Source organism: Oncorhynchus keta, chromosome 23 (genome assembly GCF_023373465.1).
Source record: "Oncorhynchus keta strain PuntledgeMale-10-30-2019 chromosome 23, Oket_V2, whole genome shotgun sequence".
Taxonomy (NCBI): domain Eukaryota; kingdom Metazoa; phylum Chordata; class Actinopteri; order Salmoniformes; family Salmonidae; genus Oncorhynchus; species Oncorhynchus keta.
In genome coordinates this window covers 13764707-13836276 of record NC_068443.1, presented here as the reverse complement: position 1 = coordinate 13836276, position 71570 = coordinate 13764707, and the positions used below count along the sequence as shown (strand labels likewise).

General features: G+C 43.6%; 2 protein-coding genes and 3 long non-coding RNA genes across 33 annotated transcripts; 2 read left to right on the top strand and 3 right to left on the bottom strand.

Annotated features, from left to right (window-relative positions):
* Positions 1–31382: 31382 nt before the first annotated feature.
* Positions 31383–33504, top strand: LOC127910994 (uncharacterized). 25 transcript variants are annotated; one of them, XR_008077257.1, is made up of 9 exons: positions 31383–31940; positions 31987–32078; positions 32181–32277; positions 32308–32348; positions 32502–32547; positions 32619–32848; positions 32895–33032; positions 33125–33216; positions 33355–33504. It is a non-coding gene; the product is annotated as an uncharacterized LOC127910994 (long non-coding RNA). The 25 variants fall into 25 exon arrangements; XR_008077258.1 differs by having other exon boundaries at positions 33125–33262; XR_008077252.1 differs by having other exon boundaries at positions 32895–33078; positions 33171–33262.
* A 66-nt stretch (positions 33505–33570) lies between these two features.
* Positions 33571–35670, bottom strand: LOC118401834 (uncharacterized). The gene is made up of 2 exons (XM_035799453.2): positions 35525–35670; positions 33571–35032 (listed from the first exon to the last, which is right to left on the bottom strand). Exon 2 carries the CDS (start codon positions 35023–35025, stop codon positions 33583–33585), a length of 1443 nt encoding a protein of 480 aa, XP_035655346.1. The 5' UTR covers positions 35026–35032; positions 35525–35670; the 3' UTR covers positions 33571–33582.
* Positions 35671–37787: 2117 nt separating this feature from the next.
* LOC127910995 (uncharacterized) lies at positions 37788–44050 on the bottom strand. Of its 3 annotated transcripts, none has more exons than XR_008077260.1 (4): positions 43345–44050; positions 43153–43280; positions 37994–42444; positions 37788–37936 (listed from the first exon to the last, which is right to left on the bottom strand). It is a non-coding gene; the product is annotated as an uncharacterized LOC127910995 (long non-coding RNA). The 3 variants fall into 3 exon arrangements; XR_008077262.1 differs by having other exon boundaries at positions 38051–42444; XR_008077261.1 differs by having other exon boundaries at positions 43153–43344; positions 43409–44050.
* A 4090-nt stretch (positions 44051–48140) lies between these two features.
* LOC118401833 (uncharacterized) lies at positions 48141–52796 on the bottom strand. 2 transcript variants are annotated; one of them, XM_035799451.2, is made up of 3 exons: positions 52628–52796; positions 50524–50645; positions 48141–50274 (listed from the first exon to the last, which is right to left on the bottom strand). In XM_035799451.2, the coding sequence occupies exons 2-3, from the start codon at positions 50526–50528 to the stop codon at positions 48834–48836; spliced, it is 1446 nt and encodes a 481-aa protein (XP_035655344.2). In that variant the 5' UTR covers positions 50529–50645; positions 52628–52796; the 3' UTR covers positions 48141–48833. The 2 variants fall into 2 exon arrangements, with proteins under 2 accessions (XP_035655344.2, XP_035655345.2); XM_035799452.2 differs by having other exon boundaries at positions 50524–50642; positions 52628–52794.
* On the top strand, positions 51891–59871 carry LOC118401835 (uncharacterized). Of its 2 annotated transcripts, XR_008077259.1 has the most exons (4): positions 51891–52026; positions 52695–52777; positions 53945–54041; positions 59491–59871. It is a non-coding gene; the product is annotated as an uncharacterized LOC118401835 (long non-coding RNA). The 2 variants fall into 2 exon arrangements; XR_004829368.2 differs by lacking the exon at positions 59491–59871 and having other exon boundaries at positions 53945–54738.
* The last annotated feature ends 11699 nt before the right edge of the window (positions 59872–71570 follow it).

Here is a 71570-nt window from a genome sequence, read left to right as displayed (position 1 = left end):
CCCAAAGCTTCACGGTTTGTCTTTGTTTAGCCCAAAGCTTCACGGTTTGTCTTTGTTCAGGGCACATAGCCCAAAGCTTCACGGTTTGTCTTTGTTCAGGGCACATAGCCCAAAGCTTCACGGTTTGTCTTTGTTCAGGGCACATAGCCCAAAGCTTCACGGTTTGTCTTTGTTCAGGGCACATAGCCCAAAGCTTCACGGTTTGTCTTTGTTCAGGGCACATAGCCCAAAGCTTCACGGTTTGTCTTTGTTCAGGGCACATAGCCCAAAGCTTCACGGTTTGTCTTTGTTCAAGGCACATAGCCCAAAGCTTCACGGTTTGTCTTTGTTCAGGGCACATAGCCCAAAGCTTCACGGTTTGTCTTTGTTCAGGGCACAGAGCCCAAAGCTTCACGGTTTGTCTTTGTTCAAGGCACATAGCCCAAAGCTTCACGGTTTGGTTTTTGTTCTTCGTTTTGTCGGCGTCATTTTTGAATAAAGTGAAAATGTACGCTTACCATGCTGCACCTTGGTCCAGTCCTTCAGCCAGCCGTGACATAAACAGAAAGTGAACAGTAAATATTACACTCACACATGTTCCAAAATAATAAAGCTAGTGTTTGTTCTTCACTGTTTGCCCTTTTCTTGTGGCAACAGGTCACAAATATTGCTGCTGTGATGGCACACTAGTATTTCACTCAATAGATATGGGAGTTTATCAAAATTGGGTTTGTTTTCTAATCCTTTGTGGGTCTGTGTAATCTGAGGGAAATATGTGTCTCTAATATGGTCATACATTTGGCAGGAGGTTAAGAAGTGCAGCTCAGTTTCCACCTTATTTTGTGGGAAGTGAGCACATAGCCTGTCTTCTCTTGAGAGCCAGGTCTGCCTACGGCAACCTTTCTCGATAGCAAAGGCTATGTTCACTAAGTCTGTACACAGTATGGTAGAAAAATTACAAGATTATGTTATAATACTGTTTATGCATCGAATAATGTTTCTCGGTACTGTCTCATCTGTGTCTGTGGAACTGAGTTGGGGCTAGGCACTAGCAATTTATTTATGATGGCTTGGTGATGAACCTACAGCCTGCAATCCATTGAATGATTAGTGTCTGTGAAATGGGCCAGGTGAACCTTCCCTCCAGCTTCTCTCACATACAGATGAACACTGGACTCGTTGCATTAGTATCTGTGTGTTAAGGAGTGTGAACCTGAGAAGATAACCCTGTATAAACAAGTAGTAAATGACCTAGAGACAGAAACCTGGCACAATATAAATCTTGCTGTCTGTTGCTTGATAACACAATGTACCTTTGTATAATTCTTCACATCTGTTGTTGTCATTGACCTTCAGGAGGATGTACTTGGCTATGAAGAGCTGTAACCTAAATCTGCTCGTTGGACTCTCAACAATTACCGATGGGTGGTCGTTGACCAGCTCCATTATTGCAATTCTTAGTCGATAATAAATATTGATTGTTTGAAGAAATAACAAAGTCTCTCTCTTGGTTAGAATTTCTACCATAATAGTCAAATCTTCCCTTAAGTTTGGGTCAGTCACAGTGGTCGGGTATTGTGCCACTGTGTACCAAATAGCATTCTAGTTTGCTCCGTTTTTTTGTTAATTAATCATGTTTTTATTTTCTCATGATTTGGTCTAATTGTGTTGCTGTCCTGTGGCTTTGTAGGGTCTGTTTGTGTTTGTGAACAGCTTGCTAGAGAATTTTCTGGATTTTGATAATTAGCGGGTATCGGCCTAATTCTGTTCTGCATGCATTATTTGGCCTCTTTCTCTTTCTCTCTCTCTAAATAGAGCCCTAATGATGTAAACACACTATGACAGGAGCACCACAGACCAGTGATCCACACACACACACACACACACACACACACACACACACACACACACACACACACACACACACACACACACACACACACACACACACACACACACACACACACACACACACACACACACACACCCTCGTATTTCTCCTGAGTTGTTAATAACTTCCTGATGGCAATACTGAAGGTAGTGATCCATAGCAACACCATTAATCACACAACACACCCAGCGTATGATCATAATAAATATACATGAGATGAATGTCTCAGTCATGTGCACATCATTTTTCTAAGTCTTGTGTCAAAAAAGGACAAATCTGATGCAGGAAGGTTACATAATCCATATAATGAATGTTTGTTTCTAAATCAGCATGGTGAACAGAGCAGAAATAGAGGGTTTCATTGTAAAGCATTAGTTAACCAACACATAACATGTTAACAGAGCGTTGTCATTGTAAAACATGAGCTACCCAACATACAGTACTGGAACAGAGCATTGTCATTGTAAAACATGAGCTACCCAACATACAGTACTGGAACAGAGCATTGTCATTGTAAAACATGAGCTACCCAACATACAGTACTGGAACAGAGCGTTGTCATTGTAAAACATGAGCTACCCAACATACAGTACTGGAACAGAGCATTGTCATTGTAAAACATGAGCTACCCAACATACAGTACTGGAACAGAGCGTTGTCATTGTAAAACATGAGCTACCCAACATACAGTACTGGAACAGAGCATTGTCATTGTAAAACATGAGCTCCCCAACATACAGTACTGGAACAGAGCATTGTCATCGTAAAACATGAGCTCCCCAACATACAGTACTGGAACAGAGCGTTGTCATTGTAAAACATGAGCTACCAAACATACAGTACTCATGAGTAACAGCTGATTCAGATCAGTCTCACTCCCAGTCCATGAGAGAAAGAGAGAAGAGAGCGAGAGAGCAGGTAAACATTGTGTGAGAGAGGGAGTCAGAGTTGTCTGCTCTTGCAAACAAAACAGAGTGAGAGACTAATATTTTCATGCAGAGCCAATGATTTGTTTTCTTCTAACACCATCTAGTGGATATTTAGTGTATGGCTTTTCTAGAGTAGAGCCAGAAATATACTGAACAAAAATAAAGGAAACGTGCAACAATTTCAATGATTTTGCTGAGTTACAAGAATTCAATCTACTAAAAATAAATTCATTAGGCCCTAATCTATGGATTTAACATGACTAGGCAGGGGCCTGGGAGGGCATAAGCCCAACCACTTTGGAGTCAGGCCAACCAACTGGGGACCCACATTGGCCCTTTTGTGGGGGAAAACTCATTCCAGCCTAACATAATTCATTTTCCCCCACAAAGGGGCTTAATTACAGACACCAATACTCCTCCCATCCCCACAATCCGTCAGATGAGAAGCCCGATGTGGAGGTCCTGGGCTGGCACGTGGTCTGCGGTTTTAAGTCCGGTTGGACTTACTGCCAAATTCTCTAAAATTATGTTGGAGGTAGATTATGGTCGAAAAAATTATATTAAATTCTCTGGGAACAGCTCTGGTTGACATTCCTGCAGTCAGCATGCCAATTGCACGCTCTCTCAAAACTTGAGACATCTGTGGCATTGTGTTGTGTGACAAAACTGACCATTTTAGTGGCCTTTTATTGTCCCTAGCATAAGGTGCACCTGTGTAATGATCATTATAAATAATTATAAATCAATCCTAATATAACTTGGAATTTGACTGGTGTAAGACATACAGTATGGAGGAAGGACATTCTAGTAGAATAATCAAGTACCTTTACCTTTATCTCACTGAAAGAGGGGAAAAAAACACATGAAGTCATGGCACATGGCACGTTTGACATGTTTTGTTTTGTAATATTAAACATGTATCACAAGTAACCCCTTCCAATAGGGTTAATAAATACAGCTACAACAACAGCAAAAACATAAGCAATACAACAAGTCATCACAACTCTATCAGTTCACAGCCATGCTTGTGTGTCTGTGCGTGTGTGTTACTGTTCAACCAAACAAGATTTTCTGGTTTTTCTTCGAGAAGACTCTGTGTTCCAGAGAGGTGGTTTGTTTGTTTTCTCAAGTATGACGACAGTTGTCCACAAACAGAGAATATTCTCTCCACGATCGCTTGGGATGCAGGGGCACAAACCAGATCCAATGCCACAGGGCACAGCCATCCTTGTCTGCCATAATAACTGGAGAGTTTACTCTGTAAACATGCCCCCCTTTATCTCCTCCAGATATTTCCACAGTTCACACAGGGCACTTAACGCCCTGCTAGGTTGACCCGCCAGCTGGACAGTGACCTCAGAGACAATCTGTGATGTGAGAAAGAAATATTTCTGAAGCACCGGTCGAGAATCTTTCTGGATTCATCGGGGTGACATCTTCCTGGAGTTTTGCTGCTCCACAGCTGTACTCTGTTATTTAAATACAAAAGACTCTGCTTGCCTCATCAGTGGCTCCAACTTTGTTGAGCGAAATGCCAGAGTCACACTTCGGTCCATCAGGCAAGCTGCTGCAGTGGTTGGATCAAAGTTGGCTGCCAGAGGAGTCAGTGTGCATGCAAAGCTCTCACGCAGTGACTTAAGGAGGACCTGTGCCAACTGTTTTGCAACAGTAGTTGACTTCAAGTGTGCCTCAAAGTTGAGAAGGCACAACACTACATAAGACAGCGACTGGCCGTCAGTTGGTCCGTGTGGATTGTGAACTGCTCCAGCACCTTCAGTCACTGGTCAGCTGTCCTATATCTTGCTACATCCAGTCAGTCACTGGTCAGCACATTCACAAAGTTGGTCACTGGTCAGCAAGTTGTCCGTGTTGATTGTGAACTGCTCCAGCACCTTCACAAGCTGCTATATCTTGCTGCCCAGTCACTGGTCAGCAAGTTGGTGATTGTGAACTGCTGGCACCTTGTGAACTGCTCCAGCACCTTCACAAGCTGCTATATCTTGGCCCAGTCACTGGTCAGCAAGTTGGTCAGTGTTGATTGTGAACTGCTCCAGCACCTTCACAAGCTGCTATATCTTGGCCCAGTCACTGGTCAGCAAGTTGGTCAGTGTGGATTGTGAACTGCTCCAGCACCTTCACAAGCTGCTATATCTTGGCCCAGTCACTGGTCAGCAAGTGTGGTCAGTGTGGAGTGTGCTCCAGATTGTGAACTGCTCCAGCACCTTCAGCTGCTAAGCTGCAGTCACTGGTATCTTGAACTGCCCAGTCACTGGTCAGCAAGTTGGTCGGTGTGGATTGTGAACTGCTCCAGCACCTTCACAAGCTGCTATATCTTGGCTCAGTCACTGGTCAGCAAGTTGGTCCGTGTTGATTGTGAACTGCTCCAGCACCTTCACAAGCTGCTATATCTTGGCCCAGTCACTGGTCAGCAAGTTGGTCGGTGTTGATTGTGAACTGCTCCAGCACCTTCACAAGCTGCTATATCTTGGCCCAGTCACTGGTCAGCAAGTTGGTCGGTGTGGATTGTGAACTGCTCCAGCACCTTCACAAGCTGCTATATCTTGGCCCAGTCACTGGTCAGCAAGTTGGTCGGTGTTGATTGTGAACTGCTCCAGCACCTTCACAAGCTGCTATATCTTGGCCCAGTCACTGGTCAGCAAGTTGGTCGGTGTGGATTGCAAATGGTTTCAGCAACTTCAGAAGCTTTAGCTTGGCCCAGTCACACTTCGTGCCCGCCCTCGGATATCTTCCTTGTTTGCTAGTTATAGCTGGTGATTGTGATGCACAAGCTTGGTCTATTTGAAACATTGGCATCTACTGGCAGGCTTTATCTGCCAGATTCAGAAGTTCAAAAACCTTATTAGAAAAAAAGCTTTAAAAACCCATTTAAGAAGTAACAAACTAAAACTAAATATCAATGATTTTATTTTAGTTGGTTTTGCAGTCAACTATAATACTTTGAGTACAGTTCTAGTTTACAAATGTGTATATTTTGTGATTTGCTCTGATCAATGGTCTGAGCAATAAGTCCAACTGAAATCTAACAAAATGTAAATGTTATAATACAAGACACTCTAAAGACCAATGTATCAAACTAAAATACAGATTAAATATAAATAATTACAGGTGTTTTATATTTTCAAAATACAAAATACATTTGCAAGTACATGCCCTCACTACAATACCATTCTCAAGTAGATGTTTTTACCTTAGTTGAATGCAAAACGTAAATATAAAATGGATAAATTGCAAAGCATACCATGTATTATTATTGTTCTTCTTTCAGGGAAGAGCTCATTATAATAATACCCAGCATTCTTTGCGAGTGTAATTTTTTACATTTACATTGTGGTAATTTATCAGACGCTTATCACGCCATAGTGCCATCAGACTTGTGATACCAATGCAGGGTGAAAGGGGACCAAAAAATGATGAAACGCAATAATTATTTATATAATTATTTTGTATTTTACCACACAAAAAACTCCACAGATCTCAAAAGTATCTTGTTACAATTTAAATTGGATTGTAGTGTCACACCCTGATCTGTTTCACCTGTCCTTGTGATTGTGTCCACCCCCCGCCAAGTGTCGCCCATCTTCTCCATTATCCCCTGTGTATATATGTGTTCTCTGTTTGTCCGTTGCCAGTTTGTCTTGTTTGTCAAGTCAACCAGGATTTTGTTTCTCAGCTCCTGCTTTTCCCAGTCTCTCTTTTCTTGCCCTCTGGGTTTTTACCCTTGCCTGTCCTGACTCCAAGCCTGCCTGTCTGACCACTCTGCCTGCCCCTGACCCTGAGCCTGCCTACCGACTTTTGCCCCACGCTGGATGTTTTACCTCTGCTTACGCTGACCGTGAGCCTGCCTGCCGTCCTATACCATTGCTTCACCTCTGGTTTACTGACCCCTGCCTGACTTGACCTGTTTATTGCCTACCCCTATTGGATCATTAAACTATTGATTATTCAACGTGGTCTGCATCTGGGTCTTACCTTCATACCTGATAGTACGAACTGGCCATGACTGACCCAGCAGACCCGGGCCAACTGTGCAAAGCCATCTCCTCCCAAGGAGCCTCCATTGGTAGGCATGAGGAGTTGCTTCATGGGCTGATGGAGGGGGTCCAAATGTTGGCTGAGAGCCATGACCGGGCTTTGGACATGCTGCAGGAGCAATTCCACGGGTTGGCTGGGGGGCAGCCTGCCTAGGTGGTAACCCCACCTCCCCTCAGTTAACTCAACAGTTAGCAACGCCACCCTACTGGCCACTCCAGCTTCCCGGGAGCCCGATTACCTCTTCCAGAATGCTTTAATGGAGAGCCGAGCATCTGTCTGGCTTTTTTAGCTGTGTGCCCTCATTTTTGAGCTTCAGCCCTCCTCCTTCCCCTCGGATCGCTTCAGAATAGTTTACCTCATTATTCTAGTCTGGAAGGGCTCTCACCTGGGCTACCGCTGTGTGGGAAGACTATATGGTGGATTTCCGCACGTTGGCAGCGTAGAGTGTGTGTAACCCGGAGGCATTGTTCGTCATGTTCCTGCACGGTGTCTCGGAGGAGGTTAAGGATGAGCTTGTAGCTTGTGAATTGCCCACGGATTTCGACTCCCTCATCGCTTTGACCATTCGCATTGCTGGCCGATTGCGGGAACGACGGATGGAGAGGGAATTTGACGTCACTCTCAGGTCCAGGGATTCCACCTCGTCTCTGAGCCATGCTGGAAGTCCCCAACAGTCCCGTGGCCGAGAGCACACAAGGTTTTCTGACTTTCCTCGAGAGTCACCGAAGCGGGCAGAGGCACTGTTTCCGGAGCTCATGCAACTAGGCAGAGCTGGGCTGTCGCCAACGGAAAGGCAACACAGGATCAGCACAATGAGCTGTCTGTATTGTGGGACTTTTGGTCATTTTGTGTCCTCGTGCCTGGTAAAGGACCAGTCTCACCAGGGAGTGAGTACTCTCATTGACTCTGGGGCCGATGAGAGCTTTTTGGACGCCACACTGGCTTCTGAGCTGAACATCCCCACCCAGCCCCTCTCCATTCCCATGGATGTTAGAGCACTGGACGGGCGCTCTATAGGTCGGGTCACCCATACCACCACTCCCATCAACCTACATGTGTCAGGGAATCACAGCGAGACCATTCAGTTCCTGCTCATCAAGTCCCCCGAGATTCCCGTGGTGTTGGGATTCTCCTGGCTCCAGCAACACAATCAACTCATCAACTGGTCTACGTGGGCTATCATGGGCTAGAGTCCGTTCTGCCATGTCCATAGTCTGAAATCGGCGCAACCTGCCCCCGAGACCTCTCCACCATGCCCGCAGAGTACCAGGACCTCCGGAAGGTGTTCAGCAAGACCTGGGCCACTTCCTTTCCGCCGCACTGCCCCTATGACTGTGGGATTGACCTTCTCCCTAGTATCACGCCGCCCCGGGGACGTCTGTACTCGCTGTCGGGACCAGAGACCAAGGCTATGGAGAACTACATTGGGGACTCCCTAGCTTCAGGATTTATCAGTCCCTCCTCCTCTCCCAGTGGTGCAGGGTTCTTCTTCGTGGAGAAGAAGGACTAGAACCTGTGCCCGTGCATTGATTACCGGGGATTCAATGACATCACAGTGAAGAACTGTTATCCGCTACCACTCATTTCCTCGGCCTTCAAGCTGCTCCAGGGGACCACAGTGTTTTCCAAGCTGGATCTATGAAAACACCTACCACCTGGTGCGGATACGAGAGGGGGAAGAGTGGAAGACCGCCTTCAACACGGCCAGTGTCCTCTGCAAATATCTGGTCATGCCCTTTGGTCTCACCAACGCCCCTGCCTTGTTCCAGGCTTTGGTGAACTATGTTCTTGACGACATGCTGAACCGGTTCGTCTTTGTCTTTCTTGAAGACATCCTCGTCTTCTCCCACAGTGGTGGATTGGCCTCAGCATACGACCAGGGTGCAGCTGCAACGCATCCTGGGGTTCGCCAACTTTTATTTCCGCTTTATCTGGGGTTACAGCACCCTGGCCATCCCTCTGTCTGCCCTCACCTCTGCCAAGGTTCCATTCATGTGGTCCACGGTCGCTGACCGGCATTCCAGGACTTTAAACACCGCTTCACAACGGCTCCGATCTTGGTTCATCGGACCCTTCCCATCAGTTCGTAGTGGAGGCCAATGCTTTGGATGTCGGAGTAGGGGCTGTCTTGTCCCAACATTCTGCCCTAGACCTTAAGCTGCATCTCTGCGCCTTCTTCTCCCACCGCCTCAATGCCACGGAGAGGAATTACTGTGTTGGGAATCTCTCGCAGTGACGATGGCATTGGGGAAATGGAGGTACTGGCTCGATGGGGCAGAATATCCGTTCATTGTATGGACCGACCACAAAAACCTGGAGTACCTCCAGGCGCCAAGCGCCTTAACTCCAGACAGGCGAGATGTGCCCTGCTGTTTACCCGGTTCAACGTTTCCCTCTCCTACCGGCAGGTCCCAAGAACGTCAAGCTGGATGCCCTGTCTCGCCGCTATTACCCCACGGCTACCACCCGAACCCATCCTTCCCACCTCGTGCCTGGTGAAGGAACTCAGCTGGGGTATCGGGAATCAGGTCCGGGAGGCGCATCGGTCCCAGCCAAACACTTGGGGGGCCAGATAACCGGATGTTGGTGGCCTACCATAGTTCCCGCCATCGCCGCATTTGTTACCGCCTGCATGGTATGTGCATGGAACAAGACACCTCGACAAGCTCTGGCTGGCCTCCCCCAACCTCTGCCGTCCCTCATTGTCCCTGGTCTCATATCTCCCTGGACTTTGTCATGGGTCTTCAACCGTCTGATGGTAACACCGCCATCCTGACCGTGGTGCATCGCTTTTCCAATGCCGCCCACTTCATTCCTCTCCCCAAGTTACCCTCTGCCAAGGAGATTGCCCAACGTCTTCCGGATCCATGGACTGCCCATGGACATGGTCTCCGACCGCGGGCCTCAGTTCTCCTCCCAGTTCTGGTAGGCATTCTGCATCGGCCAGTCTGTCCTCTAGGTTCCCCATCCAGTCTAATGGCCTGTCGGAGCTAGCCAACCAGGACCTTGAGATAACTCTGTGCTGCTTGGTCTCTGCCAACCCCATCACCTGGAGCCAGCAGCTGGCATGGGTGGAATACGTCCGCAACACCCTTCCCTGCACTGCCACAGGGCTATCACCATTTGAGTGTCCCTGGGATATCAGACCCCGCTCCTCCCTGATCAGGAACAGGTCGGCGGCATACCTTCTGCCCAAATGTTAAAGGTCTTACTCACACCGACGGCGGAGAGTGTGATCCCACAGTCGTCCGGGAACACCTGATGCACTCATATATGTTTCAATGTTAGCATGTATGTTTCTCTTCAACTAGCCTTGAAGAGAGCCTAGAAGTAATTTAGCTCATCTGGTAGGCTCGTGTCAGCGGGCAGCTCTCGGCTGTGCTTCCCTTTGTAGTCTGTAATAGTTTGCAAGCGCTGCCACATCCGACGAGCGTTGGAGCCATTGTAGTAAGATTCGATCTTAGTCCTGTGATGCTTGCCCTGTTTGAATGTTCGTCGGAGGGCACAGCAGGATTTCTTATAATCTTCCGGGTTAGAATCTTGCTCCTTGAAAGTGGCAGCTCTACCCTTTAGCTCAGTGCGGATGTTGCCTGTAATCCATGGCTTCTGGGTGGGGTATGTACATGCAGCCACTGTGGGGACGACGTCATCAATGCACTTATTGATGAAGCCAGTGGCTGATGTGGTGTACTCCACAATGCCATCGGAAGAATCCCAGAACATATTCCAGTCTGTGCTAGCAAAACAGTCCTGTAGCTTAGCATCTGCTTCATCTGCCCACATTTTATCCTGCAAGAGCAACAGAGTGGGAAAGAGAGGAAATATATCCTGCAAGAGCAACAGAGTGGGAAAGAGAGGAAATAAATGCTGTACGAGCAACAGAGTGGGAAAGAGAGGAAATAAATGCTGTAAGAGCAACAGAGTGGGAAAGAGAAGAAATAAATGATGCAAGAGCAACAGAGTGGGAAAGAGAAGAAATAAATGCTGTAAGAGCAACAGAGTGGGAAAGAGAAGAAATAAATGCTGTAAGAGCAACAGAGTGGGAAAGAGAGGAAATAAATGCTGTAAGAGCAACAGAGTGGGAAAGAGAAGAAATAAATGCTGTAAGAGCAACAGAGAAAGAGAAGAAATAAACAGAGTGGGAAAAGAGAGGAAATAAATGCTGTAAGAGCAACAGAGTGGGAAAGAGAGGAAATAAATGCTGTAAGAGCAACAGAGTGGGAAAGAGAATAAATAAATGCTGTAAGAGCAACAGAGTGGGAAAGAGAGAAATAAATGCTGTAAGAGCAACAGAGTGGGAAACAGAAGAAATAAATGCTGCAAGAGCAACAGAGTGGGAAAAGAGAAGAAATAAATGCTGCAACAAGAGCAAGAGCAACAGAGTGGGAAAGAGAGGAAATAAATGCTGTAAGAGCAACAGAGTGGGAAAGAGAGGAAATAAATGCTGTAAGAGCAACAGAGTGGGAAAAGAAATAAAGAGAGAAATAAATGCTGTAAGAGCAACAGAGTGGGAAAGAGAGGAAATAAATGCTGTAAGAGCAACAGAGTGGGAAAGAGAGGAAATAAATGCTGTAAGAGCAACAGAGTGGGAAACAGAAGAAATAAATGCTGTAAGAGCAACAGAGTGGGAAAGAGAAGAAATAAATGCTGTAAGAGCAACAGAAATAAATGTGTAAGAGCAACAGAGGAAACAGAAGAAATAAATGCTGTAAGAGCAACAGAGTGGGAAAGAGAAGAAATAAATGCTGCAAGAGCAACAGAGAAATAAATGCTGTAAGAGCAACAGAGTGGGAAAGAGAAGAAATAAATGCTGCAAGAGCAACAGAAATAAAGTGGGAAAGAGTGGGAAAGAGGAAATAAATGCTGTAAGAGCAACAGAGTGGGAAAGAAGGAAATAAATGCTGTAAGAGCAACAGAGTGAAATAAATGCTGAAAGAGAATGGGCAACAAGTGGGAAAGAGAGGAAATAAATGCTGTAAGAGCAACAGAAATAAATGCTGTAAGAGCAACAGAGTGGGAAAGAGAGGAAATAAATGCTGTAAGAGCAACAGAGAAATAAATGGGAAAGAGAGGAAATAAATGCTGCAAGAGCAACAGAGTGGGAAAGAGAGGAAATAAATGCTGCAAGAGCAACAGAGTGGGAAAGAGAAGAAATAAATGCTGTAAGAGCAACAGAGTGGGAAAGAGAAGAAATAAATGCTGTAAGAGCAACAGAGTGGGAAAGAGAGGAAATAAATGCTGTAAGAGCAACAGAGTGGGAAAGAGAAGAAATAAATGCTGCAAGAGCAACAGAGTGGGAAAGAGAGGAAATAAATGCTGCAAGAGCAACAGAGTGGGAAAGAGAAGAAATAAATGCTGTAAGAGCAACAGAGTGGGAAAGAGAATAAATAAATGCTGCAAGAGCAACAGAGTGGGAAAGAGAGGAAATAAATGCTGTAAGAGCAACAGAGTGGGAAAGAGAGGAAATAAATGCTGTAAGAGCAACAGAGTGGGAAAGAGAGGAAATAAATGCTGTAAGAGCAACAGAGTGGGAAAGAGAGGAAATAAATGCTGTAAGAGCAACAGAGTGGGAAAGAGAGGAAATAAATGCTGCAAGAGCAATGCTGCAAGAGCAACAGAGTGGGAAAGAGAGGAAATAAATGCTGTAAGAGCAACAGAGTGGGAAAGAGAGGAAATAAATGCTGTAAGAGCAACAGAGTGGGAAAGAGAAGAAATAAATGCTGTAAGAGCAACAGAGTGGGAAAGAGAGGAAATAAATGCTGTAAGAGCAACAGAGTGGGAAAGAGAAGAAATAAATGCTGCAAGAGCAACAGAGTGGGAAAGAGAAGAAATAAATGCTGCAAGAGCAACAGAGTGGGAAAGAGAAGAAATAAATGCTGTAAGAGCAACAGAGTGGGAAAGAGAGGAAATAAATGCTGTAAGAGCAACAGAGTGGGAAAGAGAAGAAATAAATGCTGCAAGAGCAACAGAGTGGGAAAGAGAAGAAATAAATGCTGCAAGAGCAACAGAGTGGGAAAGAGAGGAAATAAATGCTGTAAGAGCAACAGAGTGGGAAAGAGAGGAAATAAATGCTGTAAGAGCAACAGAGCAACAGAAATAAATGCTGCAAGAGCAACAGAGTGGGAAAGAGAGAAATAAATGCTGTAAGAGCAACAGAGTGGAAGTGGGAAAGAGAGGAAATAAATGCTGCAAGAGCAACAGAGTGGGAAAGAGAAGAAATAAATGCTGCAAGAGCAACAGAGTGGGAAAGAGAAATAAATGCTGCAAGAGCAACAGAGTGGGAAAGAGAAGAAATAAAAGAAATAAATGCTGCAAGAGCAACAGAGTGGAAAGAAGGAAATAAATGCTGTAAGAGCAACAGAGTGGGAAAGAGAGAAATAAATGCTGTAAGAGCAACAGAGTGGGAAAGAGAAGAAATAAATGCTGTAAGAGCAACAGAGTGGGAAAAGAGAATAAATAAATGCTGCAAGAGCAACAGAGTGGGAAAGAAATAAATGCTGTAAGAGCAACAGAGTGGGAAACAGAAGAAATAAATGCTGCAAGAGCAACAGAGTGGGTGGGAAATAAATGCTGTAAGAGCAACAGGAAATAAATGCTGTAAGAGCAACAGAGTGGGAAAGAGAGGAAATAAATGCTGCAAGAGCAACAGAGTGGGGAAAGAGAAGAAGAGGAAATAAATGCTGCAAGAGCAACAGAGTGGGAAAGAGAGGAAATAAATGCTGCAAGAGCAACAGAGTGGGAAAGAGAGGAAATAAATGCTGCAAGAGCAACAGAGTGGGAAACAGAAGAAATAAATGCTGTAAGAGCAACAGAGTGGGAAGAGAAGGAAATAAATGCTGTAAGAGCAACAGAGTGGGAAAGAGAGGAAATAAATGCTGTAAGAGCAACAGAGTGGGAAACAGAGATTATAGAAATAAATGCTGCAAGAGCAACAGAGTGGGAAAGAGAGGAAATAAATGCTGCAAGAGCAACAGAGTGGGAAAAGAAGGAAATAAATGCTGCAAAGCAACAGAGTGGGAAACTTTATTAAGAAGAAATAAATGCTGTAAGAGCAACAGAGTGGGAAAGAGAGGAAATAAATGCTGTAAGAGCAACAGAGTGGGAAAGAGAGGAAATAAATGCTGCAAGAGCAACAGAGTGGGAAAGAGAGGAAATAAATGCTGACAGAAAAGAGAGAAACAAACACAGTCAAGACTAGATTCTGGTGGTGGGCTGCACAAGAAGGTGAGTGAGATGTTTTATGGTAACTAATTTGTTTCCAGATAGTATTTTGGAAAACCTTAGAGTACATATTAGGACATATTGGTCCAATAGAGTGACAGTTCACTCCAAATAAAATAATTTAAAAAAAATAATTAAAAAATAATATTATTTTCAGAACTTTTCATTTTCAGATCAAGTGGATGAACTATTCTTGGTAGTCCTAAAACGATAAACTCCACTCTGGATGACGATAAATCATTGATTAAGCTTGAGGTGAAAACCACAGATAGAGGGAAAGCCAGGATCATCTGGAGTGGGATCCCCAAGAGGCTATTAGACCAGGGTGTAATGGTGATGCTTTATAAGAGCAATGGAAGTGAAAGCAAACTAGACAGGGCCTCGGTCAGGGGCAAGCCTCAGTACCCCTCAACCCTGGTCTCCAGGTCAGGCTCCACAAGAAGGTAATGATCTTGTGTGTATTTGCCACTATTGGGGATGAGATATGTAGGAGTTCTGAGTTTCATAATGCCAACCGAGAGATTCCTGTTGATATTAACGGACATGACGCCAGTCTGCAGCTCTTCGTAAAGGATGGAAAGGCCTGCGCTCGTCTGTATGTAAAGAAATCCTTCACTGCCTGGAAGAAAACGTTCCATAACTCCTGGGTTGGGTTCTACTCTTCTGAAGGCACCCTGGATTATAACACCTGGCAATGGGCTGTAAAGTTCTCTGAGGAAAAAGGCTCACATCAGGCTGATATACCTGGGTATGATGTCTATGTGTATGAGTCTAGTATGACCATGTCTCCTGGGGTCCAGGTCAGATTCATGCTGGAGAAATCTGGGGGTGAAAAGGCACGCACTCCACCCTGGGAGAGACTTGTCCAGTGGTGAGCTCACCTGATAACATGATATATGACGTTGATATTCTCATTTTTAACTGCTTGTGTAACTGCTTTTGTCAATGTTTAACATTTATATACCCTGTTTTTCAATTAGATTCATTTTAATTGTTCATCTGTGTGAAGTGTAAAAGATAATCTGTTCCCAAAAATCCCTTCTTGTCACGGTCGTCATAATGATTGGACCAAGGCGCAGCGTGCGTAGAGTTCCACATATTTTAATAAATCCAAACTCACCGAACAAAACGATAAAGCGCAAACGAAACGTGACGCTACTGGTGTGCACACAGGCAACTAACTGTAAACAAGATCCCACAAATCACAATGGGGAAATGGCTACCTAAATATGATCCCCAATCAGAGACAACGATAAACAGCTGTCTCTGATTGGGAACCATACCAGGCCAACATAAACCATTAATCACCTAGATGACCCACCTTAGTCACTATCATGCTAATAAACAGCTCTCTATGGTCAGGGCGTGACACTTCTGTTTTGCTTTCTTTGCTATTTTGAGGGGATGACTACAGGCTGTTGGTGTGGATGGGTGTCTTGACCTGTCCTCATGACAAATCATTCAGTACATGAAATGGTATTTAATTATTATTATTTTTTAAATCTTGATTTATCATGGGCTGGAGATCTTTGTAGGGAAATCAGGGATACCTAGTCAGTTGCACACCTGAATTAAATGTGTCTTCAGCATTTAACCCTTCGTCTCTGACTCCAAGTCATCAGCGCCCAGGGAACAGTTGTTGTTTGGGGTTAATTGCCTTGCTCAAGGTCAGAACGGCATATTTTTCTACCTTGGCAGCTCAGGGATTCGAACTAGCAACCTTACAGGGTTACTGGTCCAAAGCTCTTAACCGCTAGGCTACTTGCTGCCATTTGTGTGATGTTGACTGTTGGTTGTTTCTGTTTGTAGGTGTTCATTTTTGTGTTTGATGAAAATTGTATAAAAACGTAATCACAAAAACAGCTATTTGATCAATTCAAGTGAAAATACACAATAAAAACCTAAGAAGAACAAACAAAATGGTGGAGTTTTAATCATTCCAGGATCCACTCTTGAGCCCATCAAAGATATGCTCCTGGAAGATGAGTGTGAGGGTGAAAAGATGACTGGGATTATTTATGATGGAGCTGGACAATGGTGATTTTGGACAAATCTCATATCAGTAGTCGGTCTATAGTGGTTTCCATACCTATTCACACTATTGTTTGCAAGCGGAGTCAGCCATTACCCACCAGCCAGTCCTGAACCACAATTTAGGAAAGTGAAACACATAATGTAAGGTCAGCCCAGAGCGATGGGGAACTCCATCACCATGAACCACAGTGTGATGTAGCAACTGATTTAGACCAGGGAATCCTGATGACTTCACTCTCAGACCAATCATTGGTATTAAAGGATCAGGTACATTTAGTGCCAGTCAAAGGGAGAAGAGAAAAATCAGCAGACATTGTGCGTCCCAGGAACCCATGTTGCATACCTCTGGTTCAACCATGCTGGTCTTTACACAGTACTTCACCGATCAAAAATATAAACAATATTTTCTACCATTTCACTGAGTTACACTTCATCTAGGGAAATCAGACAATTGACATTAATTCATTCGGCTTTAATCTATGTATTTCACATGACTGGGATTACAGATAATTATCTTCTGATCACAGATACCTTAAAAAAGTAGGGGTGTGGACCAGAAAAGCAGTCAGTATCTGGTATGACCACAATTTGCCACCTCCTTCACATAGAGTTGATCAGGCTGTTGATAGTGGTCTGTGGAATGTGGTTCCACTCCTCTTCAATGGCTGTGCGAATTTGCTGGATATTGGCGGGAACTGGAAAACACTGTCGTACACGTGGATCCAGAACATCCCAAACATGCTCAATGGGTGACATGTCTGGTGCGTGTGCAGGCCATGGAAGAACTGGAACATGTTCAAGCTCCTCCATGTTGACTATGTGAGTTAAATATGAACTTAACTAAAATATAAACACAACATGTAAAGTGTTGGTCCCATGTCTCATGAGCTGAAATAAAATGCCTAAAAAAAAAGCATATTCACAAAAAGCATATTTTTCTCAAATGTGCACCATGTGTAACCATGCCAGTGTAACCATGTAACCATCAAATCAAATCAAATGTATTTATATAGCCCTTCTTACATCCGCTGATATCTCAAAGTTCTGTACAGAAACTCAGCCTAACTAACCAAACAGCAAGCAATGCAGGTGTAGAAGCACGGTGGCTAGGAAAAACTCCCTAGAAAGGCCAAAACCTAGGAAGAAACCTAGAGAGGAACCAGGCTATGAGGGATGGCCAGTCCTCTTCTGGCTGTGCCGGGTGGAGATTATAACAGAACATGGCCAAGATGTTCAAATGTTCATAAATGACCAGCATGGTCAAATAATAATAATCACAGTAGTTGTCGAGGGTGCAACAGGTCAGCACCTCAGGTGTAAATGTCAGTTGGCTTTTTATAGCCGATCATTAAGAGTATCTCTACCACTCCTGCTGTCTCTAGAGAGTTGAAAACAGCAGGTCTGGGACAGGTAGCACGTCCGGTGAACAGGTCAGGGTTCCATAGCCGCAGGCAGAACAGTTGAAACTGGAGCAGCAGCACGGCCAGGTGGATTGGGGACAGCTAGGAGTCATCATGCCAGGTAGTCCTGAGGCATGGTCCTAGGGCTCAGGTCCTCCTCCGAGAGAGAGAGAATTAGAGAGAGCATACTTAAATTCACACAGGACACAGGATAAGACAGGAGAAGTACTCCAGATATAACAAACTGACCCTAGCCCCCCGACACATAAACTACTGCAGCATAAATACTGGAGGCTGAGACAGGAGAGGTCAGGAGACACTGTGGCCCCATCCGATGATACCCCCAGACAGGGCCAAACAGGAAGGATATAACTCCACCCACTTTACAAAAGCACAGCCCCCACACCACTAGAAGGATATCTTCAACCACCAACTTACCATCCTGAGGCAAGGCTGAGTATAGCCCACAAAGATTTCCACCACGGCACAACCCAAGGGGGGTGCCAACCCAGACAGGAAGATCACATCAGTGACTCAACTCACTCTTGTGACGCACCCCTCCTACGGATGGCATGAAAGAGCATCAATAAGCCAGTGACTCAGCCCCTGTAATAGGGTTAGAGGCAGAGGACCGGCCAGGCAGAGACAGCAAAGGCGGTTCGTTGCTCCAGAGCCTTTCCGTTCACCTTCACACTCCTGGGCCAGACTACACTCACTCCATCCACTTTCTTATGTCTGAAACACATGCTTCTAGCGAGGGCAATTTAGGGGCTTCACCATGTTTCATTGAAATGTACAGCTGTGTGTCATCCGCATAGCAGTGAAAGTTAACATTATGTTTTCAAATGACATCCCCAAGAGGTAAAATATATAGTGAAAACAATAGTGGTCCTAAAACGGAACCTTGAGGAACACCGAAATGTACAGTTGATTTGTCAGAGGACAAACCATTCACAGAGACAAACTGATATCTTTCCGATAGATAAGATCTAAACCAGGCCAGAACTTGTCCGTGTAGACCAATTTGGGTTTCCAATCTGTGGTGATCGATGGTATCAAAAGCAGCACTAAGGTCTAGGAGCACGAGGACAGAAGCAGAGCCATTAAAAGGTCATTTACCACCTTCACAAGTGCAGTGTCAGTGCTATGATGGGGTCTAAACCAGACTGAAGCATTTTGTATACATTTTTTGACTTCAGGAAGGCAGTGAGTTGCTGCACAACAGCTTTTTCTAAAATCTTTGAGAGGAATGGAAGATTCGATATAGGCTGATAGTTTTTTACATTTTCTGGGTCAAGGTTTGGCTTTTTCAAGAGAGGCTTTATTACCGCCACTTTTAGTAAGTTTGGTACACATCCGTTGGATAGAGAGCTGTTTATTATGTTCAACATAGGAGGGCCAAGCACAGGAAGCAGCTCTTTCAGTAGTTTAGTTGGAATAGGGTCCAGTATGCAGCTTGAAGGTTTAGAGGCCAAGATTATTTTCATCATTGTGTCAAGAGATATAGTACTAAAACACTTGAGTGTCTCTATTGATCCTAGGTCCTGGCAGAGTTGTGTAGACTCAGGACAAGTGAGCTTTGGAGGAATACACAGATTTAAAAAGGAGTGCGTAATTTGCTTTCTAATGATCATGATATTTTCCTCAAATAAGTTTATGAATTTATTACTGCTGAAGGGAAAGCCATCCTCACTTGGGGAATGTTGCTTTTTAGTTAGCTTTGCGACAGTATCAAAACTAAATTTTGGATTGCTCTTATTTTCCTCAATTATGTTGGAAAATTAGGATGATCGAGCAGCAGTGAGGGCTCTTCGATACTATCTTTCCAAACTAGTCGGAAGACTTCCAGTTTGGTGTGGCGCCATTTCCGTTCCAATTTTCTGGAAACTTGCTTCAGAGCTTGGGTAGTTTCTGTATGCCAGGGAGCTAGTTTCTTATGACAAATGTTTTTAGTTTTTAGGAGTGCAACTGCATTTAGGGTATTGTGCAAGGTTAAATTGAGTTCCTCAGTTAGGTGGTTAACTGATTTTTGTCCTCTGACGTCCTTGGTTAGGCAGAGGGAGTCTGGAAGGGCATCAAGGAATCTTTGGGTTGTCTGAGAATTTATAGCACGACTTTTGATGCTCCTTGGTTGGGGTCTGAGCAGATTATTTGTTGCGGTTGCAAACGTAATAAAATGGTGGTCCGATAGTCCAGGATTTTGAGGAAAAACATTAAGATCCACAACATTTATTCCATGGGACAAAACTAGGTCCAGAGTATGACTGTGACAGTGAGTAGGTCCAGAGACATGTTGGACAAAACCCACTGAGTCGATGATGGCTCCGAAAGCCTTTTGGAGTGGGTCTGTGGACTTTTCCATGTGAATATTAAAGTCACCAAAAACTACCATATTATCTGCTATGACTACAAGGTCTGATAGGAATTCAGGGAACTCAGTGAGGAACACTGTATATGGCCCTGGAGGCCTGTAAACAGTAGCTATAAAATGTGATTGAGTAGTCTGCATAGATATAATGACTAGAAGCTCAAAAGACGAAAACGTCATTTTTTATTGTAAATTGAAATTTGCTATCGTAAATGTTAGCAACACCTCCGCATTTGCGGGATGCACGGGGAATATGGTCACTAGTGTAACCAGGAGGTGAGGCCTCATTTAACACAATAAATTCATCAGGCTTAAGCCATGTTTCAGTCAGGCCAATCACATCAAGATTATGATCAGTGATTAGTTCATTGACTATAACTTTCTTTGAAGTGAGGGATCTAACATTAAGTAGCCCTATTTTGAGATGTGAGGTATCACAGTCTCTTTCAATAATGGCAGGAATGGAGGAGGTCTTTATCCTAGTGAGATTGCTAAGGCGAACACCGCCATGTTTAGTTTTGCCCAACCTAGGTCGAGGCACAGACACGGTCTCAATGGGGATAGCTGAGCTGACTACACTGACTGTGCTAGTGGCAAACTCCACTAAGCTTGCAGGCTGGCTAACAGCTTGCTGCCTGGCCTGCACCCTATCTCATTGTGGAGCTAGGGGAGTTAGAGCCCTGTCTATGTTGGTAGATAAGATGAGAGTACCCCTGCAGCTAGGATGGAGTCCTTCACTCCTCAGCAGGCCAGGCTTGGTCCTGTTTGTGGGTGAGTCCCAGAAAGAGGGCCAATTATCTACAAATTCTATCTTTTGGGAGGGGCAGAAAACAGTTTTCAACCAGCGATTGAGTTGTGAGACTCTGCTGTAGAGCTCATCACTCCCCCTAACTGGGAGGGGGCCAGAGACCATTACTCGATGCCGACACATCTTTATAGCTGATTTACACGCTGAAGCTATGTTACGCTTGGTGACCTCTGACTGTTTCCTCTGACTGTGCCAGCCCAGGACCTCCACATACAGCTTCTTGACCTGCGTGATGTTCTGAGACCAGCCACCAGGAACAGCTGATAAAACTGTTTTTCTGTCTGTAATAAATCCCTTTAGGGTCCCCAGTTGGTTGGCCTGGCTCCCAGGTCGGTGGGATTATGCCCTCCCAGACCCAACCATAGCTGCACCCCTGCCCAGTGATGTAAAATCCAAAGGTATGGCCTAATTTATTTATTTCAATTGACTGATGTCCTTATATGAACTCAAACTCAGTAAAACTTGAAATGGTTGCATGTTGCATTTACTTTTTTGTTCAGTATACACTGCAAACATTCTAAGTTAGCCAGCAGTGTGGTTATTTTATCTGCAATTGCCTGAATTAGAGCCTAATTTATTGTGTTGGCAAGAAGTTTAGAACCAGCAAGACTCTTCCTAGAGCTGGCAGCCTGGCAAAACTGAGCGATCGGGGGAGAAGGGCCTTGGTCAGCTAGGTAACCAAGAATATGATGGTCACTCTGACAGAGCTCTCGAGTTCCTCTGTGGAGTTGGGAGAACCTTCCAGATGGGAAACCATCTCTGCAGCGCTCTACCAATCAGGCCTTTATGGTAGAGTGGCCAGACGGAAGACACTTCTCATGAATTGGCACATGACAGCCTGTTGGAGTTAGCCAAAAGGCACCTTAAGGACTCTCAGACCATGACAAACAAGATTCTCTGATCTGATGAAACCAAGATTGAACTCTTTGGCCTGAATACCAAGCACCACGTCTGGAGGAAACCTGGCACCATCCCTACGGTGAAGCATGGTGGTGGCAGCATCATGCTGCAGGGGTGTTTTTCAGCGGCAGGGACTGGGAGACTAGTCAGGATCGAGGGAAAGATGAACGGAGCAAAGTACAGAGAGATCCTTGATGAAAACCTGCCCCAGAGTGCTCTGGACCTCAGAATGGGGCAAACTTTCACCTTAGAACAGGCAACGACCCTAAGCTCACAGCCAAGACAATGCATGAATTGCTTCGGGATAAGTCTGAATGTCCTTGAGTGGCCCAGCCAGAGCCCGGACTTGAACCCAATCGAACATCTCTGGAGAGACCTGAAAATAGCTGTGCAGCAATGCTCCACATCCAACCTGACAGAGCTTGAGAGGATCTACAGAGACAAAGGTGAGAAACTCCCCACAAATGCTAAAATGTTAGCATGTGGAAACAGTGCCAGGGAAACTAAACCAAAGCATGGATTGCTGTTATACCTGATCCACAGCCAACAAGTGCTCAGCATATGTGGGAACTCCTTCAAGACTGTTGATAAAAGCATTCCAGGTGAAGCTGTTTGAGAGAATGCCAAGAGTGTGCAAAGCTGTCATCAAGACAAAGGGTAGCTACTTTGAAGAATCTCAAATATAAAATATATTTTGATTTATTAAAGACTTTTTTGGTTACTACAAGATTCCATGAGTGTTATTTCATTGTTTTGATATCTTCACTATTATTCTACAACATAGAAAATAGCCACACTAAAGAAAAACCCTACAATTAGTATTTTATTGAACCTTTATTTAACTAGGCAAGTCAGTTAAGAACTAATTGTTATTTACAATGACTGCCTACCAAAAGGCAAAAGGCCTCCTGCGGGCTCCGGGGATAAAAAAAATAAATAAAATAAAAATATAAATATAGGACCCAACACACATCACGACAAGAGAGACAACACAACACTACATAAAGCTAGACCTTAGACAACAACATAGCATGGCAGCAACACATGACAACACAGCATGGTAGCAACACAACATGACAACATGGTAGAAACACAACATGGCAGCACAACATGGTAGCAATACAAGACAGGTTACAAACATTATTGGGAACAAACAAAAGCACAAATGGCAAGAAGGTAGAGACAACAATACATCACGCAAAGCAGCCACAACTGTTAGTAAGAGTGTCCATGATTGAGTCTTTGAAGGAAGAGATAAAACTGTCCAGTTGGAGTGTTTGTTGCAGCTCGTTCCAGTCACTAGCTGCAGCGAACTGAAAAGACAAACAACCCAGGGATGTGTATGCTTTGGGGACCTTTAACAGAATGTGACTGACAGAATGGGTGTTGTATGTGGAGGATGAGGGCTGCAGTAGATATCTCAGATAGGGAGGAGTGAGATAAGCATCAACCAGTGGGTCTTGCGACGGGTATACAGAGATGACCAGTTTACAGAGTATAGAGTTCAGTGATGTGTCCAATAAGGAGCATTGGTGGCAAATCTGATGGCCGAATGGTAAAGAACATCTAGCCGCTCGAGAGCACCCTTACCTGCCAATTTATAAATTATGTCTCCATAATCTAGCATGGGTAGGATGGTCATCTGAATCAGGGATAGTTTGGCAGCTGGGGTGAAAGAGGAGCGATTGTGATAGAGGAAACCAAGTCTAGATTTAACCTTAGCCTGCAGCTTTGACATGTGCTAAGAGAAGGACAGTGTACCGTCTAGCCATACTCCCAAGTACTTGTATGACTACCTTAAGCTCTAAACCCTCAGAGGTAGTAATAACATCTGTAGGAAGAGGGGCATTCTTCTTACCAAACCACATGACCTTTGTTATGGAGGTGTTCAGAACAAGGTTAAGGGCAGAGAAAGCTTGTTGGACACTAAGAAAGCTTTGTTGTAGAGCATTTAACTCTTGGACTGGAAGTACACTTTGATTGCATCCATAGTATTTCTTCGGTATTGCAGCTTAACTGAATCACGGAATAGAAAGCCAATTCCAATTGATAGCCCAATAGAGAAGTCAAATTATAAAATTACTAATGAGACACTTTTAGTCATCACCTTTGCGCACAAAACATCCATTGAATTATTACAATAGTTTTTCCACAGGGCAGCCAAAGATATTTGTCACAAACACCTGGAGTGGTGGGTTGTTGGGGAATAATCAGAATTGGTTGGTAACATAGGTAAGATGTTTTATATTCATCATATGTTTGTATGTTACTTCTCATCAGAATGTTGTTTTTGTATAATACTGTGGCGGGGTTCGAGTATCTGTTCTATGATAAGACTAAGTTGTTTGGGCCGGAGAGAGGGGAGAGGTCAAGCGTGTATCTCTTGGCTCCACAATGTCTGTGTGCCAGTCAGTGTGTCTCTGTGATCTTGTCAAGATAGGATGGATTTGATATATGCCTGATAATATGGAGGATTGGTTTATGGTTCTGAGTTTGAGAAAATAACATAGTTTAGGAGACAAAGCTGAACGATTTATTACGTCTATGCTGTCTGACTATGTGTGTTTTTTGCTATTAAAGGATCTCAGCTGCAATGTGTAAGGGACTCTCAGAGAATTCATTGATAGACACTGAATTGATCTGAGAGTCACAGGGCTGTGATAGAGCTCATATAATTAAAGATGGACTTTGATAACTAACTCTGACTTGTGTGTGGTTTGCTCTCATGATTTGGTAAATAGAGGAAATTTCCACGACAGGGTGCAGAGTAAAATGCAGAGAGAAGAGGATACTGGGGAAACCGACTTCATTAGGATTCCCAAAACCAACGCCCAAAACAAAGGGCGAAAAATCGACAGAAAATAGCCCAACCCAACACAGGGCACAAACGGGCAGGATCACAACACGCATAACCTGACTAACAGAAAAACATCCTGCACAAAAATAGACGGGCCTAACAGGCTTAAATAGACATAAATCAATAAACAAAATAAGAGACAGGAGCAACCAATAAGACCAAACAAACAAAAAAGGAATTTGTATATACACCATCTACCGATACAGAAACAGTAGCAATGCTAGTCAACCCTGTCTTCTGCATTTGGCCACAGGTTCTCATCCACATCACATCTTATGTCATCTTTGGAAATAAACATTTGATCATGTGGATGGTGGTCATAAGTCTTCCACCTCCATGAGGAAAATAATTCCTCTATGAGGAATGGAGAGTAAGGTGGGAGGAAAAGTGACACCGTCCTGGGATGGGCTGCAAACCCTTCTGTGACTGCACCAGAGTGGTGAAATGCTACATTGTCCCATACAATAACAAACGTTTTCGCCTCACTGCAACCTTTTCCTCACCTGGCACAACCCTTCCATGGAGGTCATCCAGGAATTAAATGAGACGCTCGGTGTTGTACGGCACAACCCTTCCATGGAGGTCATCCAGGAATTAAATGAGACGCTCGGTGTTGTATGGCCCAATTATCGGTTTGTGTAACAGCAATCCAACAGAGGATATTTCTGCACACATTGTGATGTTGGCACCCCTCTGGCCCGGAACATCCACTGTGGCCCCTCTCATTGATAGACCATGATTTATTACAAGATCAATTATAGTAACCCTTATCTCATCTGAGACTACAGCTCTTGATCTTCCTCTCAGTCTTCTTCCACCACGCATACGTACTCCTCTTCCTCTCCCAGCCACTCTTCTTCCTCTGTCAGCCACTTTTCTATCTCTGGCTGGGTCCATGTTTAAATTACAGTACAGCATTATTCCTAAAATGTCCCCTTTTGTATAGATGGTAATGACATTGAAAGACTAACACCTGGGTAGGTGTTCAGCTACAATGGGAATCAGCTGTGGTTGGTCAAATTGTTTTGATAGTATTTAATCGTTTAGATTCGGAATATATTTCAAGACGGTATTAATGTCTTATTTAATTTTGTCATGTTAGGTTCTGAACTTACGTTCAACAGTTTTGAAAAGAGTATGTAAATGTGTGCAGATTGGCCTGTAGGTACATAGAGGTTTGGTGGTGGTTGCGTCAGAGGGAGAAAAGAGTATGTAAATGTGTGCAGATTGGCCTGTAGGTACATAGAGGTTTGGTGGTGGTTGTGTCAGAGGGAGAAAAGAGTATGTAAATGTGTGCAGATTGGCCTGTAGGTACATAGAGGTTTGGTGGTGGTTGTGTCAGAGGGAGAAAAGAGTATGTAAATGTGTGCAGATTGGCCTGTAGGTACATAGAGGTTTGGTGGTGGTTGTGTCAGAGGGAGAAAAGAGTATGTAAATGTGTGCAGATTGGCCTGTAGGTACATAGAGGTTTGGTGGTGGTTGTGTCAGAGGGAGAAAAGAGTATGTAAATGTGTGCAGATTGGCCTGTAGGTACATAGAGGTTTGGTGGTGGTTGTGTCAGAGGGAGAAAAGAGTATGTAAATGTGTGCAGATTGGCCTGTAGGTACATAGAGGTTTGGTGGTGGTTGTGTCAGAGGGAGAAAAGAGTATGTAAATGTGTGCAGATTGGCCTGTAGGTACATAGAGGTTTGGTGGTGGTTGTGTCAGAGGGAGAAAAGAGTATGTAAATGTGTGCAGATTGGCCTGTAGGTACATAGAGGTTTGGTGGTGGTTGTGTCAGAGGGAGAAAAGAGTATGTAAATGTGTGCAGATTGGCCTGTAGGTACATAGAGGTTTGGTGGTGGTTGTGTCAGAGGGAGAAAAGAGTATGTAAATGTGTGCAGATTGGCCTGTAGGTACATAGAGGTTTGGTGGTGGTTGTGTCTGAGGGAGAAAAGAGTATGTAAATGTGTGCAGATTGGCCTGTAGGTACATAGAGGTTTGGTGGTGGTTGTGTCAGAGGGAGAAAAGAGTATGTAAATGTGTGCAGATTGGCCTGTAGGTACATAGAGGTTTGGTGGTGGTTGTGTCAGAGGGAGAAAAGAGTATGTAAATGTGTGCAGATTGGCCTGTAGGTACATAGAGGTTTGGTGGTGGTTGTGTCAGAGGGAGAAAAGAGTATGTAAATGTGTGCAGATTGGCCTGTAGGTACATAGAGGTTTGGTGGTGGTTGTGTCTGAGGGAGAAAAGAGTATGTAAATGTGTGCAGATTGGCCTGTAGGTACATAGAGGTTTGGTGGTGGTTGTGTCAGAGGGAGAAAAGAGTATGTAAATGTGTGCAGATTGGCCTGTAGGTACATAGAGGTTTGGTGGTGGTTGTGTCTGAGGGAGAAAAGAGTATGTAAATGTGTGCAGATTGGCCTGTAGGTACATAGAGGTTTGGTGGTGGTTGTGTCTGAGTGAGAAAAGAGTATGTAAATGTGTGCAGATTGGCCTGTAGGTACATAGAGGTTTGGTGGTGGTTGTGTCAGAGGGAGAAAAGAGTATGTAAATGTGTGCAGATTGGCCTGTAGGTACATAGAGGTTTGGTGGTGGTTGTGTCTGAGTGAGAAAAGAGTATGTAAATGTGTGCAGATTGGCCTGTAGGTACATAGAGGTTTGGTGGTGGTTGTGTCTGAGGGAGAAAAGAGTATGTAAATGTGTGCAGATTGGCCTGTAGGTACATAGAGGTTTGGTGGTGGTTGTGTCTGAGTGAGAAAAGAGTATGTAAATGTGTGCAGATTGGCCTGTAGGTACATAGAGGTTTGGTGGTGGTTGTGTCAGAGTGAGAAAAGAGTATGTAAATGTGTGCAGATTGGCCTGTAGGTACATAGAGGTTTGGTGGTGGTTGTGTCTGAGGGAGAAAAGAGTATGTAAATGTGTGCAGATTGGCCTGTAGGTACATAGAGGTTTGGTGGTGGTTGTGTCAGAGGGAGAAAAGAGTATGTAAATGTGTGCAGATTGGCCTGTAGGTACATAGAGGTTTGGTGGTGGTTGTGTCTGAGGGAGAAAAGAGTATGTAAATGTGTGCAGATTGGCCTGTAGGTACATAGAGGTTTGGTGGTGGTTGTGTCTGAGGGAGAAAAGAGTATGTAAATGTGTGCAGATTGGCCTGTAGGTACATAGAGGTTTGGTGGTGGTTGTGTCAGAGGGAGAAAAGAGTATGTAAATGTGTGCAGATTGGCCTGTAGGTACATAGAGGTTTGGTGGTGGTTGTGTCAGAGGGAGAAAAGAGTATGTAAATGTGTGCAGATTGGCCTGTAGGTACATAGAGGTTTGGTGGTGGTTGTGTCTGAGGGAGAAAAGAGTATGTAAATGTGTGCAGATTGGCCTGTAGGTACATAGAGGTTTGGTGGTGGTTGTGTCAGAGGGAGAAAAGAGTATGTAAATGTGTGCAGATTGGCCTGTAGGTACATAGAGGTTTGGTGGTGGTTGTGTCAGAGGGAGAAAAGAGTATGTAAATGTGTGCAGATTGGCCTGTAGGTACATAGAGGTTTGGTGGTGGTTGTGTCAGAGGGAGAAAAGAGTATGTAAATGTGTGCAGATTGGCCTGTAGGTACATAGAGGTTTGGTGGTGGTTGTGTCAGAGGGAGAAAAGAGTATGTAAATGTGTGCAGATTGGCCTGTAGGTACATAGAGGTTTGGTGGTGGTTGTGTCTGAGGGAGAAAAGAGTATGTAAATGTGTGCAGATTGGCCTGTAGGTACATAGAGGTTTGGTGGTGGTTGTGTCTGAGTGAGAAAAGAGTATGTAAATGTGTGCAGATTGGCCTGTAGGTACATAGAGGTTTGGTGGTGGTTGTGTCAGAGGGAGAAAAGAGTATGTAAATGTGTGCAGATTGGCCTGTAGGTACATAGAGGTTTGGTGGTGGTTGTGTCTGAGGGAGAAAAGAGTATGTAAATGTGTGCAGATTGGCCTGTAGGTACATAGAGGTTTGGTGGTGGTTGTGTCAGAGGGAGAAAAGAGTATGTAAATGTGTGCAGATTGGCCTGTAGGTACATAGAGGTTTGGTGGTGGTTGTGTCAGAGGGAGAAAAGAGTATGTAAATGTGTGCAGATTGGCCTGTAGGTACATAGAGGTTTGGTGGTGGTTGTGTCTGAGTGAGAAAAGAGTATGTAAATGTGTGCAGATTGGCCTGTAGGTACATAGAGGTTTGGTGGTGGTTGTGTCAGAGGGAGAAAAGAGTATGTAAATGTGTGCAGATTGGCCTGTAGGTACATAGAGGTTTGGTGGTGGTTGTGTCTGAGGGAGAAAAGAGTATGTAAATGTGTGCAGATTGGCCTGTAGGTACATAGAGGTTTGGTGGTGGTTGTGTCAGAGGGAGAAAAGAGTATGTAAATGTGTGCAGATTGGCCTGTAGGTACATAGAGGTTTGGTGGTGGTTGTGTCTGAGGGAGAAAAGAGTATGTAAATGTGTGCAGATTGGCCTGTAGGTACATAGAGGTTTGGTGGTGGTGGCCTGTGTCAGGTTTGGTGGTGGTTGGGAGAAAAGAGTATGTAAATGTGTGCAGATTGGCCTGTAGGTACATAGAGGTTTGGTGGTGGTTGTGTCTGAGGGAGAAAAGAGTATGTAAATGTGTGCAGATTGGCCTGTAGGTACATAGAGGTTTGGTGGTGGTTGTGTCTGAGGGAGAAAAGAGTATGTAAATGTGTGCAGATTGGCCTGTAGGTACATAGAGGTTTGGTGGTGGTTGTGTCAGAGGGAGAAAAGAGTATGTAAATGTGTGCAGATTGGCCTGTAGGTACATAGAGGTTTGGTGGTGGTTGTGTCAGAGGGAGAAAAGAGTATGTAAATGTGTGCAGATTGGCCTGTAGGTACATAGAGGTTTGGTGGTGGTTGTGTCTGAGGGAGAAAAGAGTATGTAAATGTGTGCAGATTGGCCTGTAGGTACATAGAGGTTTGGTGGTGGTTGTGTCTGAGGGAGAAAAGAGTATGTAAATGTGTGCAGATTGGCCTGTAGGTACATAGAGGTTTGGTGGTGGTTGTGTCAGAGGGAGAAAAGAGTATGTAAATGTGTGCAGATTGGCCTGTAGGTACATAGAGGTTTGGTGGTGGTTGTGTCTGAGGGAGAAAAGAGTATGTAAATGTGTGCAGATTGGCCTGTAGGTACATAGAGGTTTGGTGGTGGTTGTGTCAGAGGGAGAAAAGAGTATGTAAATGTGTGCAGATTGGCCTGTAGGTACATAGAGGTTTGGTGGTGGTTGTGTCAGAGGGAGAAAAGAGTATGTAAATGTGTGCAGATTGGCCTGTAGGTACATAGAGGTTTGGTGGTGGTTGTGTCTGAGGGAGAAAAGAGTATGTAAATGTGTGCAGATTGGCCTGTAGGTACATAGAGGTTTGGTGGTGGTTGTGTCTGAGGGAGAAAAGAGTATGTAAATGTGTGCAGATTGGCCTGTAGGTACATAGAGGTTTGGTGGTGGTTGTGTCTGAGGGAGAAAAGAGTATGTAAATGTGTGCAGATTGGCCTGTAGGTACATAGAGGTTTGGTGGTGGTTGTGTCTGAGGGAGAAAAGAGTATGTAAATGTGTGCAGATTGGCCTGTAGGTACATAGAGGTTTGGTGGTGGTTGTGTCTGAGGAGAAAAGAGTATGTAAATGTGTGCAGATTGGCCTGTAGGTACATAGAGGTTTGGTGGTGGTTGTGTCTGAGGGAGAAAAGAGTATGTAAATGTGTGCAGATTGGCCTGTAGGTACATAGTTTGGTGGTTTGGTGGTGGTTGTGTCAGAGGGAGAAAAGAGTATGTAAATGTGTGCAGATTGGCCTGTAGGTACATAGAGGTTTGGTGGTGGTTGTGTCTGAGTGAGAAAAGAGTATGTAAATGTGTGCAGATTGGCCTGTAGGTACATAGAGGTTTGGTGGTGGTTGTGTCTGAGTGAGAAAAGAGTATGTAAATGTGTGCAGATTGGCCTGTAGGTACATAGAGGTTTGGTGGTGGTTGTGTCTGAGGGAGAAAAGAGTATGTAAATGTGTGCAGATTGGCCTGTAGGTACATAGAGGTTTGGTGGTGGTAAATGTGTGTCTGTAGGTACATAGAGGAGAAAAAGAGTATGTAAATGTGTGCAGATTGGCCTGTAGGTACATAGAGGTTTGGTGGTGGTTGTGTCTGAGTGAGAAAAGAGTTCATGAAATGTGAAAGATGTAGTCATTGAATGCATTTTGTGCCAAAGCAATGAAACATTATCCACAGTTTAACCCACATAGACTGCTGTTGTGCTCACTGTGTGAAGAGTTTTGAAAAAGTGACCTAAGTATTGAAAAATGGGTCCTAGCGATTAAAACAAAAACTGTAACATTGTATGTTCATGCTCTGAGGTCATGACCCCAGCTAGCCAGGGGTAGTAACGTTGGCTTATTTAGCTGTCCATGTGCTCTGGGTTCCCGGAGCATGTTTACAGCATACTGCGGTCTGTCCAGTGAGCACTGAGCTCTAGTGCAGGGAGAGTAATCCCAGTAAGAAAGATGACAGCAACCATGAAACAGTGTATGTGAACCTAAGTAGATACCCCAGTGATACTAACCCACGTAGGTGCTTGAACGAGGAGAGATGAATCAAAGATAACTAACGAAAACAAACTATGTTTCCCCTTCTATCTGTGGATTCATCTTTGGAGTGGAGAAACACATATATTTGTATGACTCTAGCTCAAAACCTCCGGGAAAGGAACTCAGCCCTGATCCGTCCTCCATGTTGGCTGTGTGAGAAAAATATAGTACTTTGTGAAGACCAGGAGAGGGCAGTACATCACACAGCTGTTGTTGGACCAGAGGTATGCAACATGGGATCCTGGGAGCCACAATGTCTCTTCTCACTTTGACTGGCACTAAATGTTTTGGTGGAACTTGCAACCTTTCAGTTACTAGCCCAACACTCTAACCACTAGGTCAAGAGTGGATCCTGGGATAAGAAAAACTCCACCATTTTGTTTGTTTTTCTTAGGTTTTTATTGTACATTTTTGCCTGAATTTATCATATAGCTTATTTTGTGATTACATTTTCATTGAATTTTCACAAAACACAAAAATGAACACCAACAAACAGAACCAATCAACACAGTCAACACCATACAAAGGCAGCAGGTAGCCTGGTGGTTAAGAGCTTTGGGCCAGCAACCCAGTAAGGTTACTTGTTTGAATCCCCAGGCCGCAAAGGTGGAAAAATATTTTGTTCTGCAATTGATTAAGGCAATTAACCCCCAACAACTGCTCCCTGAGCACCGATGACGTGGATTCAGAGGGTTTGGATTAAATGCGGAAAATACATTGAGTTGAATTCATTCAGTTGTGCAACTGGCTAGGTATCCCCCCTTTCCTTACAAAGATCTCCAGCCCATGATACATCATAAAGAGAAAAATAAAATGTAATGTACTGAAAGATTTGTCATGAGGACAGGTCAAGTCTCCCTCCCACACCAACAGCATGTTTGTCATGAGGACAGGTCAAGTCTCCCTCCCACACCAACAGCATGTTTGTCATGAGGACAGGTCAAGCCCTCCACCCACACCAACAGCATGTTTGTCATGAGGACAGGTCAAGTCTCCCTCCCACACCAACAGCATGTTTGTCATGAGGACAGATCAAGTCATCCACCCACACCAACAGCATGTTTGTCATGAGGACAGGTCAAGTCTCCCTCCCACACCAACAGCATGTTTGTCATGAGGACAGTCTCCCTCCCACACCACCAGTATCCCACACCAACAGCATGTTTGTCATGAGGACAGGTCAAGTCTCCCTCCCACACCAACAGCATGTTTGTCATGAGGACAGATCAAGTCATCCACCCACACCAACAGCATGTTTGTCATGAGGACAGGTCAAGTCTCCCTCCCACAGTATGTTTGTCAACAGGTCTCCCTCCCACACCAACAGCATGTTTGTCATGAGGACAGGTCAAGCCCTCTCCTCCCCACCAACAGCATGTTTGTCATGAGGACAGGTTAAACAGCATGTTTGTCATGAGGACAGGTCTCCCTCCCACACCAACAGCATGTTTGTCATGAGGACCCTCCCCCACACCAACAGCATGTTTGTCATGAGGACAGGTTAAGTCTCCCTCCCACACCAACAGCATGTTTGTCATGAGGACAGGTCAAGACAGCATGTTTGTCATGAGGACAAGTCTCCCTCCCACACCAACAACATGTTTGTCATGAGGACAGGTCAAGTCTCCCTCCCACACCAACAGCATATTTGTCATGAGGACAGGTTAAGTCTCCCTCCCACACCAACAGCATGTTTGTCATGAGGACAGGTTAAGTCTCCCTCCCACACCAACAGCATGTTTGTCATGAGGACAGGTTAAGTCTCCCTCCCACACCAACAGCATGTTTGTCATGAGGACAGGTCAAGTCTCCCTCCCACACCAACAGCATGTTTGTCATGAGGACAGGTTAAGTCTCCCTCCCACACCACCAGCATGTTTGTCACGAGGACAGGTCAAGTCTCCCTCCCACACCAACAGCATGTTTGTCATGAGGACAGGTCAAGTCTCCCTCCCACACCAACAGCATGTTTGTCATGAGGACAGGTCAAGTCTCCCTCCCACACCAACAGCATGTTTGTCATGAGGACAGGTCAAGTCTCCCTCCCACACCAACAGCATGTTTGTCATGAGGACAGGTTAAGTCTCCCTCCCACACCAACAGCATGTTTGTCATGAGGACAGGTTAAGTCTCCCTCCCACACCAACAGCATGTTTGTCATGAGGACAGGTCAAGTCTCCCTCCCACACCAACAGCATGTTTGTCATGAGGACAGGTCAAGTCTCCCTCCCACACCAACAGCATGTTTGTCATGAGGACAGGTCAAGTCTCCCTCCCACACCAACAGCATGTTTGTCATGAGGACAGGTTAAGTCTCCCTCCCACACCAACAGCATGTTTGTCATGAGGACAGGTTAAGTCTCCCTCCCACACCAACAGCATGTTTGTCATCCCCTCAAAATAGCAAAGAAAGATGAACAGAAGGGATTTTTGGGAACAGATTCTCTTTTACATTTTACACAGATTAGCAATTAAACCAAGTTAAAAGCAGGGTACATAAATGTTAAACATTGACAAAAGCAGTTACACAAGCAGTTAAAAATGAGAATATCAACGTCATATATCATGTTATCAGGTGAGCTCACCACTGGACAAGTCTCTCCCAGGGTGGAGTGCGTGCCTTTTCACCCTCAGATTTCTCCAGCATGAATCTGACCTGGACCCCAGGAGACATGGTCATACTAGACTCATACACATAGACATCATACCCAGGTATATCAGCCTGATGTGAGCCTTTTTCCTCAGAGAACTTTACAGCCCATTGCCAGGTGTTATAATCCAGGGTTCCTTCAGAAGAGTAGAACCCAACCCAGGAGTTATGGAACGTTTTCTTCCAGGCAGTGAAGGATTTCTTTACATACAGACGAGCGCAGGCCTTTCCATCCTTTACGAAGAGCTGCAGACTGGCGTCATGTCCGTTAATATCAACAGGAATCTCTCGGTTGGCATCGTGAAACTCAGAACCTCTCCAGATCTCCTCTCCGATAGTGGACCCAAACCCCAAGTAATTCCACCATGATTTTACCTCCTTATGGAGCCTGACCTGGAGACCAGGGTTAAGGGGTACTGAGGTGTTATAGCTCCCAGAGGCTTGGCCCCCGACTGATGATCTGTCCAGCTCGCTCTTACTGTCACTGTTATTGTTCCTATGAAGAACCACCATTAAACCCTGGTCTAATAGCCTCTTGGGGATCCCACTCCAGATGATCCTGGCTTTTCCTCTATTTGTGGTTTTCACACCAAGCTTAATCAATGCATTATCCTTATCCTCCATGCCACTCTGGGGTTGAGATGTTAAACAAAGAGCTTGCTCCTTAATAAATAAGGTTTTGGGACGTGTAAAGTACAATACAATAGCCAGAAGAAGTGCCAGACCAGGTGTGTGTCCCCAGATGTTTTCCAGTTCTTGCAGACTGTTGTGGTTGATCTCTACATTATATATACGTGGAATGTCATTTCGGTCAATGTTTGCGAGACGTTGGATTTGTGTTAAGAGGTTGAAACTGACAAGGTATGTATTGTCTGGATCATAGCCACTTCCTCTGTTTTCATTTCGTTGATAGTGCTGTGTGACATAGACCTCGTCTGCAATGAACTGATTGGACCCATCATCCCTAACTCTGAGTATGACCCTGTCCCTGTTGTTCTCAGGTCCACTTGAGCTGTAGAATCTTCGAGCTACATAATCAGGAAGTGCCCTTAAGCCATTACTGTTCATATTCCCTAGTGAGTAGTAACTTCCGCTTTCAGGAAGCAGAAAAGGTAATGAAGCTGGTCTGTTTCCATAGAAATGAAAGCCATAGTCTCCCCTGGTTGGGTTGAAATTGAGTCTCATGTTGCCGTTGTTGTCAATGCGAATGTTGTTGGCTAGCCAGTGGAGCAGCATGAGGCCATGTCGATGAGAGGTGTGACCAAACTCTATTCCCCTGAGGTCCTTTATTGAACTAAGGGTTCCTCTGACAGCGCATACTGAGGTCAGAGACAGACACAAGATGAAACAACCCAGGATGCCCCTTCCAACCATGGCCAGCCTGTAACAAAACAAATACTGTGTCAACATTTGTACATTTTTTCAATAAATTAATAAACAAATAAATACATCTGTAACTTATTTCTAGTGCTCAGGAAAACATCAGAAAATATCTGACAAACTTTCATTTTGAAGTTAACTGTCACTATATCGGACCTTTGTCCCAATAATGTCATATGAGTTAATAAGTCCTCACATTACACTGTATGTATAGTCTGTATCAGTAGCTTATTTCTTGTGGTTGGCAATAGGTTTAACGTTTTAAGACTCCCCAAAAAGTCTTGGTCTGAATATTTTAGCTCTAAAAATGTCAGAAGATATCAGACAAACTTTTATTTTGGAGTGAACTGTAACTATATCAGAACAATATGTCCCAATATGTACGATGAGGTTTTCCAAAATAACATTTGGAAACTTGTAAACACGATCAATACTGTAATAAGTCCTCACATCAAAATAAAACAAAATAGTTCCAATAAAACATCTCACTCACCTTCTTGTGCAGCCTACTACCAGAATCTAGTCTTGACTGTGTTTGTTTCTCTCTTTTCTGTCAACAGATCCCAGGATTGAAACTGACTAACGGGTGCTTCTTGTAGCCTACATACACATAACCAGTACACAGGGCAGATACAAAACAAGGGTAAGAAAAACTGAGTTTTACAAAGTCTGATCTGTGACGTCACTGGGCCACTCATGTTTCATCAGAAATGAAACGTATCCTTAGAGTGAGTACCTTTCACTTTCAGAACGCAGAAAATGTAATGAGCGGGATCTGAGAGTTTCTATAGAAATTAAAGCCATGCTTCTTGTAGTACGCTTGGGCATTCTGAGTCTTTTCGGTGAGCCAGATAATTTGGCTACGTTCAGCTAAAAGAGACATTTATTTGGCTCCAAAACGTCTCCTCGTTCAGTAGTGCTTAAAAATGTACTTAAAACTATGAAACAATTGCAAATCTCTCATGTAAAGCCTAAAAAGATGCATGCCATTATATCAGATCCTGACATGTGGGTTCACATACATTTTAACTGACCAAATTATTAGATGGCACTGCAAAAATGTGTGCACAAGAATGAGGCTCTCTGCTCACTATCCAATGTTCCTGAGGTGAAGAATTCAGATAATGTTTTGGAGCTCAAAAAGTACTAGTAACAGTATCAAAAATCAGCAAGCCAAATGAATGGCTCTTTCACCAGTGATTTGCATCATGGAAATGCTCTAAAACAGGTTCATCTCACCATCCAATTTCCTTCACCTGCACTTATCTGAGGACACAGGATAGGTGTAGTATTTCATCAAATGAGAGACTTAATTTCAACCAGTAGAGAATGTGAAAAGCTTTATTGAAAGATAATTATCCAAGTGTTATAAATACATAGTATTTGCATTATAAAAATTACAATTGTAATATAAAACAAGTTCAACCTGTACCTGAATGCACATCTGGTGTCCATTATAAAAACAGAGAGGAAGAAAGAGGAGGTGGGGGGAGAGGTGGTCAAAGACAGAAAGGGAAAGAGATGAGAACAGAAGAGCAGGGAAGAAAGAGGAGGTGGGGGAGAGGTGGTCAAAGACAGAAAGGGAAAGAGCAGAACAGAGGAGCAGGGAAGAAAGAGGAGGTGGGGGGAGAGGTGTGAGAGGGGGTCAAAGACAGAAAGGGAAAGAGATGAGAACAGAGGAGCAGGGAAGAAAGAGGAGGGGGGGGAGAGGTGTGAGAGGGGGTGAAAGACAGAAAGGGAAAGAGATGAGAACAGAGGAGCAGGGAAGAAAGAGGAGGTGGGGGGAGAGGTGTGAGAGGGGGTCAAAGACAGAAAGGGAAAGAGATGAGAACAGAGGAGCAGGGAAGAAAGAGGAGGTGGGGGGAGAGGTGTGAGAGGGGGTGAAAGACAGAAAGGGAAAGAGATGAGAACAGAGGAGCAGGGAAGAAAGAGGAGGTGGGGGGAGAGGTGTGAGAGGGGGTCAAAGACAGAAAGGGAAAGAGCAGAACAGAGCAGAACAGAGGAGCAGGGAAGAAAGCTTATGATTCATGAATCATAGTGCAACTAAACTACGTATTCTCTCAGGTCATCACAGTTACATAATAGTATCTCTACCGGTGTCTCCTAACCAGCCTTGGGCCCCCAGTTGGGTTGTCTTTGAGCGGATGAGGTGACGATGACGGGACTAGGGATTGGCATCCTCTCTCACAGACAATACCTGCAGATAAGAGCGATGGAGAGAGAGAGAGAGATGGCATGAATGAGCCTTGTGTGTTTTTATTTCTAGCACTATGTCAGTCATCACAATCGTCAGGTGGTGAAATACAAAACTGACCTTGGATCATTAACTCTGGGACTACTACATCTCTGTCTGTATTTCAATGTTAACCATCTCTTTAATAATACTTCCAGTTGACCCAAACAAGTGACCTCTCACCTCTGATCAAGATGTGCATCTGTTTCAGGCAGTTCAGAAGTGGGAGGGGTTCACTGACACAGCTGATATAACCTAATATGCACAGACTCAGGAAGACAAACAATATAGCATAGTTACATAAATATACATAATGATGTCTTATTATTCCCCATTGGTGGTCCTCTTGCCTATTATTTGAAGGTGGAAGGATCTACAGCCCACACACCTGAACATCTTAAAACAGCCTATTCTTTGAAGGTGAAGGATCTACAGCCCACACACCTGAACATCTTAAAACAGCCTATTCTTTGAAGGTGGAAGGATCTACAGCCCACACACCTGAACATCTTAAAACAGCCTATTCTTTGAAGGTGGAAGGATCTACAGCCCACACACCTGAACATCTTAAAACAGCCTATTCTTTGAAGGTGGAAGGATCTACAGCCCACACACCTGAACATCTTAAAACAGCCTATTCTTTGAAGGTGGAAGGATCTACAGCCCACACACCTGAACATCTTAAAACAGCCTATTATTTGAAGGTGGAAGGATCTACAGCCCACACACCTGAACATCTTAAAACAGCCTATTCTTTGAAGGTGGAAGGATCTACAGCCCACACACCTGAACATCTTAAAACAGCCTATTCTTTGAAGGTGGAAGGATCTACAGCCCACACACCTGAACATCTTAAAACAGCCTATTCTTTGAAGGTGGAAGGATCTACAGCCCACACACCTGAACATCTTAAAACAGCCTATTCTTTGAAGGTGGAAGGATCTACAGCCCACACACCTGAACATCTTAAAACAGCCTATTCTTGTTTTGTGCAGACCTGAACAGCACCCTCACCTGAGAATTATAAATCAAATGGAGATATAGTGGGAATAGAATAACTACAGATGACATTAAATGAAAAAAATATATTTTACTGCAATGTGGGTGGCTCTTAAAAGAGCCTTTGGTTGTACATAGTACATGGCACAAGATGTTAACAGGGAACAGCACCCTCCTCCAAGAAGGAGAAAGTGAAGATCTCCAGCACACGGACAAGTGCTGCGTTGTTGGCCCCCATCCTGGCAACATCCTGCAGAGCAGTTGACCTCTCCTCTGGCACACGGCGGCGAGCTGCAGCTCCCCTCCTGGTTCTTGTGTCCATGCTCATGAAGTTATACAGGACACAGGTAGCCTTCACACACACATCTGTGTTAGCAGGGTGGACCCTGGCAAATCACCGGAATATCTGCCAGTGGGACGCAAGAATGGCGAAGGTGCACTCCACAGTCAGCCTGGTTCGGGCGAGGCGGTAGTTGAAGACCGTGTTTCTCCTGGGGATGATTGCTCCAGGGAAGGAGAGGAAAGGCCTCATCTCCCACAAAGACTTTGGGCTGGGGTCCCCGGAAGTGATGCGCGAGTTGACCTATAACCCACAGTCCCTGCAGTTATATCTGCGGGGCGGACGGGTTTAGGTTAATTAAATATTGTGTGGCTGAAGGGCAGGTGGGTTGAATAAAGAGAACCAATACCTTAAAAAATCCATTCATTATTATGCAATTTATATAGGCTACATTGAGTGTTTTCTTTAATTGTTTTACACTATCTCATATAACTGCATAAGCTTCAACTTTAGTGCTTAAGTGTATGCATGCCAAATAGCCGTCACAGCCTATCGCCAAATAAGCCTTTTGGGAACAGGCAGAAAAAGTCAATCCACTGAGGGGAAAGGACATTGTCGAAGTATAATTCAATAAGCCAAAAGCTGCAAAAGGAGAGTTGAAGATAAAGAGAATTGAGGGCCAGAAAAGTAATGTCTGGGAAAGATTTGCTGAAGTGGTAATAGATTATATTAGTGTCGGCTATGTTATGTGTGAGTGAGGATTGTGAGGCGCTATCCAAATTCGACAGTCACAAGATAGGACTTCAAATAGGCTATTGAACATCACCAAATGCATCATAAAAAATGCTGTTCCTATTTAATGCAACCCCTGCTGTTAATAGATCACAAAGCAGCATACAACTGAGCTAAACGTTTGGAACAAGTTTACCTTCTAATCCATTTCCTAAAAACGCACATGAAGTCCACGTTAGATGTTTACCATCTGAAGGCTGGGAGCATTTAGGACGTCTGGGGAGCATTTAGGACGTCTGGGGAGCATTTAGGACGTCTTCTACTGCCGATTGCTAAACTATCCTAATGATTATTATCTGTCATGGAAATCCATGTATACTGAGAGAGACTTTGTCATTTCGTCAAACGATCATCTTTATTTAATAATGATTCATTATTGCAATAATGAAGATGGTCGACCACACACTCCGAAGTGTGTGTTGCCGAGAGCTTAACCTTTAATCAAAAACAGAGATCTTCTATAGGAGACCCAAACATGCCTAGTCATGGCTGGTTCCACCCCCCCATGCAGATTGGGGGGCACCACAATCCATCCTGGGTTCATCCTGTGTTCATCTGCAGCCAGGGACATTTCCCAGATGCAAGAATGATTAGACACAATAAGGGATTGTTCTACTCCTCCAGGCTCTTTCTATCTCGGATCACACACACCACATCTTATCTATGGAATACCAGCTGTAGGTTTTTATCACCAAGTTATTAATCAATTGTCAGCTCAAGCTATCTATAGTAAAACCATATGCCCAGATTAGCTGCAGGGAGATAGAGTGGAGACCAGAAAAACACAGCATTAGTAGAACAGAAATGTCTTACTATTTGTTAAGTATTAATTGTTAACTATTAATATCAAACAAATCAGGTAATTCTTCTTTCACAGATCACACTTCCTCAATTCAAATACTGTGGCAACACTATACCAAAGACAGTTTGGTATGGTTTACAAACTTGGGAACCAGGCTCGAGTTTTATCAGTGTAGCCTGGACTTGTTGAAATATCTTCATGCCTAGAAAAAACCCCTCCAGGCTTCAGTCATAACTGTCAATTAATATAAAAAGAGAAAGTATTAGAGAGCAGAGAAAACTAGTCCCGTCTGAATCATCCATTGAAATAATGGACATTCTGGGGTAATAAATACATAACCAACGTTCTCTAATAATACTAGTCCCGTGTGAATAGGGCTATAGCCTTAATAATAAATCCTGCAGAATTAAGCATTTCTTGCAGTAAAATTACACACCAAATGTAGGCTAAATTTGGTAACAGGAGTGGATAAATATGATTTTTTTCAATGCTGTTAAACGATGCCATCGGTAGAGGTTCTGTCTTCAGACTTACAGAAAACGTTTGACCTCTGTCATTGCCAACAAAGGGTTTATAACAAAGTATTGAGATAAACTTTTGTTATTGACCAAATACTTATTTTCCACCATAATTTGCAAATAAATTCATTAAAAATCCTACAATGTGATTTTCTGGATTATTTTCCTCATTTTGTCTGTCATAGTTGAAGTGTACCTATGATGAAAATTACAGACCTCTCTCATCTTTTTAAGTGGGAGAACTTGCACAATTGGTGGCTGACTAAATACTTTTTTCCCCTACTGTATGGGGCTTTGCTGACAAAATGGATGGCACTGTGATCTTTGTGGGCTATACTCAGCCTTGTCTCAGGATGGTAAGTTGGTGGTTGAAGATATCCCTCTAGTGGTGTGGGGGCTGTGCTTTGGCAAAGTGGGTGGGGTTATATCCTTCCTGTTTGGCCCTGTCCGGGGGTGTCCTCGGATGGGGCCACAGTGTCTCCTGACCCCTCCTGTCTCAGCCTCCAGTATTTATGCTGCAGTAGTTTATGTGTCGGGGGGCTAGGGTCAGTTTGTTATATCTGGAGTACTTCTCCTGTCCTATTCGGTGTCCTGTGTGAATCTAAGTGTGCGTTCTCTAATTCTCTCCTTCTCTCTTTCTTTCTCTCTCTCGGAGGACCTGAGCCCTAGGACCATGCCCCAGGACTACCTGACATGATGACTCCTTGCTGTCCCCAGTCCACCTGGCCCGTGCTGCTGCTCCAGTTTCAACTGTTCTGCCTTATTATTATTCGACCATGCTGGTAATTTATGAACATTTGAACATCTTGGCCATGTTCTGTTATAATCTCCACACGGCACAGCCAGAAGAGGATTGGCCACCCCACATATGCTTACTCTAATTCTCTCTTTCTTTCTCTCTTTCGGAGGACCTGAGCCCTAGGACCATGCCCCAGGACTACCTGACATGATGACTCCTTGCTGTCCCCAGTCCACCTGGCCGTGCTGCTGCTCCAGTTTCAACTGTTCTGCCTTATTATTATTCGACCATGCTGGTCATTTATGAACTATAAAAGGTCTGTTCTCAGTAAGCTATAAAAGGTCTGTTCTCAGTAAGCTATAAAAGGTCTGTTCTCAGTAAGCTATAAAAGGTCTGTTCTCAGTAAGCTATAAAAGGTCTGTTCTCAGTAAGCTATAAAAGGTCTGTTCTCAGTAAGCTATAAAAGGTCTGTTCTCAGTAAGCTATAAAAGGTCTGTTCTCAGTAAGCTATAAAAGGTCTGTTCTCAGTAAGCTATAAAAGGTCTGTTCTGAGAAGATCCAGTGAAGTAGCCTGTACTCTGCCCTGGGAGAGAGTTGAGCTCAGCGCGACCAGACCATGTCACAGAGGGATTTAGAGATGAGCTGTTATTACTGTTTGTACTGGTTTTTTTTAGGTTATTTAGGTTACTTATCCACTCCAAATAGGTTTGTATCACTTTCCAGTAACTCAAGACTCTTGACAGAATTGATGGTGTAAAGTGTATTTTGAATGAGTTATGATAGGATTTAGCTTTGGCCGGGCCATCCAATCCCAGCCCACTACACCGTCCTTCCTCCCTCTCCTTTCTCCCTTCACACCTGGAGTATGTGTTGTTCTACTGAGAACAGAAGTCCTTCCTCCCTCTCCTTTCTCCCTTCACACCTGGAGTATGTGTTGTTCTACTGAGAACAGAAGTCCTTCCTCCCTCTCCTTTCTCCCTTCACACCTGGAGTATGTGTTGTTCTACTGAGAACAGAAGTCCTTCCTCCCTCTCCTTTCTCCCTTCACACCTAGCGTATGTGTTCTACTGAGAACAGAAGTCCTTTCTCCCTTCACACCTGGAGTATGTGTTGTTCTACTGAGAACAGAAGTCCTTCTTCCCTCTCCTTTCTCCCTTCACACCTAGCGTATGTGTTCTACTGAGAACAGAAGTCCTTCCTCCCTCTCCTTTCTCCCTTCACACCTAGCGTATGTGTTCTACTGAGAACAGAAGTCCTTCCTCCCTCTCCTTTCTCCCTTCACACCTAGCGTATGTGTGTTCTTACTGAGAACAGAAGTCCTTCCTCCCTCTCCTTTCTCCCTTCACACCTGGAGTATGTGTTGTTCTACTGAGAACAGAAGTCCTTTCTCCCTTCACACCTGGAGTATGTGTTGTTCTACTGAGAACAGAAGTCCTTCTTCCCTCTCCTTTCTCCCTTCACACCTAGCGTATGTGTTCTACTGAGAACAGAAGTCCTTTCTCCCTTCACACCTGGAGTATGTGTTGTTCTACTGAGAACAGAAGTCCTTCTTCCCTCTCCTTTCTCCCTTCACACCTAGCGTATGTGTTCTACTGAGAACAGAAGTCCTTCCTCCCTCTCCTTTCTCCCTTCACACCTAGCGTATGTGTTCTACTGAGAACAGAAGTCCTTCCTCCCTCTCCTTTCTCCCTTCACACCTAGCGTATGTGTTCTACTGAGAACAGAAGTCCTTCCTCCCTCTCTTTTCTCCCTTCACACCTGGAGTATGTGTTGTTCTACTGAGAACAGAAGTCCTTCCTCCCTCTCCTTTCTCCCTTCACACCTGGAGTATGTGTTGTTCTACTGAGAACAGAAGTCCTTCCTCCCTCTCCTTTCTCCCTTCACACCTAGCGTATGTGTTGTTCTACTGAGAACAGAAGTCCTTCCTCCCTCTCCTTTCTCCCTTCACACCTGGAGTATGTGTTGTTCTACTGAGAACAGAAGTCCTTCCTCCCTCTCCTTTCTCCCTTCACACCAGGGTGAAGGCAGTGGAGGGAATCAACACTGTACGCAATTTCAACAGTGTGATTTTCCTGTTCCTAGGCAACAAGTTAAACATATCTTTGTATTTATGACATGCATCTACTAACATTTTCATTTAGATTATTTTACACAATGGGTTAGAATACATTTATATACTAAATACACATTTTGTTTAATATAGGTAGAATGAATAAGGTTATAATGACCGGAAAATGTGATAAGGGTAGAAAGAAGAAACCCACTTTTTGGAATGAAACTCAGCCCTGAGCCCTCCTTCATGTGAGAGAAACACAGTACATTTTACGACTTAGGAGGGCATGTAACAACGGTTAATGTAATAGTTTCTATGTAATAAAATACAACTTGCCGGATAACCTGGTTAAATGTTGAACGGTTAACGTATGAACTTTTCCACTGAATGTAATACGTTATTACGTTACCCACTGGTTATTACGTATTCAGGCAAATACATATATTTTTAAAGAATAACAATAATCATTTCAACCAGTCTTGTAATAACATACTGTGATGGATGTTTGTGCTTTTCTAATAACCAATTCCTGCCTGACAATGTATACCTGGGAAGAATCCTCACTATCAGTAGAGCAATTTGGCAGTACGCCCAGAACCTTGTTTTGAGAACAAAGAGATATCTCAGATTCAAGGTCTCAGCTTGGAGAGAAGAAGCCTTGTGAGGTATTGGTCTGTCACATGCATGAACTAAATGTTAATGATGAATTAATTATGAATTATCTAAATCATGCAACTATAACTTGTCTGTTTCAGCAGTATATAAGAGAACTAATGAGACTGCCCCAGCGGAGCTCACTTCAGACTGGTACTTTATGCATCTAAGTTTGACTGTGACCTCTCCAGCTTGCTGTTAATAAACAATGATTCATTTAAGATTGACTCCAGGTGTCCCATGTGTAGAATTTCCACGACAATATCAAAATCAATGTTTTTATGTATTACTTCCCTCAACCACCAATCACACACACACACAGTTAGCCATTGTACAACAGGCTGTGTATCATGATGAGTAACCTTGTTTGAGACCTTGTGGTGCCCAGGAGACCCGGGTTAGAAACCAGTCTGTGCCCGGACGGGTCTCTGCTAGGAGGGGAAGGTCAAATGGGGTGAAATGTAACACGGGTTGTTTTTTTGTTTGGTGAACCACACTTTCTTGTTGAGTAATCTTGTGTAAGACTTTTGCGAGCTTCCTTAAAGAAGAAGACTACACTTTAGACTGTCTTGTGGTTGTGCCTTCCTCAAGAGCACAACGGCAGACACCAGCAACCCTCCAGTTGCAGGTTCACGTCCACCAGATTTTTTCCATCAGCCCCATGATTCAAACCAGCAACCCCCCCCAGAAGTTAGCCTCCCCTCCAACCTCTAGGCTACATTACACGTGGCCCCATAGTTCAACAAGGTAACAAGAGACCCAGGGTTGAACTGACAACCTTCCAGTTACTGGCCTGTCTCTCTAGCCTCTTTAGGTTACTAAACATGCAGAACCATCTTCGTTACACTCCACCAGCCATTTCACCACCTCCACACAGACACCTATCTAGGTCACTTCACCAGATAAATAGACTGGTTTCTAGCCAAGGTCACCTGCAGGCCACAAGATTGTGTTACCCTGCTGGGCTTAAGCGTAGGCATTAGCTTCGGGAGCTAACACAATACTTACACACGTTTAACCACACCTACATCACTTTTCAGGTGCCATCCCCTGCTGCCTTGGAGGGGGATTCACAATTGAAATTGTATTTGAAATTGATAAAATACTTCAACCATTTGTTTGAGCCTGTCTGGAGTGCCGGATTGATGGGTTTTACACTCATGGGACTATTCCATAGGTTCCATTGCACCAGGCAAGCTCAATCATCAAGTACGGCTAGTTAGAGTATTTGAAATGTACTATTTACACACAGGTCTGGTTCCAACCCCTATGCTGCCATTGTGGCCTTGAGCAAGGCATATAAACCCTAAATTGCTAATGCTACCTGGGTAATGTTCTGAGGCCTACCCAGTGCTCACAGACTGTTGTGTGAATAGTGTGTCAGGGAGTTGGGTACGAGGACAGTAAAAACATGCATTTTGTACTGATAATTTAACAGCTATTCGTAGGAACTTTAATTTTGAGAATTCCTTACGAAGGATTCGGAATAAATGTGTTATGACTGTTGTAATTAATGAAACTGCAACACAAAGGTGTTATGACTGTTTTCATAAAGGTGTTATGACTGTTTTCATAAATGTGTTATGACTGTTTTCATAAAGGTGTTATGACTGTTTTCATGAAGGTGTTATGACTGTTTTCATAAATGTGTTATGACTGTTTTCATAAAGGTGTTATGACTGTTTCATAAAGGTGTTATGACTGTTTTCATAAAAGTGTTATGACTGTTTTCATAAAGGTGTTATTACTGTATTCATAAAAGTGTTATGACTGTTTTCATAAAGGTGTTATTACTGTTTTCATAAATGTGTTATGACTGTTTTCATAAATGTGTTATGACTCTTTTCATAAAGGTGTTATGACTGTTTTCATAAAGGTGTTATGACTGTTTTCATAAAGGTGTTATGACTGTTTTCATAAAGGTGTTATTACTGTTTTCATAAAAGTGTTATGACTGTTTTCATAAAGGTGTTATTACTGTTTTCATAAATGTGTTATGACTATTTTCATAAATGTGTTATGACTCTTTTAATAAAGGTGTTATGACTGGTTTAATAAATGTGTTATGACTATTTTCATAAAGGTGTTATGACTGTTTTCATAAAGGTGTTATGACTCTTTTCATAAAGGTGTTATGACTGGTTTAATAAATGTGTTATGACTGTTTTCATAAAGGTGTTATGACTGTTTTCATAAAGGTGTTATGACTCTTTTCATAAAGGTGTTATGACTCTTTTCATAAAGGTGTTATGACTCTTTTCATAAAGGTGTTATGACTCTTTTCATAAAGGTGTTATGACTCTTTTCATAAAGGTGTTATGACTCTTTTCATAAAGGTGTTATGACTCTTTTCATAAAGGTGTTATGACTGTTTTCATAAAGGTGTTATGTATACCCCTTCATATAATATGGTCCTGAGGGAATATGTGACATTATTTGATCACGTTATATCATGGCTGACCAGGGGCCTGTTGATGAGAACCTGAAAATCCTGACTCATTAGAAATACACACCTTTATCTAATAAATACAAGGCTCATATTAGGTTCTGAAAAATTATTTAATAATTTGACATGTTTCATTTATTTAACTGGGGTATGTCGGCTCCTAACTTTATATGCCTTTGATAATTCTAGCAACAAAAACAGAGTCATTATTAAAACTGTTTATTGAAAATATGTTTTGTAATTGGAGTAATGTTGTCTGCTATTTGGATGGTTTACTGTTGAGAAGTTACAACTACAATGTGAGAATGTGTATAGGACGTCACGCTTTGAGTACCACTTGAAATCAAATCAAATTGTATTGGTCTCATATACATATTTAGCAGATGTTAATGTGGGTATAGCAAAATGTGTTCCTAGCTCCAACAGTGCAGTAGTATGTAACAATTCACAACAACATATAAAATTAAAATAATGGAATTAAGAAATATCTAAGTATCAAAATATATTCTGATTCAGCTGATACCGAGACCCATCTCCTCATTGTTTTCACGAGCAGGGTAACCAAGGGGCCAGGGTTTCAGTCTCGAAGAACACTTTGACTGCATCTACAGCATTGTTTCGGGATTGCAGTTTAACTGAATCACGGCCGAGAAAGACAATTCCCACTGATGGCCCCATAGAGAAGTCAAATGAGAAAATTCCTAATAAGACACTTTAGTCATCACCTTTGCGCACAAAACATCCATTTAATTATTACAATTGTTTGTTGACGGAGAGCTGAAGATATTAAACAGAGTTCCCAGAGCATGTTCACGGCATACTGCTGTCTGTCCAGTGAGCACTGAGCTCTAGTGCAGGCGGAGTAATCCCAGTAAGAAAGATGACAGCAACCATGAAACGGTGTATGTGAACCTAAGTACGTACCTCAGTGATACTAACCCACATACTCAGTAGGTAATCAACGATTAATCAGACTAACTAGGTTTTCCCTTTTATCTGTGGATTAATTGTTGGAGTAGAGAAACACACAATTTTGTATGACTCTGGGTCAAAAATGTCTAAATGAAACTCAGCCCTGATGTGAGATAAATATAGTACTTTGTAACATCCAGTAGAGGGCAGTATATCACACAGATGTGGTTGGACCAGACGTATGCAACATGGGTTCCTGGGACCCACAATGTCTGCTGATTTTTCTCTTCTCCCTTTGACTGGCACTAAATGTACCTGATCCTTTAATACCAATGATTGGTCTGAGAGTGAAGTCATCAGGATTCCCTGGTCTAAATCAGTTGCTACATCACACTGTGGTTCATGGTGATGGAGTTCCCCATCGCTCTGGGCTGACCTTACATTATGTGTTTCACTTTCCTAAATGGTGGTTCAGGACTGGCTGGTGGGTAATGGCTGACTCCGCTTGCAAACAATAGTGTGAATATGGAAACCACTATAGACCGACTACTGATATGAGATTTGTCCAAAATCACCATTGTCCAGCTCCATCATAATCCCAGTCTATCTTTTCACACTCATCTTCCAGGAACATATCATTGAAGGGCTCAAGAGTGGATCCTGGGATGATTAAAACCACCATTTTGTTTGTTTTTCTTAGGTTTTTATTGTATATTTTCTCTGAATTTATCATCGTTTTTTTGTGTTTCCATTTTCATAGAATTTTCACAAAACACAAAAATGAACACCAACAAACAGAACCAACAAAAGCAGGTAGCATGGTGGTTTTAGAGCACTGGGCCAGCAACCCAGTAAGGTTACTGGTTCAAATCCTCAGGCCGCCAAGGTGGAAAAATCTGCCGTTCTGCCCTTGAGCATGGCAATTAACCCCCAACAACTGCTCCCCGGGCACCGATGACGTGGATTCAGAGCGATTGGGTAAAATGAGGAATATGCATTTTAGTTGAATGCATTCAGTTGTACAACTGACTAGGTATCCATTCTTTCCCTACAAAGGTCTCCCACCCATGATACATCAAACAGAAAAAAAGAGAAAAAGACTCTTTAATGTACTGAATGATTTGTCATGAGGACAGGTCAAGTCTCTCTCCCACACCAACAACCTGTAGTCATCCCCTCAAAATAGCAAAGAAAGAGGAACAGAAGGGATACCAGGTAACTTTTTGGGAACAGATTCCCTTTTACACTTCACACAGATGAACAATTAAAATACATCTAAATGAAAAACAGGGTATAGAAATGTTGTACAAAAGCAGTTACACAAGCAGTTAAAAATGAGAATATCAACGTCATATATCATGTTATCAGGTGAGCTCACCACTGGACAAGTCTCTCCCAGGGTGGAGTGCGTGCCTTTTCACCCCCAGATTTCTCCAGCATGAATCTGATCTGGACCCCAGGAGACATGGTCATACTAGACTCATACACATAGACATCATACCCAGGTATATCAGCCTGATGTGAGCCTTTTTCCTCAGAGAACTTTACAGCCCATTGCCAGGTGTTATAATCCAGGGTGCCTTCAGAAGAGTAGAACCCAACCCAGGAGTTATGGAACATTTTCTTCCAGGCAGTGAAGGATTTCTTTACATACAGACGAGCGCAGGCCTTTCCATCCTTTACGAAGAGCTGCAGACTGGCGTCATGTCCGTTAATATCAACAGGAATCTCTCGGTTGGCATCGTGAAACTCAGAACCTCTCCAGATCTCCTCTCCAGGTGGAGACCCAAACCCCAAGTAATTCCACCAATTGTTTACCTCCTTATGGAGCCGGACCTGGAGACCAGGGTTAAGGGGTACTAAGGTGTTATAGCTCCCAGAGGCTTTTCCCCCGACTGATGATCTGTTCAGCTCGCTCTTACTGTCACTGTTATTGTTCCTATGAAGAACCACCATTAAACCCTGGTCTAATAGCCTCTTGGGGATCCCACTCCAGATGATCCTGGCTTTTCCTCTATCTGTGGTTTTCACCTCAAGCTTAATCAATGCATTACCTTCATGCTTCAAGGTACTTTGTGATGTTACACGACATGACTGCGCCCTAAATGTAAAGGACAATACAAGAGTCAGAAGAAGTGCCAGACCAGGTGTCTGTCCCCAGATGTTTTCCAGTTCTTGCAGACTGTTGTGGTTGATCTCTACATTATATATACGTGGAATGTCATTTCGGTCAATGTTTGCGAGACGTTGGATTTGTGTTAAGAGGTTGAAACTGACAAGGTATGTATTGTCTGGATCATAGCCAGTTCCTGTGTTTCCATTTGGTGGATAGTGCTGTGTGACATAGACCTCATCTACTATGAACTGATTGGACTCTTCCTCCCTAACTCTGAGTATGACCCTGTCCCTGTTGTTCTCATGTCCCCTTGAGTTGTAGAATCTTTGAGTTACATAATCAGGAAGTGCCAAAGCACCGTTGTTGTTATTGTGAACAAGGTTCCCTAGTGAGTAGTAACTTTCACGTTGATGGGGAAGAATAGGTAATGGACGGGGATTATCTGCATTTCTATAGAAATGAAAGCCATAGTCTCTCCTGGCTGGGTTGAAATTGAGTCTCATGTTGCCATTGTTGTCATTGTAAATGTTGTTGGCTAGCCAGTGGAGCAGCATGAGGCCGTGTCGAGGAGAGGTGTGACCAAACTCTATTCCCTTGAGGTCCTTTATTGAACTAAGGGTTCCTCTGACAGCGCATACTGAGGTCAGAGACAGACACAAGATGAAACAACCCAGGATGCCCCTTCCAACCATGGTCGACCTAAGACAAAACAACGGTTGTGTCAACGTTTGGAATGATACCTGTAACTTATTTCTAGTGGTTGGTAATACATTACAGTTCCAATGCAGATATTTTCTATCAATATCAAATCATTTCTGGGTAACAATGAAGTTCCTTACTATAGTAGATTTCCATTAAAGTGGACAAAGGTAGCTTTTTAGCAAATAACAATCTCAAGCAAGAATTTTGGAGGCGCATAACTTGCGGGGGTAACGGGGGTATACTTACTTCATCAGCGTGCACTAAGTATATTATGCTCTCGCTATCTTCCTCTCTTTGTGGTGTTTGCTGAGGAGAGGTAGCTACAGGGCTCGAAATTAAGGGCGTCCGTCGGATTGTGTCTTTGTCTGCTGGACAATGAAAGAAAGTTGAACATGAGAAATATAATTGAACATGAGAGAAATGCTGGTTTCAATGGCATAAGGAAGTGTTTATAAAATAATTCCCTCAACATTTCTATGGTCTGATCTTGGTTAGGCTACTTTGAAACAAAGTAAGAAATGCCTCATAAAATGACATAAACCTCCATGTTTTAAATAACTATGTTCATGGTAAAAAAAGTTTCAAACGGCCTCCGCTCGGATTGCAAGGTGGGTGATGTGTGCACCAGGCACTGTCCTTTCTTTCTGTTTTGAACCTTTGATTTGACAAACATTCCTCAAGGATGTAAACAGAATTAAGCCTTTAAACGTTCATGTTAATTATCCTACATTATATCACCTAGACAACACTTTGAGATGTAGGCTAATTATTTATGTACAGGTAGCTGCCAAAATAAAGGAAGCACCAACATAAAGTTTCTTAATAGGGCACTGGGCCTCCACGAACAGCCAGAATAGCTTCAATGCACCTTGGCACCATTCTTCCACAAGAAATTCCATAATTGAGTGTTTTGTTGATGGTGGTGGAAAACGCCGTCTCAGGCAGCACTCCAGAACCTCCCGTAAGTGTTTAATTGGATTGAGATCTGGTGACACACACTTTAAAACCCCTTTGAGGCCCCTCTTTCAAAGTTACTGACATCTCTTCTTCTAGCCATGTAACCACAATAACGGGCAACTGGGCAATTTTATACATGACCCTAAACATGATGGGATGTTACTTGCGTATTAACTCAAGAACCACACCTGTGTGGAGGCACCTACTTTCAATGTACTTTGTGTCCTTCATTTACTCAAGTGTTTCCTTTATTTTATCAAACCGCAGCATCATATGATGCAAAATGGATCATAGGGGATGATTTCTGTATTTTGAAAGTTACACATCTTGAAAACTTGAGTGCTGACAAGAAAAATATTTGGGGACTGTACAATTCATAATAGACTGGTACTATGTGGTCAGCTAGCTAGCTATACCTATTGCCAGACAGTTAATAGATGATTTTGCTAATAAAAGCAGAATCTATCATGTTAAAAAGCTAACCCAATCATTGTTAAGACCAGCCATTATTAGGCAGTGTGGTAGTAAAGCATGTTGCACATTTACATCACACAGAGATTGGAACTATCGGTTCAACTCATCTTTGCTGCCTGTAGTCAAAACAAAAGAAATGTTGTTGCCTTCATTCTGATTTCATTTGGTTGTCATGGAGTTTGAAGACGTGGCAGTGATCAACAAAGACACAAAGCAGATTGAACCATGTTGCCATCTGTCATATCCACCAGGAGAAGCTGGCTCTCATAGACGGTAAAACAATATGCCTGTATTTCTGGCAGTGACAGGCATAAACAGGTATTTGGTGCATTTAAGTTGAAGATTGCTGATGTTCATTTGTACATTTATGACTAATGGGTTTTGTTACCTGTTTTAAAAAATATTTTTCAGTTTTGTACCTATGTATTGTATATTGTTTTTTTGTGGTGTGGTTATTTTGAATTGCACTGGCCCTTTAAAAAGGGTTCAGGACCAAAAAACAGTTAATGATCTGAAAATGTTGGTTTTTATAAATATCTGAAATAAATCAACAAATTTTCATTTTGGAGTGAAATGTCACTTTAATCTGACCTACCGGGTAAAAGATTATTGGCACCCTTGATAAAGATGAGCAAAAAGACTGCATAAAATAAATATGAATACTAAGCTATATTGTATGCAAAATCTGAAATTATATTAATTTATACTAATACAATTGCTCAGAGAATGAGATTTTCTAAAACAAGTAAAGCAAAACAATGTAAAAAAAGACAAGAGTATGGTCCCAACAAGTTTTTTAAACTATAAGGTTTTTTCTAAAATAACATTTGAAAACTTGTAAACATGATTAATACTGTATTGTAATGTGATGTAATAAGTCCTCACAACAAAAAAGTATTAATAATAATAATCATCTCACCTTCTTGTGCAGCCAAATACCATAATCTAGTCTTGACTGTGTTTGTTTCTCTCTTCTCTATCAACAGAACCCGAGAATGAAACTAACTAAACGGTGCTTCTTGTAGCCTACATACACATAACCAGTACACAGGGCAGATACAAAACAAGGGTAAGATAAACACAGTTTTACAAAGGCTGATCTGTGATGTCACTGGGTCACTCATGTTTCTATAGAAATGAAACTTATCCCTAGAGTGAATAAATTTCCCTTTCAGAACGCAGAAAATATAATGGGGCGGGATCTGAGAGTTTCTATAGAAATGAAAGCCATGCTTCTGGTACTAGGGATGGACATCCCGAATCTTTTCGGTGAGCCGGATCATTTGGCTACATTCAGCTAAAAGAGACATTTGGTTCCCAAACGACTCTTCGTTCAGTCGCGCTTAAAAAAAATGTACCTACGACTATTGCAATTGCAATCTCTCATGTAAAGCCTAAAAAGTTGCCTGCCATGATATCACGTGTGTTCACATACATTTTAACTGACCAAATGATTAGATGGCACTACAAAAATGTGTGGACCAGAATGAGGCTCTCTCCTCACTACCCATTGTTCTTGCAGTGAAGAATTACCATCTTCAGAGAATATTTTTATCTGCAGATAGCTGTCAGGAGGTCAACAAGTAGTAGTAACAGTATCAAAATCAGCGAGCCAAATGAACGGCTCTTTCACAAGTGATTCGGTTCCGAAAAGATCCGTTCAAAAAGAGCCATTTGTTCGCGAAACGACCCATCACTATCTTGTAGCCTACAGATACATAACCAGTACAATTGGATTTGCTCAACTCCTGCGCAATTTCTTCCGTCCTTTTGAAAAAAGTACAAGTTAAAACAGGATAGGCGGCGAGGAAAGGGAACGTGGATGAAAATGCGCTTGTGTGAGGGCCGTACGCTAGTGGACGGGTCCGTTGGCACGGCGTGTGCAGCGGTGGAAAAGAACAGAATTTCCCAACTTCGTGCAAATCACAAGCGGCAAACGCTGGCCAATGACCAATCATGTGGAGTGATTCCTATCATGAATATTACGCTCTGAGACTCAACGCTGGAGAGTTTCCCCAGAAAAGATGGCTAACAAAAATACTAGGGGGGACAGTTGAGTATGTTAGTTAATGTAGAGAAATGATTATGCATATTTTTTTGTCATAAAGTTAATTTACGAAAATGGCTATTTAGCAAGCTTGCTGACTGGCTCAAATTAGCCTGCTAGCTCGCTAACGTTACCTTTATGGGCATCTTGACATGAGTATGAAATTGTCATTTGTGTTTCATGTTTTAGGGTCTCCTGAGAAAACCATCAAACCAGGCTGTCGTCTTGTGGATGTAAAGAATCTAGCTAGCTAAAGCATTTACTGCAAAATTGAATGGACAATTTTGTAAGTTGGGCTTGCTGATATTTTCCATGCAATGCAGTTGAAGTAATGTAGTTAGCTAACTATTTTCTTGCTTTTTGTGTAGTGGAGGATAACAATAATTGTATGCCTATGGATGTGTAGCTAGCTATGTAGCCGATCTGTGTATGGAACCTAAAATGTTTGGTATAAATATTAGTTCAGAACAGTGTTTTTAATTGCTTCCACCAGTTAATCATTAATCCCCAATAAATATGCACATGATTGTTAAATGTCAATAGTACAATGTCAATATTAAATAGCTAGCTATGAACCTCAGCTATCATAGCTGGTTGTATTGACTTCAAGATACTCTGAAAAGCATAACATTATTTTATTTACCTTTATTTAACTAGGCAAGTCAGTTAAGAACAAATTCTTATTTTCAATGACAGCCTAGGAACAGTGGGTTAACTGCCTGTTCAGGGGCAGAATGACAGATTTGTACCTTGTCAGCTCAGGGGTTTGAACTTGCAACCTTCCGGTTACTAGTCCAACGCTCTAACCACTAGACTACCCTATTGATTGAGTAAAATGTAATAACTTTGTGCCAAGGATGCAAGTTGTACTGTAAATACATGTAGTTATTACCAAGCATGAGTTTCTGACATTGTAGCCTGTACATTGAATATATTCACTGATCATGTACTCTACCTTGGCAAATAAAGGTACGGGTCATGTATGAATGTCTGTGAGACATAGTTTTTCAGTCATATCCAATACCAGGAGTATTGTAAAGGGTTGCGCTGATCGAATCTGGTATCAGGATAAGTATGACACTGAGTCACCGATTTTATGCGATGTATTTTTTATTAGCTAAGCAATAAGTGGTCAATGCAATTTTCATATATATGGGTCCGCTGTAACACCACCCAGGGTAGAACAGAGAACTGGCCAACACCCTAAAGATATCTTCTGACAATACTCTGACATTGACTAACAAATAGCCTATCAAAATGTTGGAAATTATAAGCAGAAACATATCTCAATCAAGCAACAACAACAAATCCTGTCCCCCCTGTCCAAAAAATTGTTCTGCATACTGTAGCCTATAGCGCATTTTCTATATTTGCAGGTTAGGGTTGAGTGCAGGCCTCAGCTTTTCACTTTATCACATATTGTCGGACAGTTGCGGATAGGATATTAGCAATTGTGGGTAGGTGAACAAACAGCTGACCCGGGCACCACTCGTCCCCGGTGCTCTGCTCCAGAATCAGGCTGTCTTCGGGAGGTCCAGGGTGCCATCCCTGAGGACCAACGGCAGATTGCCGCTCTTCCTCCCAAAGCTGCCGACATCCACTAACCGGAAGAGGTAATTGGCATCCACAACCGCCAAGAGGACAATGGAAAATGTCCCCTTGTAGTTGTAGAACAGGGAGCTGGAGTTTAGGGGGGATTGCAAGACCACGAGCTTGCCATCCACTGATCCCAGACGATGAGGAAAGTTCCACCGTTCTTCAAAGCCAGTAGCTTTGGCCCTCCAGTCGTCCTTGGTTGGGACAGGCATGCATTCCCTAATGTGAACCTCTTGATGATGCACCCAACCTGCACAGTAACTGGAGGCAATGGTTTTGAAGTAATCTCCAGTTACAAGGTATCTGTAGTAATAAGGAAGATAATGTCAGACTTTTAGGTCACCAGGTCATTGTGGATTACTTCAGTATAATATCTTTCTTAACACATGATAACATTGTGCATGTACAGCATGTGACCACAGAATCATATGATGGATTGTAAAATAGGGCAGGGTTACACCTGTGTTGTGATACTAAGCTAGGTAGCTGGGTTGGTTATTGAATCACTACAAGGCTGCCGACTAGACCAGTTTGGTTGTCGTCTTTATTGACTTGTCACCTCACCATCATGAACCACACAGGTACTCTTTAGGGTTCTTTAATGAACTGTAGGGTGTGTTTTTTTTAGATGCACACACAAATACAGTTAAACATGCTGCAACTTGTCTTATTACTTCTGTGGATAATCGTGCACCATCCGTTCTCGGTCTTCACTGAAATTCACTGGCTGGAAGTGGGAGTTACAACTAGCAGGCTAAAGAGAATGTCTCTTGATTGGATAGAAAGTTAGGGGTGATTAACTGATGCACTGTCGGACTTTCTAACTAACGGGACAAACTAGGGGTGCATAGAAAAATACTAAATATGAAGGTCTGGCCTTTTCTACAAGGACAGCATCACAAATGAATATATACAGTGCATTCGGAAATGATTCAGAGCCCTTGACTATTTCCACCTTCTGTTACGTTACAGCCTTATTCTACATTTATTTTTTTGAATTCCTTCAATCTACACACAATACCTCATAATGACAAAGCTAAAACAGTTATTGAATTATTTTCAAATGAATAAAAAATCAAAAACTGATATCACATTTACGTAAGTATTCAGGCCCTTTACGCAGTACTTTGTTGAAGCACCTTTGGGAGCAATTACAACCTTGACTCTTCTTGGGTATGACGCTACAAGCTTGGCACACCTGTATTTGGGGACTTTCTCCCATTTTTCTCAATCTCTGTCAGGTTGGATTGGGATGTCGCTCTACAGCTATCTAGACATGTTTGATTGGGTTCAATTCCAGGCACTGGCTGGGCCAATCAAGGACATTGAGACTTGTCCCGAAGCTACTCCTGCATTGTCTTGGCTGTGTGCTTAGGGTTGTTGTCCTGTTGGAAGGTGAACTGGAGCAGGTTTTCATCGAGAGTTTTGCTCCGTTTATCCTCCCAGTCCCTGTCGCTGAAAAACATCCCAACATCGTGATACTGCCACCATGCTTCACCGTAGGGGTGGTGCCAGGTTTCTTTCAGATGTGACGCTTGGCATTCAGGCCAACTAGTTCAATCTTGGTTAAATCAGTCCAGAGAATCTTGCTTGTCATGTTCTAAGAGTCCTTGAGGTGCCTATTGGCAAACTCCAAGCAGGCTGTCATGTGCCTTTTACTGAGGAGTGGCTTCCGCCTGGCCACTCCACCATAAAGACCTGATTGGTGGAGGGCTGCAGAGATGGTTGTTATTCTGGAAGTTTCTTTCATCTCCATAGAGGAACTCTGGAGCTCTGCCAGAGGGACCAAGGTCCTTCTCCCCCGATTGCTCAGTTTAGCCGGGCGGCCAGCTCTAGGAAGAGTCTTGGTAGTTCCAAACTTCTACCATTTAAGAAATGGTACCTTTCCCCAGATCTGTGCCTCGACACAATCCTTTCTCAGAGCTCTACGGACAATTCCTTCGACCTCATGGCTTTGTTTCTGCTCTGACATGCACTGTCAACTGTGGGACCTTACTTAGACAGGTGTGTGCCCTTCCAAATCATGTCCAATCAATTCAATTTACCGCAGGTGGAATCCAATCAAGTTGTAGAAACATCTCAAGTCTCATAGCAAACGGTCTGAATACTTATGTCAATAATGTATCGTTTTTTAATTTGTAATAAATTAGCAAAAATGTCTAAAAAACTGTTTTTGCTATTGTCGTTATCGGGTATTGTGTGTAGATCGATGAGTAAAATATTAATGTAATCCATTTTAGAATAAGGCTGTAACTTAACAAAATGTGGAAAAGGGAAGGCGTCTGAATACTTTCTGAATGCACTGTAGATACCACAATACAACAGTAGCATCATTTTTACATTTACATTTAAGTCATTTAGCAGACGCTCTTATCCAGAGCGACTTACAAATTGGTGCATTCACCTTATGGCATCCAGTAGAACAGTCACTTTACAATAGTGCATCTAAATCTTAAAGGGGGGTGAGAAGGATTACTTACCCTATCCTAGGTATTCCTTAAAGAGGTGGGGTTTCAGGTGTCTCCGGAAGGTGGTGATTGACTCCGCTGTCCTGGCGTCGTGAGGGAGTTTGTTCCACCATTGGGGGGCCAGAGCAGCGAACAGTTTTGACAGGGCTGAGCGGGAACTGTACTTCCTCAGTGGTAGGGAGGCGAGCAGGCCAGAGGTGGATGAACGCAGTGCCCTTGTTTGGGTGTAGGGCCTGATCAGAGCCTGGAGGTACTGAGGTGCCGTTCCCCTCATAGCTCCGTAGGCAAGCACCATGGTCTTGTAGCGGATGCGAGCTTCAACTGGAAGCCAGTGGAGAGAGCGGAGGAGCGGGGTGACGTGAGAGAACTTGGGAAGGTTGAACACCAGACGGGCTGCGGCGTTCTGGATGAGTTGTAGGGGTTTAATGGCACAGGCAGGGAGCCCAGCCAACAGCGAGTTGCAGTAATCCAGACGGGAGATGACAAGTGCCTGGATTAGGACCTGCGCCGCTTCCTGTGTGAGGCAGGGTCGTACTCTGCGGATGTTGTAGAGCATGAACCTACAGGAACGGGCCACCGCCTTGATGTTAGTTGAGAACGACAGGGTGTTGTCCAGGATCACGCCAAGGTTCTTAGCGCTCTGGGAGGAGGACACAATGGAGTTGTCAACCGTGATGGCGAGATCATGGAACGGGCAGTCCTTCCCCGGGAGGAAAAGCAGCTCCGTCTTGCCGAGGTTCAGCTTGAGGTGGTGATCCGTCATCCACACTGATATGTCTGCCAGACATGCAGAGATGCGATTCGCCACCTGGTCATCAGAAGGGGGAAAGGAGAAGATTAATTGTGTGTCGTCTGCATAGCAATGATAGGAGAGACCATGTGAGGTTATGACAGAGCCAAGTGACTTGGTGTATAGCGAGAATAGGAGAGGGCCTAGAACAGAGCCCTGGGGACACCAGTGGTGAGAGCGCGTGGTGAGGAGACAGATTCTCGCCACGCCACCTGGTAGGAGCGACCTGTCAGGTAGGACGCAATCCAGCGTGGGCCGCGCCGGAGATGCCCAACTCGGAGAGGGTGGAGAGGAGGATCTGATGGTTCACAGTATCGAAGGCAGCCGATAGGTCTAGAAGGATGAGAGCAGAGGAGAGAGAGTTAGCTTTAGCAGTGCGGAGCGCCTCCGTGATACAGAGAAGAGCAGTCTCAGTTGAATGACTAGTCTTGAAACCTGACTGATTAGGATCAAGAAGGTCATTCAGAGAGAGATAGCGGGAGAGCTGGCCAAGGACGGCACGTTCAAGAGTTTTGGAGAGAAAAGAAAGAAGGGATACTGGTCTGTAGTTGTTGACATCGGAGGGATCGAGTGTAGGTTTTTTCAGAAGGGGTGCAACTCTCGCTCTCTTGAAGACGGAAGGGACGTAGCCAGCGGTCAGGGATGAGTTGATGAGCGAGGTGAGGTAAGGGAGAAGGTCTCCGGAAATGGTCTGGAGAAGAGAGGAGGGGATAGGGTCAAGCGGGCAGTCACCTCAAATATGTCATCAATACACATTTGTCAATTAATCCCATAAAGAATGTATTTTATTGTAGCCTATGAAAAATGTTGTGTTACAATGCTATTTGTTACTGTTCTGATCTAGTCATAGGCTATTGTCATGTCTTCCCTTGCAATGTAAGGTCCTATCCTGGACAGCAGATCATCAAACTGGGCTTTATCAAGCCTGAACTGGCCCTGGAACATCACATTGTAGAACCGCAGCTCCTGCACCAGATGGTACTCTCCACACCGGCAGCAGGCCATCAGGATGGGGAACCCACATGGAGCGCCGTCGCCGCAGGTTCCACCATTGATAGATCGTCTCAATATCCAGTAGTGTTCTTCAGTTTGCGATTCATCATGGAAATATAGATATGAAGATGTAATAACTTTTTATAGGCAAATACTCTCCCTCCAAAAATCTAAATATTACCTGGAAGACAGGTCATTTGGTGTCATGGTGTCAATTATTTTGAATTTCAAAAATGTGCCTATTATATGCAAATAAACAATTAAATACATTTTCTGATTTTAAACAGTTTTTATTAATAATTTAAAAAAGCTTCAATGCCTATGAATCTGAGAATAAATTCATGAAACGGAGAAAGGATTAAAATATTTACCCATTTCTTACCCAGAATGTCATAAACTTGCTATGCTGAATTCTTGATGCACCACCGAATGAATGTGCTGGTATATGCCGCCAGCATACCCACATCGGCAAATCAAATCAAATCAAATCAAATCAAATTTTATTTGTCACATACACATGGTTAGCAGATGTTAAATGCGAGTGTAGCGAAATGCTTGTGCTTCTAGTTCCGACAATGCAGTGATAACCAACAAGTAATCTAACTAACAATTCCAAAACTACTGTCTTATACACAGTGTAAGGGGATAAGGAATATGTACATAAGGATATATGAACGAGTGATGGTACAGAGCAGCATACAGTAGATGGTATCGAGTACAGTATATACATATGAGATGAGTGTGTAGACAAAGTAAACAAAGTGGCATAGTTAAAGTGGCTAGTGATACATGTGTTACATAAGGATGCAGTCGATGATGTAGAGTACAGTATATACATATGCATATGAGATGAATAATGTAGGGTAAGTAACATTATATAAGGTAGCATTGTTTAAAGTGGCTAGTGATATATTTACATAATTCCCATCAATTCCCATTATTAAAATGGCTGGAGTTGGGTCAGTGTCAATGACAGTGTGTTGGCAGCAGCCACTCACTGTTAGTGGTGGCTGTTTAACAGTCTGATGGCCTTGAGATAGAAGCTGTTTTTCAGTCTCTCGGTCCCAGCTTTGATGCACCTGTACTGACCTCGCCTTCTGGATGATAGCGGGGTGAACAGGCAGTGGTTCGGGTGGTTGATGTCCTTGATGATCTTTATGGCCTTCCTGTAACAACGGGTGGTGTAGGTGTCCTGGAGGGCAGGTAGTTTGCCCCCGGTGATGCGTTGTGCAGTCCTCACTACCCTCTGGAGAGCCTTACGGTTGAGGGCGGAGCAGTTGCCGTACCAGGCGGTGATACAGCCCGCCAGGATGCTCTCGATTGTGCATCTGTAGAAGTTTGTGAGTGCTTTTGGTGACAAGCCGAATTTCTTCAGCCTCCTGAGGTTGAATAGGCGCTGCTGCGCCTTCTTCACGACGCTGTCAGTGTGAGTGGACCAATTCAGTTTGTCTGTGATGTGTATGCCGAGGAACTTAAAACTAGCTACCCTCTCCACTACTGTTCCATCGATGTGGATAGGGGGTGTTCCCTCTGCTGTTTCCTGAAGTCCACAATCATCTCCTTAGTTTTGTTGACGTTGAGTGTGAGGTTATTTTCCTGACACCACACTCCGAGGGCCCTCACCTCCTCCCTGTAGGCCGTCTCGTCGTTGTTGGTAATCAAGCCTACCACTGTTGTGTCGTCCGCAAACTTGATGATTGAGTTGGAGGCGTGCGTGGCCACGCAGTCGTGGGTGAACAGGGAGTACAGGAGAGGGCTCAGAACGCACCCTTGTGGGGCCCCGTGTTGAGGATCAGCGGGGAGGAGATGTTGTTGCCTACCCTCACCACCTGGGGGCGGCCCGTCAGGAAGTCCAGTACCCAGTTGCACAGGGCGGGGTCGAGACCCAGGGTCTCGAGCTTGATGACGAGCTTGGAGGGTACTATGGTGTTGAATGCCGAGCTGTAGTCGATGAACAGCATTCTCACATAGGTATTCCTCTTGTCCAGGTGGGTTAGGGCAGTGTGCAGTGTGGTTGAGATTGCATCGTCTGTGGACCTATTTGGGCGGTAAGCAAATTGGAGTGGGTCTAGGGTGTCAGGTAGGGTGGAGGTGATATGGTCCTTGACTAGTCTCTCAAAGCACTTCATGATGACGGAAGTGAGTGCTACGGGGCGGTAGTCGTTTAGCTCAGTTACCTTAGCTTTCTTGGGAACAGGAACAATGGTGGCCCTCTTGAAGCATGTGGGAACAGCAGACTGGTATAGGGATTGATTGAATATGTCCGTAAACACACCGGCCAGCTGGTCTGCGCATGCTCTGAGGGCGCGGCTGGGGATGCCGTCTGGGCCTGCATCCTTGCGAGGGTTAACACGTTTAAATGTCTTACTCACCTCGGCTGCAGTGAAGGAGAGACCGCATGTTTCCGTTGCAGGCCGTGTCAGTGGCACTGTATTGTCCTCAAAGCGGGCAAAAAAGTTATTTAGTCTGCCTGGGAGCAAGACATCCTGGTCCGTGACTGGGCTGGATTTCATCTTGTAGTCCGTGATTGACTGTAGACCCTGCCACATGCCTCTTGTGTCTGAGCCGTTGAATTGAGATTCCACTTTGTCTCTGTACTGACGCTTAGCTTGTTTAATAGCCTTGCGGAGGGAATAGCTGCACTGTTTGTATTCAGTCATGTTGCCAGACACCTTGCTCTGATTAAAAGCAGTGGTTCGCGCTTTCAGTTTCACGCGAATGCTGCCATCAATCCACGGTTTCTGGTTAGGGAATGTTTTTATCGTTGCTATGGGAACGACATCTTCGACGCACGTTCTAATGAACTCGCACACCGAATCAGCGTATTCGTCAATATTCCCATCTGACGCAATACGAAACATGTCCCAGTCCACGTGATGGAAGCAGTCTTGGAGTGTAGAGTCAGCTTGGTCTGACCAGCGTTGGACAGACCTCAGCGTGGGAGCCTCTTGTTTTAATTTCTGCCTGTAGGCAGGGATCAGCAAAATGGAGTCGTGGTCAGCTTTTCCGAAAGGGGGCGGGGCAGGGCCTTATATGCGTCGCGGAAGTTAGAGTAACAATGATCCAAGGTTTTACCACCCCTGGTTGCGCAATCGATATGCTGATAAAATTTAGGGAGTCTTGTTTTCAGATTGGCTTTGTTAAAATCCCCAGCTACAATGAATGCAGCCTCCGGATAAATGTTTTCCAGTTTGCAAAGAGTTAAATAAAGTTCGTTCAGAGCCATCGATGTGTCTGCTTGGGGGATATATACGGCTGTGATTATAATCGAAGAGAATTCTCTTGGAAGATAATGCGGTCTACATTTGATTGTGAGGAATTCTAAATCAGGTGAACAGAAGGATTTGAGTTCCTGTATGTTTCCTTCATCACACCATGTCCCGTTAGTCATGAGGCATACGCCCCCGCCACTCTTCTTACCAGAGAGATGTTTGTTTCTGTCCGCGCGATGCGTGGAGAAACCCGTTGGCTGCACCGCCCTGGATAGCGTCAGGTGGCAATTTATCGTGTGCTAGTGTACACGAGCCATGTGTCACGTTCTGACCTGTATTTCCTTTGTTTTGTCTTTATTTAGTATGGTCAGGGCGTGAGTTGGGGTGGACAGTCTATGTTTGTTTTTCCATGTTTGGTTTCTGTTTCGGCCTGGTATGGTTCTCAATCAGAGGCAGGTGTCGTTAGTTGTCTCTGATTGAGAATCATACTTAGGTAGCCTGGGTTTCACTGTTGGTTTGTGGGTGTTTGTTTCCGTGTGTGTTTGTCGCCACACGGTACTGTTTCGGTTTCGTTTCTTCACGTTTCTTTTGTTATTTTTGTATTCAGTGTTCAGTGCTTTCTTTGATTAAAGTTATGGACACTTACCAAGCTGCATCTTGGTCCGATCCTTACTCCTCTTCAGACGAAGAGGAGATCTGCCGTTACACCGTGAAACTCTCGTTCTTCACTTGAGCGTCATCAGGCAAATGACGTTTCCGGGGGTGAACCCCAAAATAAATGTGTAAGGTGATCAAAACAAATGACGTTAGTTGTGCAAGACATTTTATAGATAAACCATCAGTAAACTCATCAAAAAAAGGAACATCCCTTTTCCAGGAAACGGTCTTTCAAAGATCATTTGTAAAATTCCAAATAACTTCAGATTTTTATTGTGAATGGTTTAAACACCGTTTCCCATGCTTGTTCAATGAACCATAAGCAATTAATGAACATGCACCTCTGGAACAGTCGTTAAAACACTAACAGCTTACAGACAGTAGGCAATTAAGGTCACAGTTATGAAAACTTAGGACACGAAAGAGGCCTTTCTACTGACTCTGAAAAACACCAAAAGAAAGATGCCCAGGGTCCCTGCTCATATGCGTGAACTTGCCTTAGGTATGCTGCAAGTTGGCATGAGGACTGCAGATGTGGCCAGGGCAATCATTGCAATGTCCATACTGTGAGACGCCTAACACAGCATTACAGGGAGACAGGACGGACAGCTGATCGTCCTCGCAGTGGCAGACCACGTGTAACACCTGCACAGGATTGGTACATCCGAACATCACACCTGCGGGACAGGTACAGGATGGCATCAACTGCCCAAGTTACACCAGGAACGCACAATCCCTTCATCAGTGCTCAGACTGTCAGCAATTTTTTTATTTGATTAACCTCTCCAGAAGTAAGTCTCTCACTGTTGCCGCCTGCTATCGACCCCCCTCCGCTCCCAGCTGTGCCCTGGACACCACTTGTGAATTGATCGCCCCCCCCATCTAGCTTCAGAGTTCGTTCTGTTAGGTGAACTAAACTGGGATATGCTTAACATCCTGGCAGTCCTACAATCTAAGCTAGATGCCCTCAATCTCACACAAATCATCAAGGAACTCACCAGGTACAACCCTAAATCTGTAAACATGGGCACCCTCATAGACATTATCCTGACCAACTGACCAATTATCCTGGCCAATTATCCTGCCCTCCAAATACACTGCTGTTTTCAATCAGGATCTCAGCAATCACTGCCTCATTGCCTGTATCCGCTATGGGTCCTCGGTCAAACGACCACCCCTCATCACTGTCAAACGCTCCCTAAAACACTTCTACAAGCAGGCCTTTCTAATCGACCTGGCCCGGGTATCCTGGAAGGATATTGACCTCATCCGTCGAGGATGCCTGGTCAATCTTTAAAAGTAATTTCCTCACCATCTTAGATAAGCATGCCCCGTTCAGGAAATGCAGAACTAAGAACAGATATAGCCCTTGGTTCACTCCAGACCTGACTGCCCTTGGCCAGCACAAAAACATCATTTGGCGGACTGCAATAGCATCGAATAGTTCCCACGATATGCAACTGTTCAGGGAAGTCAGGAACCAATACACAAAGTCAGTCAGGAAAGCAAAGGCTAGCTTTTTCAAGCAGAAATGTGCATCCTGTAGCTCTAACTCCAGAATGTTTTGGGGACACTGTAAAGTCCATGGAGAACAAGAGCACCTCCTCCCAGCTGCCCACTGCACTGAGGCAAGGTAACATGGTCACCACTGAATCCATAAATCCATAATAATCGAAAATTTCAATAAGCATTTCTCAACCATGCCATGCCTTCCTCCTGGCAACTCCAACCCCGGCCAACAGCTCCGCCTCCAGAGTGCAGTGTGTCAAATCGGAGGGCATGTTGTCCGGACCTCTGGCAGTCTCTATGGGGGTACCACAGGGTTCAATTCTTGGGCCGACTCTTTTCTCTGTATATATCAATGATGTCGCTCTTGCTGCGGGTGATTCCCTGATCCACCTCTACGCAGACGACACCATTCTGTATAGTTATGGCTCTTCCTTGGACACTGTGCTAACTAACCTCCAAACGAGCTTCAATGCCAGACAACACTCCTTCCGTGGCCTCCAACTGCTCTTAAATGCTAGTAAAACCAAATTATGCTTTTCAACCATTCCCTGCCCGCACCCGCCTAGAATATGTGGACAACTCTAAATATCTAGGTGTTTGGCTAGACTGTAAACTCTCCTTCCAGACGCATATTAATTATCTCCAATCCAAAATCAAATCTCGAATCGGGCTTTCTATTTCGCAACAAAGCCTCCTTCACTCACGCCTCTAAACTTACCATAGTGAAACTGACTATCCTACCTATCCTCATCTTCGGCGATGTCATCTACAAAATAGCTTCCAACACTCTACTCAGCAAACTGGATGCAGTCTATCACAGTGCCATCGCTTTGTTACCAAAGCGCCTTATACCACCCACCACTGCGACCTGTATGCTCTAGTCGGCTGGCCCTCGCTACATATTCCTCGCCGCACCCACTGGTTCCAGGTCATCTATAAGTCTATGCTAGGTAAAGCTCCGCCTTATCTCAGATCACTGGTCAAGATAACAACACCCACCCGTAGCACACGTTCCAGCAGGTATATCTCACTGATCATCCCTAAAGCCAACACCTCATTTGACCGCCTTTCCTTACAGTTCTCTGCTGCCAGTGACTGGAACGAATTGCAAAAATCGCTGAAGTTGGAGACTTTTATTTCCCTCATCAACTTTAAACATCAACTATCTGAGCAGGTAACCGATCACTGCAACTGTACATCGTCCACCTGTAAATAGCCCACCCAATCTACCTACCTCATCCCCATACTGTTTTTATTTAATTTACTTTTCTGCTCTTTGCACTCCAGTATCTCTACTTGCACATCATCATCTGCTCATTAAGTTGCTAAATTATAATTATTCGCTCCTATGGCCTATTTATTGCCTACCTCCTCATGCCTTTTGCACACACTGTATATAGACTTTCTTTTTCTACTGTGTCATTGACTTGTTTATTGTGTTATTGGCTTGTTTATTGTTTATTCCATGTGTAACTCTGTGTTGTTGTCTGTGTCACACTGCTTTGCTTTATCTTGGCCAGGTCGCAGTTGCAAATGAGAACTTGTTCTCAACTAGTCTACTTGGTTAAATAAAGGTGAAAATAAATAAAAATAGGCTGAGAGAGGCTGGACTGAGGGCTTGTATACCTGTTGTAAGGCAGGTCCTCACCAGACATCACCGGCAACAGCGTCGCCTATATGCACAAACCGACTGTCGCTGAACCAGACAGGACTGGCAAAAATTGTTCTTCACTGATGAGTCACGTTTTTGTCTCACCAGGGGTGATGGTCGGATTCGCGTTTATCGTCGAAGGAATGAGCATTACACCTAGGCCTGTACTGGAGGGTCCGTCATGGTCTGAGGCGGTGTGTCACAGCATCATCGGACTGAGCTTGTTGCCATTGCAGGCAATCTCAACGCTGTGCGTTACGTGGAAGACATCCTCCTCCCTCATGTGGTACCCTTCCTGCAGGCTCATCCTGACATGACCCTTCAGCATGACAATGCCACCAGCCATACTGCTCGTTCTGTGCGTGATTTCCTGCAAGACAGGAATGTCAGTGTCGGTCACAGAGGACAGAGGAGAGAGAATGTAGAGGATGGACTTTTTCCCAAATGGGAAAAGGCCAATGTGCAGATACAATTTAAGGGTCAACAAGGGTCAGCAACACTGAGTTAATCAAAGATTTCTAAAGTGAACAGCAAACTTGGTTTTAAAAAACAGATGAAGCAACACCTCACGGTATAACTCCTCTCCCCTATTTGATCTAGATATTGTGTGTATGTGCTGATATGTAGGCAATGTGTGAAGTTTGAAATGTAGTTCTGTCCTTCAGCTGTCCTTGTCTATGAATGTTCTGTCTTATTTCATGTTTTGTGTGGATCCCTGGAAGAGTAGCTGCTGCTATCGCAACAGCTAATGAGGATCCTAATATAATAGACCAAAAAAAGAATCACATACTCCTAACTAAAGATAAGTTTAATTTCTGATGAAACATGAGTGACCCAGTGACATCATAGAAAGGGATAGTTAAGATGGCACCATAGATGATGGATGATGTTTTACATGCCAGTAACCAATTGTGCAATTTTGTTCGTTTTTTTGCGTTGTTTATAACTTTTTTAAAACTTATTTTGTACATAATGTTGCTGCTACCGTCTCTTATGACCGAAAATAACTTCTGGACATCAGATCTGGGATTACTCACCACGAACTGGAAGAAGCTTTTTCCTTTGAAGAGTCCGACGAGAAAGAAATACTTGTCTCCCAGGAACAGGCCCAGATCCCCGTCATTTGCATGAAGAAAAGACAGAGGAAAAAAGGACGCAATGGAAAATAAAATTGATGACCTACGGTTAGGAATAGCAGGGCTTGAAAACTATTACGTCTACAAAGGGAAACCCAGACACAAGCTGCCCTGTGACACGAGCCTACCAGACGAGCTAAATGCCTTTTATGCTCGCGTCGAGGGAAGCAACATTGAAGCATGAGAGCACCAGCTGTTCTGTATGACTGTGTGATAATGCTCTCGGTAGCCGATGTGAGCAAGACAGGTCAACATTCACAAAAAAAGGCACTGAGTTTGAAGGTAGGCCTTGAAATACCTCCACAGGTACACCTCCAATTGACTCAAATTATGTCAATTAGCCTATCGGAATATATATATAATATAATAATAATAATAATAATAATATAAATAATAATAATAATAATATAATATAAATAATAATATAATAATAATATAATAATAATAATAATATAATAATATATATATAATATATATATGCTATATATATATATATATATATATGTGTGTGTGTTTTTTTTACCTCTGTTTTCTCCCCAATTGGTAGTAGTTACAGTCTTGTCTCATCGCTGCAACTCCCGTACGGACTCGGGAGAGGTGAAGGTTGAGAGCCATGCGTCCTCGAAACACAAGCCAACCAAGCCACACTGCTTCTTGACACAATGCTCATCCAACCCGGAAGCCAGCCGCACCAATGTGTCGGAGGAAACCTTTCGTACACCTGACGACCTGGTCAGCGTGCATTGCGCCCGACCCACCACAGGAGGCACTAGAGCGCGATGACATAAGGATACCCCTGCCGTCCAAACTCTCCCTAACCCGGACGATGCTAGGCCAATTGTGCGCCGCCCCATGGGCCTCCCAGTCATGGCCGGCTGCGACAGAGCCTGGACTCAAACCCAGAATCTCTGGTGGCACAGCTAGCTCTGCGATGCAGTGCCTTAGACCACTGCACCACCCGGGAGGCCGTGATACAGTGAATTATAAGTGAAATAATCTGTCTGTAAACAATTGTTGGATAAATTACTTGTGTCATGAACAAAGTAGATGTCTTAACCGACTTGCCAAAACTATAGTTTGTTAAGAAGAAATTTGTGGAGTGGTTAAAAATTAGTTAACCTCTTGCTCCTACCTGACACGCAGGCGTCCCATCTAGACATCTGGAAATGCAAATGCGCTACGCTAAATGCTAATAGTACTAGTTAAAACTCAAACGTTCATTAAAATACACATGCAGGGTATTGAATTAAAGCTACACTCGTTGTGAATCCAGGCAACAAGTCAGATTTTTAAAATGCTTTTCGGCGAAAGCATGAGAAGCTATTATCTGATAGCATGTAACACCCCAAAAGACCCGCAGGGGACGTAAACAAAATAATTAGCATAGTCGTCGCTACACAAACCGCACAAATAAAATATAAAACATTCATTACCTTTGACCATCTTCTTTGTTGGCACTCCTAGATGTCCCATAATCACTATTGGGTCTTTTTTTTCGATTAAATCGGTCCATATATAGCCTAGATATCGATCTATGAAGACTGTGTGATAAACGAAAAAAAATAGCGTTTCCTATTAGGCCTAACGTTAGAGCACTTCCTATTAGGCCTAATGTTAGAGCACTTCCTATTAGGCCTAATGTTAGAGCACTTCCTATTATGCCTAATGTTAGAGCACTTCCTAGTTATGTTTCTCAACTATACCATAACTCAAGAACAGGTGCGGAGAGAGATTAGAGAAACAGAGACAGGATCATTCTCCATGTTATTCCAGAAAGGTTAGATCAGTCCATAGTAGTTGATAATGTCTTCATCACACAGCAACCTCATACATTCAGAACATAGGTACAGCATACGACCAACAGAACACCTACTGCATCACCCCAACCCCAGATCCAAAGTCTCAACCATTTACCAATCGGAAATTCCATGTAGATGTAATGTCGATTTCAACAACAACATACTGAATGATCTTGAACACAACTGGCGGGAGAGTGCTCTAATGGTCTGTCACTTCTAATAGAAATGGTATTGTACTTTGCACACTCCAGAGTGTCATGTAGACCATGAAGGCTTGGTGCAGTTGAAACCCAGAGTGGCATGGAGGATGACAACTATAAATCAATTAAGCTTGAAGTGAAAACCGCACAGAAGGAAAAGCCAAGAAAGTCTGGAGTGGGATCCCCAAGAGGCTTTTGGACCAGGGTGTGACAGTGGTTCTTTATGAGAACAATGACAGTGAAAGCAAGCTAGTCAGTGACTCGGCTGGCAGAGAATCTGGGAGCTGGAACACCTCACTACCCCTCAACACTGGTCTCCAGGTCAGGCTCCACAACTTCTTTACAAGGTTCTTTAGACGTCCTACTGTTGTCGACAAGAGACGAGAGATTCCTGTTGATCTACAGTAAGCACCTACAGGTCTAACTCCAGCAATTATTCTTGGACTGAAAGGCCTGCGGTCTCCAGTGTGTGAAAATGTTTTTCACTGACCGGAACATAAAGTTGGATAACTCCTGGGTTGGGTTCTACTCTTCCCATAACAAATCCATGCTTAACTATAATGCCTGGCAATGAGCAGTGTCTTTTTCTAAGGAAATACGATCAGATTTGGATGTCTGTGTGTATTACTCCAGTATGGTCATGTCTCCTGGGGTCCAGGCCAGATTCATGCTGCAGAGAAGATCCAGTGAAGTAGCCTGTACTCTGCCCTGGGAGAGAGTTGAGCTCAGCGCGACCAGACCATGTCACAGAGGGATTTAGAGATGAGCTGTAGTCACTGTAGGAATTAACAGAGAAATTTGAAATCTCCCCGTCATGTGGAAATCATCAACAATTTACACAATCATTATATTTTTTCTATTAGCATTGTTTTGTACTTTGCATTAGCTGTTTTCTCAGATGTCCTTCTGCCTTCCAGTGTTATGAATGGTTTAGTACAAATTGGTATCCCGTTTCTTCCTTTTTACGCCAAGTTGATATTCTGTTGATATCTGATTATGTAATTGCCTCTGTCAATGTTTGTAAAATTTCTGCACCCTGCTTGTACTTTTCATTGAATGATTCGAATGGCTAACCTGTGCGAAGTGGAAAAACAGAGAGCCTGCTCTCAAATAGCTTTCTGCTTAGTTCAAGGGAAAATACAATAAGAATCTGTGAACAGTCTGAGTTTGTCTCATCTCAGGACTCTTGATGGCTTCACTATGCTCCTGTAAACTGAGAGTAAAAAGCTTACTGGGATGATTCTGAAGCTGGTCAATGCAGATTTTCAGTCATTGAAGTTGTTCAATTTTGAGCTTGACATGTTTTCCTGTAAATGTGATGTGTTTACGTACTGTAACAGGCCAGATCTTAAAGGAAAGCACCCAAAGACACACAAACAAACTCTCTCACACACACACACACACACACACACACACACACACACACACACACACACACACACACACACACACACACACACACACACACACACACACACACACACACACACACACACACACAATCTTCAACGGTAGGCTGTTAATTAGGACCTGATTCATTTGTCATATGGTTCCAGCAGGCACTCCCTCCTCTCTAAACCTTTAATTTAACACTTAATTGCCAATCAAGACTAATTAAGAGGGAAGCTTGACAGGAGGACGGAAGTACTGTTGCACACTGTAGGTTTAGGATAACGATGAAGAGTGTATCTGAGTGTGTATGCTGAACAAATTAAACATTTATGTATTTGTATTTATGTGTGTATGTGTGTGTCAAGTTAAATCAAATTTTATTGGTCATATACATAGTGTTAGCAGATGTTAT

Excerpts from the sequence above, each read along its gene's own strand:
- LOC118401834 (XM_035799453.2), bottom strand. The coding sequence starts at position 35,025 with ATGGTTGGAAGGGGCATCCTGGGTTGTTTCATCTTGTGTCTGTCTCTG.